The sequence below is a fragment of the Crocuta crocuta genome, unplaced genomic scaffold (assembly GCF_008692635.1).
Source record: "Crocuta crocuta isolate KB4526 unplaced genomic scaffold, BGI_CrCroc_1.0 scaffold96, whole genome shotgun sequence".
NCBI lineage: Eukaryota > Metazoa > Chordata > Mammalia > Carnivora > Hyaenidae > Crocuta > Crocuta crocuta.
In genome coordinates, this window is record NW_027531522.1 from 636,516 (window position 1) to 708,604 (window position 72,089).

At 38.1% G+C, this 72,089-nt stretch overlaps 2 long non-coding RNA genes across 2 annotated transcripts; one reads left to right on the plus strand and one right to left on the minus strand.

The window, feature by feature from the left end:
• Window positions 1-3,209: 3,209 nt before the first annotated feature.
• On the minus strand, window positions 3,210-15,712 carry LOC144238651 (uncharacterized). The gene is made up of 2 exons (XR_013337176.1): window positions 15,432-15,712; window positions 3,210-3,343 (listed from the first exon to the last, which is right to left on the minus strand). It is a non-coding gene; the product is annotated as an uncharacterized LOC144238651 (long non-coding RNA).
• Window positions 15,713-15,951: 239 nt separating this feature from the next.
• On the plus strand, window positions 15,952-60,390 carry LOC144238597 (uncharacterized). Its single transcript, XR_013337165.1, has 4 exons — window positions 15,952-16,011; window positions 22,801-23,340; window positions 36,499-36,535; window positions 60,310-60,390. It is a non-coding gene; the product is annotated as an uncharacterized LOC144238597 (long non-coding RNA).
• Window positions 60,391-72,089: the final 11,699 nt, after the last annotated feature.

Genomic DNA, 72,089 nt, shown 5'->3' on the forward strand with positions numbered 1-72,089 from the left:
AAAAAAAAGATCTTATAAGATCTGGGGCCAAGCCCACTTCTCCAAATTCATCTTAGAGTTGTCTGTCCCCATAGCAAACTAAGTTAAAGGCATATTGTCTTCCTCTTTGTTCTTGAAAATTGAAAACTGTTCTTTTCTGCCTGGAATGCATATCTGGCTCTTTGCTTGAATGACATCTCCTTGTCCTTTCGGTCTCAACTTTATGATGACATGTTGTCTTTGTTAAGTAAGTTCCACAAAGATCTGGAGAAGTAGCTGAAGTTCAAGGAAAGGGACAGGCTGGAGGTAGGGGCCAAGGGAACTTAGGGAGGCTTCATTTCTCCTGCAAAGTTTCCTAAACTGGTGCCTTTTCTAAGAGTAGTGTGCACAGACTGCGCCTGTGATCAGACTGTGAAACATAAGATGTTGTTTTTTTTTTTCAATATTCTCACCCTATCCTCAACTGTAAAATGAGGCCAATTAATAATGTTTTCCTGCTTGAATCACAGGGTTGGTGTTCAAAGACCATATGCAAGATTGCTTTGAAATCTGTAAATAGAAACAGATGTTAATAATTTCAGGTTAATGTGGTCTTCACACTATAGTGGTGCCTTCCCTTTGTGAATTCTGCCAAGAACAAAGCGGTCAGCTCAATGTGCTCAATAAAGAAGCCCTTGGTAGGCATTTCATTGCCTGCTCTGGGACCTCAACAGACTCTACTCCACTACTGCTCCTGCAGCAATCCTCAGACACCAAGTTAGTAATAATATGTTTATTTTATTCTTTCGATCAATACAGCAAAGAAATATACTTTAAATGGGAAACTTTAATCCTTCCCTTCTCCATTCTCTTTCTCCCTTACCTTTCCACTCTCCCTCCCATCTTCCCTTCCTTCTCATCTTTGTCAACTGAAGAAGGAATCTGGTCAATCTGAAAAATTTTATATGAACAAATGAATTTCAAGGTCAGTAAAATACATGGCAGAAGGCACTGGTGTAATCAAATGACAAGGCAGAGTTGCTAAGAGCTCACAAAATCTATCTCAAATACTTCTAGTTTGCTTTACTTTATCCAGTTTTATATCCTGTAATCTCAGATAAAAGTATATCATTCATTGTTAAGGATTTAAATTTCTAATTAGAACCATATCAAAATTATTTTCCCACTTTTTAATTGTAACTCATTCTTAGTAAGGGGAAAAAAAACCATATTGTCTTACAATCAGTCAGTGAGGCAATTGGTAAAACCAGTTTCTGTCCACAGTTCTCTTTAATTTCAGTTTCCATCCTTTTCTCAACTGATTCTGAGTTATTTTTATTATTTGTAAAAGGACTGTTACTCAAATTTTTTTCTACTTATAATTTTCTTATATTTTTTCTTACATTTTTCATGATGATAGGATTTTCTTTCATTTGTATCTTATGAAGCTAATCCCAGCAAACTCCTAAAGACAGGTCCCCTGTCCCACACAGTCTGGGCCCCATGGCACTCTTCCCTTTCAGTCTATGGAAACTCCCAGTTGAAAGCTCTCTGTCCTATCTTTACCACTCTGGGCACACAGGAGAAATACGTGGTTACTTTCCATATCGTTCTGGGTAAAGATTCTGCACTCAATTCCAATGTGTGTGTGTGGGGGGCTTCCCCACACCAACATGCAATTCTAGGACACTAGCTGCCTCTCCCCCACAACTTCAGATGCCAGTCTCATGTGGGATTCTGACTCACCAGCCACAGACTGGAAATTCCCACAACTGCCTCCTTGGGTTTGATTAATTTGCTGGAGTGGCTCACAGAACTCAGGAAACCAGTTTACTCCCTAGATTACTATTTATTATGAAAGGATCTGACTCCAGAACAGCCAGATGGATGAGATGTACCGGGCAAAATATGGGGAAAGGTCGCAGAGTTTCCATGCTCCCTCTGAGGGCACTATTCTTCCTAAATCGCCATGTGTTCACCAATCTGGAACCTCTTTGAACTCCGTCTTTTGGTTTTTTGTTTTTGTTTTTTTTTTTTGATGGAGGCTTCATTCCACAGGCATGATCAGCTAAATTATTGGCCATTGATGATTGATTCCAAAATCTAGCCCCTCTCACCTCCCCAGAAATCAGTCCCACCCCTCTCTTCATGGTTGGTTCCCCTGGCAGCCAGCCTCCATCTTTAGGTGCTTTCCTAGTCACCTTGTTAACATAAACCCAGTTATGGTAGAAAGGCACTTGTTTTGAATAACAAGACACCCATTTCACCTTTATGGCTCTGAAGTAATTTCAGGAACTAAGGACAAGAGACCAAATATTACAACAAAAGATACTCCCATTGCTCTTACTGCTCAGGAAATTCCAAGGCTTTTAGGAGCTCTGTGCCAGGAATCAGGACATAGACCAAAAATATATTTCTTATTACAAATCACAACATTATGCTGGGACTCAGGGACTGTGAGAGGCATTTTTTGACTCATCTTCTTTGGCTTGCCATGCAGCTGTATTTACTTTTCTATCTGTGAGGGTGTGGGGGGAACACTGGCTCCTTGCAAGGGCAACCAGGTTGGAATCAGGATATGGGTCCACCTGAATCAGAACTCTTATTTTTTGCAGACATGGCTGAAAGGCTGGGCAACCCATACCAACTGCCTTCTCTGTTCCTCCCAGATTCTGTCTTCCCACCCAAGCTTTGTCTCATTGGAGGCTGGAAATGCAAGTGGGAAAAGTGAATTCTGCTCAATCACCTATTATTTCAAATCTATTTGCCTTATATTCTGTGTTATAGATCATCACTAGGATCCAATATCCATTGGACAATATCCATTGTCTCTATAATATGGAATTTTGAAAAATGTGTCCAAACTCCCCTGAAGCTAGTTGCAGCCATGCAAGTAAATTTTGGCTCATGAGAGATAAGTAATAGTATTATTTTGGACTTTTGAGAAGCTCCCTTAAGATGTGCCTTTCTTCATGTCCTCCTTCCTGCTGCTTGACATCCGAACCTGGGACTGGATCTCTTGGGCCATGAGCCGACCTTGAGTATAGAAGCCACACACTAAGGATTGCAGAACAGCAGCTTAAGAGGTGCCTGTGTGTTTGAGGGCCCCGTGGAACAGCTGCATTAGTCCTTGACTACCTACTTCTAGATAGTTATTTTGTGTGGGAGTAAACCCTGTGTGAGTAAGCCCCCAGTTTTTAAGATCTCTGCTGCATTAGTGTACAAGGCTGCCATTACACAATACCATGGGATGGGTGCCTTAAATAACAGAAATTTATTTTCTCACAGTTCTGGAGGCAAAAAGTCCAAGATCAAAGGGCCAGAAATCTCTCTTACTGGTTTGCAGATGTCCATCTTCTTTCTGTGTCCTCCCACGGCCTCTTCTCTGTACACATGTAGAGAGAGGAAAGGGAAAAGAGGAGGGGAAGGAAAGGAAGTGATCCTTGGTGTCTCTTCCTCTTCTTATAATGACACCTGTTCAATTGAATTAAGACCCACCCATATGACCTCATATAACCTTTAATTACCTCCTTATAGACCTTATCTCCAAATATAACCACAATGAGAGGTTAGCTTTAACATATTAATTGGGGGGACTATAACACACACAGAAAAATATGATTCCTATCTAATATGCCCAGAAACCTTCATTTTGGGAGTTTAAGAGCAAAGAAATTGACTAAAAATATTCTAGTTCTTGTTGATTATATACACTCATAGATTTCTGACACCAGGAGCTTGATGCCTGAAATTTCCAAGCCACAAATAAGACTCCTTGTTCTCCAGATTTGCTGAGACAGCCCTGCCTTATAGACCCTCTAGATCATGCACGGATGTCTGGGCTGAGAAGTGGGTAGGACCAGGAAAGTCTGTAGTTACAGGCAAGCATATGTGGAGGTGGAATTCTGGTGAATATTACCTGGACACACTACCATGCACTTCACCTCTTCTTAGTGGGAACCCCACAGTGTAGTCAGAGTGGCCTCTTAAATGGTCTAATCTGATCAGGACACTCTTCCTTCAAAACTAGGTTACATGTGTCAAGAAGATGTGCTTTATCTATACCATGGAATACTACATGGCAATGAGAAAGAATGAAATCTGGCCATGTGTAGCAACATGGATGGACCTTGAGGGTGTTATGCTNGGGGCGGGGGTGAGGGGAAGGGGGGTGATGGGCATGGAGGAGGGCACTTGTGGGGATGAGCACTGGGTGTTATATGGAAACCAACTTAACAATAAACTATTAAAAAAAAACTAGGGTACATGTGACCTCATCTGTATCTATCCAGACATTTTGATTTAGGGATATTTTAATGCGGCCTAAAAAAGAAATTATTAAAGTTTCAACTTTTTTACTACTAAGTAATGTACAAAACAGATATCCTCACAGCATGCCTGAAATTTCCAAATTTAAGATTCTGTACCCTGGCGTGGGGACTGGGGATGGTGTGGAGAGGGGGAGGTGAGAATGAGGGGGGATCGTGGATCAAAACAAAAAGGCTGGGTGGGTAAAGATGGGACTGGGGTTTGGTGCCACTTGGAAACAAGGAGCCACAGATAGTTCCTTGCTCATTCACTTAAGTCAGTCTGGCAGAGCATTTGCTTTGTTCTCTGAGAATTAGGTGCTGCATGGTCATCAGACTCTCTAGTTTCTCTGTTAATGTTTCATTGAGTGTAGGCAGTTACTTTTGATAAGTATTATACTTTGCTTAATAACGGGACTGTATTGAGTTGAACAGTGTCTCCTCAATTCATGTGTGCTAGAACCTCAGAATGTGACCTTATTTGGATCTTTACAGATGCAGTCAAGTTAAAACAAGGTCTACAGGAATAGGTTGAGCCATAAATACAATGGCTGGTAACCTCATGAGAAAAGGGAGATTTGGAGAGGACATGCAAGGGAGGTGGCCATGTAATGATGGAGGCAGAGATGGTTCGTTCCCATTCCAGTTGCTGCCTATGCTATTTGAGGAAGCAAAGAATACATGGATTAAGAGAAAAAATATTTAAATACCACTGGGTTAAATAATCAAGACCATTACAAAGAAGACAAGTAACAATTTATAATGCATTGCAGCACAAATAAGCAGTCGTTTTAGTATAAAAATTGCATTTGCAAAGGAAGCTTTTTAGCAACAAATATGATTAAACTACATCAGAAACATGTCAAAGTTGTATGAACCATACGTATACAATGTCACAGTTCACATGAAACTTTGCTGCGAATAAGCCATCTGAAGGTCAAATTCTGGTCTCTGACAGATGGAGATAAAAAGAGCAGCTTTGTGATTCACAAGTCTCTGTGGAGAATTCAGCTTGATTTGGGGCAAACATGGCTTCCTGTTATTTCTCACAGAACTGAACTCACCTGGTATCAGCTGAGCAGCTGCTGGTGGTTTCCATCTTGGCCACACATTCAAATCACCTAGGCATATTTTTAATATTTTTTATTTTAATGTTAATTTATTTTTGAGAGAAGGGGAGAGGTAGAGAGAGGGAAATACAGAATCCCAAGCAGGCTTCATGCTGACAGCAAAGAGCCTGATGCAGGGCTTGAACTCACGAACCATGAGATCATGGCCTGAGCCAAAATCAAGAGTTGGCTGCTTAACGGACTGAGCCACCCCTCAGGCACCCCTTGCCTGGGGATATTTTTAAGACAGCAAATGCTTGAGCCCCCTGCCCCCAGGTGAGATGAAAAATCATCTCATCGGTGCATTTTTTAAAAATCTCCCCCAAATATTCTCAGTGCATATTGAAAAACTACAAGGGTTGAAAACCTTTGAGCTGGATCATTACAAAGGCCGGTGGAGAGGAGGGAGCAGAACATGGCCCACCTCAGGGCGGTCACACCTGAAAATGGGGAAGGAGATGGGAGGGTGAGCTAATCCTCCTCGTGAAGAAATGACTGAAGAAATGAATCTGTGGTTCAATGTCTTTTGAAGTTTCATTGGAAACTTCTCACTCTTAGCCCATCAAAAGTCACTTTGTTTCCTCTCTTTTTCCTTTTTCTGGGACTCTAATTTACACGTTAAATGTGTTTACTTTGTTGCATTATGTCTCTTACACACTTTTCTAGTTTTGAATCCTGTTTTTTCTTTCTGTGTATTAATATTCTGATTTATTTTCTAGCTTACCTCTTTCAGCTATGGAATCTACTGCTAAATGCATTTGATTTTGTTCATCATTTCAGTTCTATCATTTCCATGTAATTCTTTTTAAAAGCAGTTTCCAGGGGTGCCTGGATGGCTCAGTTGGTTAAGCATTCAACTCGACTTTGATTCATAATCCCAGCATCATGAGATGAATCCTGTGTCAGTCTCCACGCTGGACATGGGGCCTCCTTGAGATTCTCTCTCTCTCTCTGTCCCTCCCCTGCTCGCCTGTTCTCTCAAAACAACAACCACAAAAACCAACAAAAACAAAAACAAAAAATAAAACAAAACCCAGTTTTTCATTCTCTACTGAGATTTTCCATCTTGTCATCTAGCTTCTTTGAGCATATTAATCATAGCTATTTTTTCCAGCTTTATGGAAATATAATTGACATATAACCTTGTAGAAGTTTGAAGTGTGTAATATGATGACTTTATATGCATATACATTGCAAAATGTGTGTGTGCGTGTGTTTTTTTATGCATTCATCCATCAGTGGACACTTAGGTTTTTTCCTAACCTGGCTATTGTGAATAATCCTACAATAAACACGAGGGTGTAGATATCTCTTTGAGATAGTGATTTCATTTCCTTCAGATATGTACCCAGAAGTGGAATTGTTGGATCATATGGTAGTTCTATTTTTAATTTTTTAAATAATATTTATTCATTTATTTTGAGAAAAAGAGAGAGAATCCCAAGCAGGCTCTGTGCTGTCAGAGCCATGAGGTCATGACCTGAGCTGAGATCAAGAGCAGAGGCTTACTGTAATTAAGACTAAGTGAAGCAAAAAGGTTTCTAACAGATGTGTCATAGAAAATGTTATGATTCATCTACCTACAATGCAATTAGAATCTGGAAATATGTTGCCAATTTCTTTGCCATTAGAGAGGACTGAATTGTACAAAATACATTGTTATTTATGAAAAAAACAAGAGCCGGAGGCTCAACTGAATGTGCCACCCAGGTGCCCCAATTTTTAATCTTTTGAGGAACTTTTATACTGTTTTCCACAGTGGTCGCACCAATTTATACTCCCACTGACAGTGCACAGGGGCTCTCTTTTCTCCACATCTTCACCAGCATTTGTTGTCTCTTGTCTTTTTGACCATAGCCATTCTAACAGGTGTGAGGTAATATCTCACTGTGGTTTTGATTTGCATTTCCCTAATGATGAGTGATGTTGACCATTGCATGTACTTGCCAGACATTTGAATGTCTTCTTTGGGAAATTGTCGGTTTAAAAGTACTCTGCCCATTTTTAAATCAGGTTGTTTGCTATTGAGTTGTGTAAGTTCCTTACATATTTTCAATATTAACTCCTTATAAGATATAGCTTGCAAATATTTTCTCCCATTTTATAGGTTGCGTTTTCATTTTGTTTATTATTATTATTATTTTGTTGTATGGAAGCTTTTTAGTAAGATGTAGTTCCACTTGTTGATTTTTGGTTTTTTTGCTTATGCTTCTGGTAACTACATCCAAAAGTTTATTGTTAAGATTAATGTCAAGGAGCTTTTCCCCTATGTTTTCTTCTAGGAGTTTCTTCTAGGAATTAGGTCCTTAATGCATTTCAAGTGAATTTTTTAAATTTTATTTTTAAAAAAATTTTGTTTGTTTGTTTTGAGAGAGGGAGAGAGAGAGAGAGAGAAAGAGAGAAAGAGAGATTCCCAAACAGAATTTGTAATGTCACTGCCGAACTCAATGTGGGGCTTGAACTCATGAACCATGAAATCATGACCTGAGCAGAAACCCAGATATGAACACTTAACTGACTGAGCCACCTAGGAGCCTCTTAAAATTTTATTAAGTAATCTCTGCTCCCAATGTGGGGCTCAAACTCACAATCCTGTGATCAAGAGGTGCCCCTCAAGTTAATTTTTGTTAGTGGTGTAAGATAGAAGTTCAATTTCATTCTTTTGCATGTAAATATCTAGTTTCCCCAACACTGTTTATTTAAGAGATTATCCTTTACCCATTGAGCATTCTTGGCTCCTTTGTCAGATATTAGTTAACCATATATGCATGAGTTTATTTCTGGGCCCTCTATTCTGTTTCATTGATCTATGCATCTGCTTTTATGCCAATATCATACTGTTGTGAATACTATAGTTTTGTAATGTGGTTTAAAATCAGAAAGTATAATTTTGTTCTTTCAAAATTTCTTTGGCTATTTAGGATCTTTCGTGGTTCCATAAAAATTTCTGTACTGTTTTTTCTGTATCTGGAAATATGCTTTTGGAATTTTGATGTATTGGGATTGCACTGAATCTGTAGATGGCCTTGAGTAGTACAGACATTTTTACAATATTGCTTCTTCCAATCCATGAGCATGGAGTATCTTTCCATTTATTTGTGTCTTTCTCAATTTCTTTCCTCAATGCCATATTATTTTTGGTGTCTAGATCTTTAATTTCCTTGGTTAAGTTTTTTCCTAAGTATTTTATTGTTTATAATAATATTGTAAATGGGACTGTTTTCTTTCTTTTTCAAATACTGCATTGTTAGTATATAGGAATGCAATAGATGTTTTGTATGTTGGTTTTGTAAAATTTTTGCTGAATTCTTTGATTATAACAGTTTTTTGGTGGAGTTGTTAGGACGTTCAGTGTACAAGCTCATGTCATCAGCAAACAGAGACAATTTTACCTCTTTCTTTCTGAGTTGGATGCCTTATCTTCTTTTACTTGCCTAATTGCTCTAGCTGGGATTTTGAGTATTATGTTGAATAGGGGTGGTGCAAATGGGCACCTTTGTCTTGTTCTTGATATTAAAGAGAAGGCTTTTAACCTTTAACCACTGGGTATAATATTAGCTGAGTATTTGACATATATGGCCTTTCTTATATTGAAGTACTTTTCTTATATACCCAATTTGTTGAGAATTTTTATTATGAGAGGTTGTTGAATTTTGTTTAATGCTTTTTCTGCATCTGTTGAGATGATCATATGGTTTTTTATCTTTTATTCTATTAATGTAATGTATTGCAATTATAACTTGCATATGTTAAACCATCCTTGCATCCCAGGAATGAATCTCATTTGGTCATGGTGTATGATCCTTTTAATGTGCTGTTGAATTCATTTGCCAACATTTTGTTGAGGATTTTTGAACCTATGTTCATCAGGAATATTAACTTGTATATTTATTTTTCCATAGTGTTCTTATCTGGCTTTGGTGTGGGTAAGGTGAGCCTGTAAAACGACTTTGGGAGTGTTGCCACATTTGTAATTTTTTCGTAGGGTTTGAAAAGAATTGGCTTCAATTTTTCTTTAAATATTTTGTAGAATTCACCCATGCAGCCATCAGGTCCTGGGATTTTCTTTGTTGGGAGAGTTTTGATTACTGGTTCAATCTCCTTACTTGTTATTAGTCAGTTAGAATTTTCTATTTCTTCTTGATTCAGTCTTGGTATGTTGTTTCACCAGGAATTTATCCATTTCTCCTAGGTTGTCCAATTTTTTTGGCATATAATGGTTCATTGTAGTTTCTTATGATCCTTTCTGTAGTATCAGTTACATACCTTCTTTTGCTTTTGTAATTTTAATTACTTGAATTCTCTCTTTTTTGTTTTCAATAAGTGTAGCTAAAAGTTTTTTTTTAATGTTTTTATTTATTTCTGAGAGAGAGAGAGAGATAGCAGGAGCAGGGGAGAGTCAGAGAGAGAGGGAGACACAGAATCAGCAGCAAGCTCCAGGATCCGAGCTGTCAGCACAGAGCCCAACGCAGGGCTCGAACCCACGAACCGTGAGATCATGACCTGAGCCAAAGTCAGACACTTAACCAACTGAGCCACCCAGGTGCCCCAAGTGTAGCTAAAAGTTTGTCAATTTTCTTTATCTTTTCAAAAAACCAACTCTTAGTTTTGTTAGTCTTTTCGTTTTCCTATTCCTACTAAGTTTATTTCTACTGCGATCTTTGTCATCTCCTTCCTTATGCTAACTTTGGACTTAGTTTTTCTCATTTTTCTGGTTCTTTGAGGTGTAGAATTAGGTTATTTATCTGAGGTATTTTTTCTTACTTAGAGATTTATTGCTATAAACATCCCTCGTAGAACTCCTTTTGCTGCACCTCATAAGTTTTGATATGTTCTGTTTCCATTTTCCTTGTCTCAAGATGTATTTTGGTTTCCCTTTGATTTCTTCCTTTACTCATTGGTCATTCAGGAGCATGTTGTTTTATTTCCACATATTTGTGAATTTTCCAGTTTTCCTCCTATTGTTGATTTCTAGTTTCATACCACTATGATCAGCAAAGATAGTATAATTATAATCTCGTCATTAAGGGAGGACTTTCACTTGTGGGTGGGGGAGGCTGGAGCATGATGTGATCCCAGGTGTAATGGTACCAGTTGCCAAGTTCAGGGGCATGTGGTGGCACCAGGACCAGGGGCCCATGGTGGCTCGCTGGCTCAGGTTGTTGGATCCCATAGCATTGACAACTGTGTGGTACTTGGTGGGCACTGTGAAGGGAGAGGAAGGAGGTCCAGAGAGGCTGCAAGTGCTGTTAAGATAGCATCTCCAGGTCCAGGGGGTCAGGGCAAGCAGTGGCTGTGGTTGGAGCTGGTGGTACGTACATACTTGGCTGTGGGGGCCAGCTAAAGGTGCCTGAGGGGTGAAGGCCAGGGAAGGCTGTAAGGAGTTTGTAGTGACTGTGCTGGCCGTTGGTTTCTCCAGTGGTGAAAGATGCTGGGTTTGTCTCCAGAGCAGGTTACTGGGAAACTGATTATTCCTGCTATGTGGCTACTATTGGTACCCCTGCTTTTCTTTCTTGTTACTAGCCATGTGTCCATACATCTCAGCTTTGCTGATCTCTGAATCAGCAAACTGAAGTGGGACCTTTGTGCAGGGCCCCAAAAGGCTAAGGAAGCTAGTCACTCACCCCACTCTTCCTCTCCCTATGAGGGGGAACTCTTTCTAATTGGGAAGTTCCCTCTTGGTGCTCAGCAATGCTGGCTTGGGAATGGGATGATGCAGGCAAAATCAAGCTGTCTTTCTTCCCTTTTTAGTGCAGTTATTCTCAAGTTTTTTGTTCTACTATGTTACTGAAATTTCTTACGTACTCCCGAGCTCTCTTAGAGCTGTTTTCTGTTCATGGATAGTTATATAATTGTTGATATTTTTGGAGGGACAGAAGATAGGCTACTCTGCCATTTTGTTACATCACTCTACCTGATAGACATTGAAATATATGTAACACACACACACATTATATATAGGGAAATAACCACAACAAAAAACAAAGCTAGACCCCTTTTTCCTACTATATATAGACATAGTAAAGGTTTAATATTAGAAAACAATAAACAATTAGATATAATTTTGGAGAGTGAATTTTGAAATAGGGAAATTCTCCAGATTTATGTCTTTCTACATATATGTTTTTAAATGTTCATGGCAATTTTTATGCTAAATAAAAAGGCAGACTAGAAAATAGATTTTCAATAGACATTGTAGACAAAACTATTAATATCCATAACAATAATTTCTCTGGATTAATAAGACATAGAAAACACACAGGAAAGAAAGGGCAGAGGTGATTCATAGAAGATAAAATGTAATGACAAATAGATGAAAAACTTGCTAGAAGTCAAATTGGTGGAAGTTAAGGAGTTTTAATATATATATAAATATATATATATATATATATACACATCTTTTTAAAGTTTTTATTTATTTTCGGAGAGACAGAGACAGCACAAGCAGAGGAGGGGCGGAGAGAGAGGGAGAGAGCGCAAACAGGGGAGGGGAAGAGAGAGAGTGAGATGGGATCTCAAACAGATCTTGCACTGTCAGTACAGAACCTGATGTGGGGCTTGAACCCACAAACTGAATTGTAAAATCATGATCTGAGCCGAAAGCAAGAGTTGGCCACTTAACTGACTGAACCACCCAGGCATCCCAAGGACTTTATATTTTTAAATCATGTAACTGGCAGGAAAAAACAAAAGAAAAAGAAACAAAGGGGAGAGATCACATCATGAGCTGTCAGAGGTATAAGAAGGCAGGTGTTCTCTTACTTTGTTTCCGCAGTAGTGGATTACTATGTTTCTTTCTGAATGTAATCGATTATCTATTAAAATAAAAAGAATCCATTCTCTTTGCCATAGGAATTCCCGTTTTGAAATCTACCTTATGGAGATAATGGTATGTAAAACGACATATTCCTGAATATTTATCACTGCATTGCTTATAGTGGCAAGGAAACTGAAGATGATTTGGTTGCTTGTCAGTTAGTGAATGACTACTTTAGAAAGATGATCAAAAGTCAGAGATACATTCATTCATGAAAACCTACTGACATGGAACTATGTTATGTGACCATGTTTCTGCAGCAAAAACTGCTCTAGGGGAGGAAGTGCCCTGACCTTGATTTCAATATTTTACAAGAACTACTTCTTTATCTCTGAAACCTCTCAACATGAAGATGTTTAGGTGTTCTAGTTTATCATCTGTTCTGTTTTGGTTTGGCATGATAGAGTGAACTTTGCCTGGATATGCAGTTAAATAATCCTGGAGTTTTGCACGTGCCAAACTGAGTGTAGTTTATGTCTATAATATTTTATGTGTATTGATATATAGCTTGTATATATTAGTATATCAATATATATATCACATATATATGTATATATAGATATGATCTGGATATGTGTTGACAAATGTGGAGAGGTTCCATGATTATTATAATCAAATAAGAAAGACAAAGTACTAAGAAATATCTATACTATGATACCATTTTGTGAGATCAGATACACTTCTGTATATGTCTCTATATATTTTCATTTGTTCATGTAAGTTTGGAGAAATTTGTTTAAGAAATACCTACCTGTTTATTAACATTGATTTCTTCAGGCAATGGGAATAGAGCTGTGTGATTGCATAGCATATCTTTAAAATTTTTTTTAAATGTTTATTCATGAGAGAGAGATAGAGACAGAGTGTGAGTAGGGGAGGGGCAGAGAGAGAGAGGGAGACACAGAATCTGAAGCTGGCTCCAGGCTCCGAGCTGTCAGAACAGAGCCTGACGTGTGGCTCAAACTCATGAACCATGAAATCATGAGCTGAGCCCAAGTGGAACACTTAACTGACTGAGCCACCCAGATGCCCCGGCATAGTTTATCTTTCACTTTATGTCTTGGATTATTTCTCCTGTTACAATGAGCAGGTATTTCTTTAATTTTTATAAATTAATAAATATATAAAAATAAAATAAAATATGTAGAAAAGAAAAACCCTTTAAGGTCAATTTATTTGCTGAAGATAGGAGGAAGGGGTTTGAGATTTGGGGAAGAGGGTCAGGATGGCAAAAGGGTGGCAAACAATTTGAAAACCAATCAGGAAGCACCACTGAGCACCCATCTGAGGTTGGGGACCATGGATTTATGGGGTTACCAATATACCCTGGTGTGTGACTTTCTCTGGTAGTGCTTGACAGAGCTATGGAGAAAGCAGCATCTTGCAAACTCTTAATGGGACTATGAAAAGACCCTGGGACGAGGCAGTTAAAGTTTTCTGCAGCATCTTGATGAGATGAAGGATCATTAATTACAAGCTAATTGAGTGTGGAAACAAAGGAAGGAGAGGCCAGTGGTTTGGAGAAACCAGAGGAGTCAATAGATTGGTCCAGTGAAGTTGAAGAATTATTTAGTCAGAAAAGTTGAACATGGTTTAGCATGTGCTCATGGTTAGGGAAATATTAAAAATATTTAACAACTGTAAAACAAGGGTAGTGAACAACCAGATGGATATCCAGTCAATTGACACAAACCCCAGTTAAGCATAGGGAATGGATAGTAGGGGAGTTGAGAGAAGCATCACTGGGGCTAAAGAGATCAAGGAACTGAGGGATCAGCATTTTGTCTGAATTGTACTAGTGGGCACTGAGGTCACATCATATGATGGCAAAAAATGAGGTAGAAGGAAAGTGTGAGCCAGTTGTCTAAATCATCAGTAAGTGACTAGCATTGGTGGGAGGGTTGGTTGGTGATTTCGGTGACAAGGAGGGGAAGGGGTGATAAAGCCTAAAGGCATGAAAGCCTGAAGAGCAGAGGTTTCGTAAGAGTTTGAAGAGGAAATGGGGAGCGTAGAGAACACCAACAGTGAGGACTTCCTAACACTGAGGGCCACATGGGAGAGAATGCGTAGACATGGTTGGGGCATGCTGCAGTCTGGATAGGTTTTAGGTAAGGCTAAGAGGTGAATGCTTTTAAGGAGTTTACACTCTTGTAAAGGAGATGGGCGAAAAGACAATGAAAATAGGGTATCTTAAATGCTATGATAAGGCCTAAGGTGCTATGAGAGCATAAAAGAGGAATGGTTGACATAATCTTGGGACTTTCTGGATAAGTGAGATTTGAATGAATAACAATAATAAAATATTATGATAAAATATAGCAAAGTAATAAAAGTAATGACAGTTATAGTTTTCTATTTACTGATGGCTTAACTATGTACATGACCAGGTACTCTACTGGGCACTTTACATGGGTTTTCCTTAATTCCTACAACAAACCCAGCAGGTAAGACAATTATTCCTTGCCAATTAACAGACAAGTAAACAGAGAAATCAAGTAACTCTACAACAGCACAGCTAGTGTGGTGGTCTCTGTGATACACTGCCCAAATCCCCAGTAGCTGGGAGTGCTGCCAGCTAAGAGTCCTCAGCTGTCAGACCCTTTCTGGAAATTCCCTTCTTCTAGAGATGACTTGCTCAATGTCACCACCCTCTCCAGGGGACAGTCTGCACACAAGAGTGGTTAATGTGGACACATGAAGCCCTGGGCCTTTTCCTGCAGTCTGGGACAGCTCTGAAAGGCCATCCTCATTACAAAAAGTTTGCTTGAGACATTTGTTAAGACTGCACAGTAGACTGATGTCACCCCCTGTCCAATGCTGCTTCATTCCTTCCCTTCCAGGTATTTACCTACAGATAACCCCCCACTAAACTTCCTGCACTCTAATCTCCATCTCTAAGTCCACAATCCAACCTCTAACAGTTGGTGCCAGGAAAGGTCCAAGAAGGTAGAGGCTACAAAGAGACCGTAGAGTTGGACCACCTGCCAGCTGTATTGAAATGAGGATCCCATCAGTAGTGATAGAGAACAGGTGCTCCCTAACTTGAGGTAGTAAAGCAGTTATAAAAACATCCAGGCTTGATGAACTGGGGTAGCTTCCATTTGGAAGGAAATGCACTTCTAGGAGGAACATTAAGTCCATGAGACATAGGGCGAGGTTATCCATAAGGACATTGAGTGGCTGTTGCCAAGTGCAGTTGATGTTTTGAAAGGACTTATGACTGGCAGGGATCAAACATACCATTCTTGATAGTGCTTTTCATTTAGAGTGAAGACTCAATTTGGCAGGAGATGAAGATGCTGCTGCTTGCGTTTGGATTTCCAAGATGAGGTTGGGGGGGACGTGTGTGGATATGTGGGTTTGGAGGTCAACAGTGACATTAGCCCTGGAGATACAGACTTGGGAGTTGCCAACATATATATGGTAATTGAAAAACCATAGCCAGAGATGACATCTGGGGGTTTGTGTAGGGACGATGACTGGTGGGATTGTCATAGGCAGTGTATGACTCATGCGGTGCAGTGCTGGCGACCAAGAATGGGACTCTAAGGGACACTGGATACTAAGGAATGGGCAGAGGATGATGAGATAATGAAAGAGATTTTCCTCCAACCAGAGAAGTCAGAGAAAGTGATGTCGTTGAAGGCGGAATGATGAGGCACAATGCAGGGGCTTTAGCTGGAAGTGGATATGGGATTAAGGGAGAACCTTTTATTGATTGTTGCTTAATAAGAGAGAGGGCAGAGACTCTTTGTTTACAGGAAGGAGCTAATAAGAAGGGGAAGGCGATGGCACTGGAAGGCAGCGAGGTCCCTATGAGGTAGAAGGGGATGGGTTTCATAGCCAAGGGAAGGGGTTAGCCTTGCCAAGTAAGAAGAAGGCAGAGAGGAGTGTAGATACAGATAAACTTATAGTGGCAGAATGTTGTTGGAGGTGAGGTCTGGTGACTTTTAGTTTTCTTTTCTGTGAAGCAGGAGGTAAAACCATCGGCTAAGAGTAAGTGAACCTGAGAGGCGAAAGGTTCCAGAGAGCTGCTGTCGAGAGCAGGGTGGAGCCTGAGGAGGGAAACACAAAAGGAGAGCTGGGGAGCAAGGAGTGTCCAGTTGACGGTGGCATGTGAATTACGAATTGCCCCATCCAAGTGGCTATGTGTTTAGCAACCGGGTATTGAACCATAGGTTCACTGAGGGATTTAAGAATCCCAGGAAGGGAGATGCCGAAGTGATAGCAGATGGGGTCTACAGAAGAAAATGAGGAGAGGAGGGGGATGATAGAGTAAGGAAAGTTGAGGTACAAATACCATGGGGATATTAGTACATTAAACCAGTGGTAATTTTTCTGCAGCCTACTAAACTGGAAACTCCTGAAGGGTAGTTGTGAGAACTAGCAGTTTATTAAATGAATCATACTTAAATAGTTAGCATGAGGCTAGGAGAAAAATGCACACAAGAATATTTGGTATAGAGTCCTCATGTAAGAGGTGTTGGGTAAATGTTATTTGAATTCAAATCTGAAAGAATAGTTTTCAGTATAAATTAGTGTGGTGATTTCTTCGTGTAAAAAAACATCACCATAGGGGCGCCTGGGTGGGACCACTTTGATCTCCACTGTACAAGCATTCAAAAAAGAATCCAGTGGGGCGCTTGGGTGGCTTAGTCGGTTAAGCGTCCGACTTTCCCTTAGGTCATGATCTTGCGGTTCGTGGGTTCGAGCCCCGCGTTGGGCTCTGTGCTGACTGCCAGCTCAGAGCCTGGAGCCTGTTTCAGAGTCTGTGACTCCCTCTCTCTCTGACCCTCCCCTGCTCACGCTGTCTCTCTCTCTCTCCTAGAAATAAATAAAAAACATTAAAAAATTTTTTTTAAAAATCACCATAAATAGGAGAAAATGATAGGAAGTGATGCCGATGGACAGGGAATTCAAATAAAAAGACCCAGCTTTGGAGTCTGAAGTCCTGTTTGGAGTATCTCTGGCAATCATGAGCTTGGTCAAGTCACTTGACCTTGTTGAGGTTTTTCAGCATCCTCAAGGGCGTAATTCATGTTACGTTACAGGATGGCGTGAAAAACCAAAGAGCATGGTTTTAACACTGGGAAATGCTGTAACAGATGACATGGAAACACTGATGGCAGTTAAAACTGAATTCTGTTTTGAACAGTGCTCAATGTCCACCCTGCTCCCAATGCATAGAATAACACGGTTAGCCTCCATTATACTTTTTCATCCTTTCCTCAGGGGACAGAAATCCCTTTTTTATCACATGCCAGGTTCTTAGAAATCTGTCCTCAGGGGATAAAGCAAATGTGGCATAAACTGAGTATTTATTTATAATCCTTCTAAACAGCTAGAAATTAGGCAACATCAAGAGACAGAATGATGTGCTAAAAAAGGCTCAGACTTTGGATCCTGACAGAGCCCAGTTCAGATTTATACAGATCAGGGCTTAAATTCCAGAGCTTCCAAGGTGTTTGGCCCTGGGCAAATTCTTAGTTGCAAGTTCATCTTTTATAAAGTAGGGATAATAGTACCTGTCTGGCAGAATTATTGTGAGGAATCACAATCAGATGTTATAGACACACACACACACACACACACACACACACACACAACTTAGCACAGTGCCCTGCACAGGATAAGTACTGTTTTCCATAAGTGGTAGCTATCATTAGATATAAGACTGCAGTCTGACTTAAAGAAAATCTATTTAAAATACTTGGTACATAATTGGCTTAATAAATGGTGGCTAGTATAGAACTATATTCATACCAGGAGAAAATATTGACTCTTTTTGTGTTCCTAATATTTAGTAATTTATTTTCTTAATGTTTAATTTTAAGTAAGGCATAAAAGATGCTTACAACTTGGATACTACTGATTGCACAATACTGGTGGCAAGTGAAAAAAAGCATTTAATAAGATTCCTTGATTTGTGTGTGTGTGTGTGTGTGTGTGTGTGTATTTGTATGTATGAGTGTCAGAGAGAGAGAGAGACTAGTTCAGTTATGATTAAAAAAACTTTAAGCTGGCAAAAATATGTTAAAAAAACAGTTAAATTGGTATTGCCTGATATTTAGAAAAAGCATCCTTCCTGCAAATCATTCTCACTTTCATGAAATGCACAAATAAAGTGTTCTGTTTCAGGTGATTTATAGTTAGTATCATGTATTAAGGCAATTAGAAAGTATATGTTTAGTCTTCTTGAGGTATGTATTTCCTAGAGCGCAGAACATTACTATATTGGAGAGCAATAGCATAACTTGACATAACAGACTTGAAAAAAGAAGAATGGGCATTATTTATAGGTCTGCACTCCGTGGCTTCTAAATTCAAACTGGACTCTCATTTGAGGTGGGCCCCTGCTGGCTCGGTAGAGCCTGCCTGTGAGCAGGTAGAACCCTGTACTGTCATCCTTCACTACTGCCCACAACACCTGACCCCTAGAGCCCAGCCACTTGGGTCCCCAAGGCTGCTGTGCCGCTCCAGGGGCCAGGGATCTAACAGAGGCACCTGTGAGCTGGCCCACACTGCCGCCCAGCTGGGAGGCACAGGCCCTGGTATGCAGCTCCCTCATGACATTGGGCCAGTGGGCTGGGATAGGGGAAGTCCACCCGGTGGTTCCCAAACCTCATGTGCAGCATATTCAACTGTGGAACATGTTTACCATATAACTGTCTGGGTGCCTTCTGCTGGACTTGATACAGCTTGGGAATTTGCATTTTACCATGAGCGTTAGATCATTTGAGACTTCTGGGGAGTCAACTGCCTGTAGGCAGGTTTTGGTTATTTTCTTTGTGCAAAGTAGAGTTTCATGTCATGCCTCCAATAAGCCTAAGGATAAAGAAAAAGCTACAAGTGTGACATCAAGCTAGTTGAGACAAAGTGGCTTGCATCAACCAATGGACATGCCTAGGATAGACAACTTTTATAAAACTGAAAGTGGCTTAAATGATTAATTTACACATAACTAGAGAGACAAAATGATGGTTACCAGAGGGGAGATGGGTGGGGGAATAGGTGAAATAGGGGATGGGGATTAGGGAGTGCACTTATGATGAGCACTGGATACTATATGGAACTGTTAGATTGAATATTGTACACCTGTAATTAATAGAACACTGTATGTCAATTATACTGGAATTAAAATAATAATAAAAAATAAATAAAAATGATTAATTTATACAGATAGTTAACTTACTGACAGTTTCTCATTTAAGACATTTTCAGCAAGTCTGAAGAGCATTTAAAGTTACACAGTTTAGGGCGTCTGGGTGACTCAGTGGGTTAAGTGTCTGATTTCAGCTGAGGTCATGATCTCATGACTCATGAGTTTCAGCCCTGCATTGGGCTCTGCACTGATGGTGCAGAACCTGCTTGGGGTTCTCTCTCTCCCTTTCTCTCTCTGCCCCTCCCCTCTCATTCTTTCTTTCTTTCTAAATAAATAAATAAATAAAATAAAACATTAAAAATATTTGTTTATTCTTGAGGGAGAGAGAGACATAATGTGAGTGGGGGAGGGGCAGAGAGAGAGAGGGGGAGACACAGAACCTGAAGCAGGTTCTAGGCTCTGAGCTGTCAGCACAGAGTCTGATGCAGGGCTTGAACTCANAAGCAGGGTCAGAGAGAGAGAGGGAGACACAGAGTCTGAAACGGACTCCAGGCTCTGAGCTGGCAGTCAGCACAGAACCCGACGCGGGGCTCAAACCCACGAACTGTGAGATCATGACCTGAGCCGAAGTCGGACGCTTAACCAACTGAGCCACCCCGGCGCTCCTCAATTCTTTATTCTTTATTCCTTTGATATACAATTTCAATAGAGGTGTAAAGGATAAAGAGGCGAGGCCTCTTTTAAATTTTGCTGATCCTCCCTTTCTCTACCGCTGCTGTCACTGCTTTTTATCATCTCCTTGCCCTTGTTTAATGCTGTCAACATTCATTTGTATGTATCCCTCCTGCTCAGGCATTTACATGTTTATACAATCTAACTTATATGGACCCAAACCCCAAGTCCTAGAAAGTCTTTATTCACTAAGAATGTTCCTTCAAGACAAATATGAGCCAAGTATAACCTAGAACCAAGGTAGTGGTCTCATTCCACTGGGTCAAAATCAACTGTGATGATACGAGACCAGATGACAGAACTGAGACTCCAGTTAATACTCTTTTCATTATGTGACGTGAACTTGTTCAGAACAAGGTGCACCTCTTGGGGTTAAATCTAGAACATTTTCTGAGCTTTGTTCCCTCGTCCAGGTTGAGCACAACTTAGATGTCTCTAAGACAGCTGGAGTCATCTCAGTGACAAAAGTAACTGGGAGAGTTTAGGAATATTAATCAGGAATTAAATATAAATCATCAAGTTCAGAGTACCATCCAAGCTGTCAGGATATTTAGCTCTGCTCATAATCCATGGGGCTAGTTACTTCTCCCCGGGAACTAGTTTTCTCATCTGTAAAATGAGAATTGAACTTGGTGGTGGGGGGTGGTCCATAGGGACTCTGGCACTCCTCATTTCCAAGTGTCTGTAGTAGAGAGCATGGCTAAACTCCATCACATTTAATATTGAACCCCAGAGAGAAATGGATGGAATTCCTTAGTACATCAGACCACCAAAGCCACCAAAAGTAATTTGAGCTGTCTCTGGGAACTTTTATCACTGTTGTTAGCTGACTCATTAGGAAGGGGCTGAACTGTTCTAGGTGGTCATTGAAGAGATCTAAGGGGATTCTTCACTGTTAGGTTGCTGGGAGCCTTATTAAGGAAGGCAGATTGGGTATTGTAGGTAATTAATTTGATTGAAAATTTGGTGTCATGTAAAGCTAAAATAATTGGGAAAGTATTCTTGGCAAGAACATTACACACACACACACACACACACACACGGAATAATTATAATTATGTTTAAAAGACTGTTTCCACTCCAACTCAGTTGGGATGAGAGTGTTGGTAAATGACAGCCTTCACACTGAGTGGAAGTGGTTAGTAGGAGTCTGGTTTGGTCGGTCCCTGGATCAGAAGATAATTATTTAGTAGAACCTGGAATGAAAAGTGGAGGTTTGGGTGTGAAGAGATGGTGACAGTGTGAGCAGCCCTCTCCGAAGGAGACCATGTCCTTGTCATATTTCTAATCTGTTGGCTCTGATCTGATAAAAAGTAGCAACCAAGATAAGGGTGTAACTTCCTAGGATGAATGTTTTTGCCTGGGTCCCATTAGATTTTATATATGTGAATATAAAATTAAAAATATATATAGTCATTGGGATTTGGCATAAAATAACCATATAATATATAAAATAACCATTTCCTTAGTGTAAAAGAGAAGTTTTTAATGAAGTTTCCCCAGGTATTTCTGACTGTCTCACACTGTTTAAGTATATACCGTGATTTTAGTATACTATCAAAATGTAAGCTTTGAGGAGGGAGACTTGTTATTCCAAATATGATTACATAATTTTTTTGACCATCTCTGGGCTGGCTAAGGTGCTTTCATAAAGTGGTTTGTAGAAAACTTACGGCTAGAACTCCTCAAAGAGTCTTTCTTGTTAAAAAAAAAAAAATCAGTGTGTGGGATGCAACTTTTATCAGGAAAATACCTAGAAAGATCTCATATTACTTTGACTTCCTCCGCTAACAGGCCTATTTAAAACTACAAACATTGGTTCAGGTTGTTGGGCCCACAGTTACTAATTTTTCTGTAGAGTTGGTTGATAGGTATAGTTAAGGGTTACTTAACATTTCTAAGCATTAGATAAAAATCTTTCACTCTCTTTTCTGAAATTGTGTGATTTCTTTTAGCCAGAATTGTCTGAAATGTTAGCAAAATTACACCCATGTAGTTAAACAAATTTTGTGACTATGAGTAGAAAAAGGGAAGGAATGTTAGTATATTGTGGTTATCATATTAAATTAGTATTCCTAATTAAGCTTCCTGACTCCCTTCTAAGTTGTTTTTGGTATTCACTAGTGGTTTCTGTTTTCCTTTTTTTATTCCATAAACAAACTCTTAATTTATGAATATAAATGAACAGAACCTATGCCTCATCAGATTGGTTACCCTCTGGAGAAAAGAACCCTAAGTGAAAACACACACAGACACACACACAGACACACATAAATATGCATACACCCCTGCCACTTATATGTACACAAATAAATGCATTAAAAAAGCTGTGATCTCATTATCCATCTCCTCTAACGGCTGTGATAAACTGCAAAGTTAGCATTTTCTGTTTACTGATAAATTCTGTGGCTAGCTTTGTGTAACCATAGACTATGTGGCATTATACTTTGACCTATGGTTGTATATAAAGCTTAAAACCACATGGTTTTTGTATCAAGGTCTAGTACTTTTGGTTTTTAGAAGCACCTATTAAATTTTGGTGCTCTAAAACCTTAAATAATATAAAGTTTTCATACACGCAAAAAAGCGAATTGCTTACAACTTCATGTTGGTGCATAGATAGCACGTTCAGGACACTTAAGATTTCTTTAAGTTTAAAGTTTCTAAAATAAGAAGTCATATTTTTAACATTGCTGTTTTAGACTCAACACATTGCCTGAAATGGAAAATGGCAAGCAGTTGTGTATAACATCATGGTTGTTCTAACTGTTGCAGGAGAAAATGGAATCCCATCGAAGGATGCACCGGTCCTTCAACTGGAGTCTGCAAAGGGACAAGAGAAATTTGTGGAGATGCTAAAGAGCCAGCACATGATTATCCCTGATTTGTGCCAGAAACTCACAAAACAACAGCAAATATTGATTAACCAGCAACAGCTATTCTAGACCAGTGGAAGAAAATGCATGAGCAAATGGACGTGATGAAGGTTCAGTATGGCATATTCTTCCATACTGGGAAGCAGATGTCTTTCCATAGCTTGCAGGAGTATGACCAGCATTCTTTTGAAACTCATCTTCAGGGACTGCAGAATCATATCAGATATCATCTCCAGAGGTCATACACTGCAGAAAGTTGAAGCTGCTGTGAAAGTAATTAATGTTGGGGTTGGGGGAAGCTTCTTAGACTGTAGCCTTTGCAAAAGTGATGAATTTTGCAATTTTTAAGAGACCATCACAGTGTGAAAAATGAACTTTCTGCCCTGCTGGGTTCTCCCCACTTGTCTGAATGTTTCACAGACATGGATCAATCCATCAGGTGAAGTATTATAATTTTATCTATCATAATTAAGGATTTAAAAATACCTCTGTAAGGCAGTGGGCTGTCTTCTCTAAAGTTGTTGAAGTAATTACGACCTTTAAGTTTAGTTTTACTTGGTTAAATGTGAATATGTTAATATAAAATACTTCAAATTCATTTTTAAATGGTACATAGTGAACAAACTGAAAAGCTTTATTTGCCAAAAATACATTGGTAAAAGTAGTGTAACCTAAATAATCTCTAATGTACAGATTTGCAAACAATATAAATAAATTTGGCTAGCGTATTTCTAGCTCCAAATTTCTTTATCTTTCATAATTTGGTGAGAAAGGTACATATTTTCCTCAAAATAAGATGGCCAAGTCAGCATTTCAGTGTCCTTATATCATCTCTATTTTTATGATTATTGTGCTTTTCAGGATAGAGATGAATACATTGAATCTCCAAATATATGTGGTGAAAAGATAAAACGTCTGAATACCTCATGGTAATCTATTTATGAAGTACCTAGTTTTCGTAACAGTGAAGGAAATGATAATAACAGGCCCAGATTTGAGCATCTGAGGCTTTTTCAAACAAATACATCCTCTTACAAATTTAAACACACAGGCCATTGATCCTTGCTCAAGTGCATACAGATTAGTAAATTTCTGGACTTTCTGGGAAAAATTCTAGGTCTAAATTTCTTCCTTTTATTTCTCGGTATTTTTTTAAATCCCTCAACCTCTGCCTGTGAATTTTTAGGAAACACAAGGGTAGTTTACTCATTAGCAAGGGTGTATGTAATTTAAAATGTGAATTGGATGTTAACAATGCATTTGAAAGCCAAAAAGACTTGAGTTAGGTTGTTTGGATTTCCTGGATGATTCCTTGAATTCAGTTAACTGACCCAGTTCATAAAAAGGTTAGGACTAGTTCTATGATAAAGGAGGAACTCCCTCATGGCTGATGGAGGAGTTCATTATCAGGGTTAAATTATGGTTTATTTTCTCTCTGGGCAGAGTCCATTTTTCAGTGATAAAAAAGAATGAAAGACTGTGGTCCCAGAACACCTTCCTTTGTGGGTTGAGCTCACTGAGCTGACGGAATAGAGCAAGGAAGCTCCTGCTTTTTCCCCTCTTACTGAGAGCTGAGAGCAAGGGACTACTCTTTATCACTCTTCCCATCATTAGTTGCTAGGAAGAAGAGAGATGATTCAGGGTGGAAAACTGCACATGCGAGGGATTAGTGTATTTTGACTATAGATGAGGCTAGCAGAGAACTTGATTTTTACGAGAATTTTTAATGAGGTATGTATTAGAAAAATTTATGAGAACTTTTAATGAGATATGGATTAGAAAAGTTGTTGATTGAAGATAGAAGCCTGAAAATATAGTCTAGGCTGATTGATGCCTTGAGGTTTCTGTGGTACTTTTCCCATGTGTCAGCAAAGGATCTTGGTGTTACAGGATCATGCAAGTCCTTTTTTGGGAGTAGCCAGCAATTTTCATTTAAGCCTGTTCTCTGATTAGGTTAGAGTGTCCAGTGGGCCATGTATGTAGTTTTAGAAGTTCTGCCTTGGAACTTGGAAGTATATTTAGTTTGAATTATGATAATTTAGGGGAGTTCATTGAAACTCATGGCATGATTAGCTCACTAACTTTTGCAAAAAAATGATTGGTGCTTGTGGTTCAGAAATTTTGTTGTTTTTCTGTTTCATTTCCCCCCCTCCCTTTGAGCTAGTTATCTTTTGGAGAGTTCATAGGTTTAGAATCTTTTGGTTAAAAAAAATACCAAGAACAACAACAACAATAATGAAAAAGAGTGAAGCTAGCTTAAGAGACTTTAAGGACACCAATCCAAGAAGAATGAAAAAGAAAGAAAGGGACAAAAAGTATATTCAAAGAAATACGGGCTAAACAATTCTCTTACCTGGGGAAAGAAACAGGTATCAGATGCAGGAACCCACAGAGTAACAAATAAGATAAGACTATAGGGACCCATACTCAGATACACTATGGAAAACAGTATGGCATTTCCTTAAATGATTAAAAATAGAACTACCATATGATCCAGCAATTCCACTTCTGGGTATATATCTGAGGGAAACAATCAGTATTTCAAAGAGATATCTGTACTCCCAGGTTCACTGCATCATTATTCACAATAACCAAGATATGGAAACAACTTAAGTGCCCACTGACAGATGAATGAATAAAGAAAATGTGGAATACATAGAATATTGTTTAACCTTAAAATTTTTAAATGTTTATTCATTTTGGGGGGAGGGAGGGACAGAGAGAAGGAGGGAAACACAAAAACCCAAAGCAGATTCCAGGTTCCAAGCTCTCTGCAGAGGCTGATGTGGAGCTGTAGCCCACAAACTGCAAGATCATGACCTGAACTGAAGTCAGCCGCTTAACTGACTGAGACACCCAAGAGCCCCATATTTAACCTTAAAAAAGGAGGGAAACCTTGCATTTTGTGACAATATGGGTGACCTTAGAGTGCATAATGCTAAATAAAGTAAACCACACACAGAAAGACAAATACTACATGTTATCAATTATATTTGGATTTAAAAAAAAAAACCAATCTCATATAAACAAAGAATAGAATGGTAGTTGTAAGAAGCTAGATGAGAAGGTGGGAGAAATAGAGAGAGGCTGATATAAAGGTACACAATTTCAAATAAAAGATGAATAAGATCAAGAGACTCTCATCTGACCTAAAGACACATAGAGATTGAAAATGAAAGGATGGAAAAAGATATCCCATGCAAATGGAAGTGGAAAAAAAAAAACAAGGTAGCAATACTTATATAAGACAAAATAGACTTTAAAGCAAAGACTGTAACACAAATTAAGAAGAGGATTACATAATGATAAAGGGATCAATCTAATAAGAAGTATAACAATTATGAATACCTATGCTCCCAAATTAGGAGCACCTAAATACATAAGGAAAATATTAATAAACATGAAAGGAGAGATTGACAAATACAATAACAGTAGGGGACCTTAACACTCCACTTACATCAGTGGATAGATCATTTAGGTGGATAATCAATAAGGAAACAGTGTCTTTGAATGACACCTTAGACACGATGGACATGATATATACAGAATATTCCATAAATAAAAACAGCAGAACACACATTCCTTTCAAGTACACATGGAACATTTTCCAGGATATATTGCATATTAGGCCACAAAACAAGTCTCAATAAATTTAAGATTAAAATTACATCATGCATCTTCTGACCAAGTATAAAACTAGAAATCAACCACAAGAAAAAAACTTGAAAAAACAAACACAGGGAAGTTAAACAACATGCTACTAGACAACCAATGGGTCAAAGCATCTGACTTTTGATTTTGGCTCAGGTCATGATCTCACAGTTTATGAGATCAAGCCACATGTTGAGCTCTGCTTTGACAGCATAGAGCCTGATTGGGATTCTCTCTCTTCCTCTCTTTCTGCCCCTCCCCCCTCAAAGAATAAATAAAAAAATATATGGAGACAAATGAAAATGAAAACACAATCGTCCTAAATCTTTGGGACACAGCAAAAGCAGTTCTAAAAGGAAAACATATTGTAATACAGGCCTACCTCAAGAAACCAGAAAAACTTAACTAAACAATCTAAACTTACACCTAAAGGAACTGGGAAAAGAACAAAGCTCACGGTGAATAGAAAGAAGGAAACAATAAAGATCAGAGCAGAAACAAATGACATATCAGTGAAATCAAGATCAAGAAACTAAGAGATGGTTCTTTGAAAAGATAAAATTGATAAGCCTTTAGATAAAGTCATCAAGACACAAAAAGAAAGGGCCCAAATAAAATCAGAAATCAAAGAAATAACAACTGACATCACAAAACACAAAGGATTATAATACTACAAAAAATTATATGCTCCCAAATTGGACAACCTAGAAGTGGATAAATTCCTAGAAATATATAATCTTCCAAAAATGAATCAGGAAGAGAGAGACTATCTTAACAGACTGATATTAGTAATGAAAGTGATTTGGAAATCAAAAAGCTACCAAAAAAAAAAAAAAAAGTCCAGGACTTAGAATTCTACCAAACATTTAAAGAAGAGTTAATACCTATTCTCCTCAAACTATTCTGAAAAATAGAAGACGGAAAGCTTCCAAATACATTCTATAAGGCCTACATTACCCTGATACCAAAACTAGACAAAAACTGCAAAAAGAAAGGAAGGAAGGAAGGAAGGAAAGAAGGAAGGAAGGAAACAAGGAAGGAAGGAAGGAAGCAAGCAAGCAAGCAAGCAAGGAGGGAAGAAAACTACAGGCCAGTATCCCTGATGAACATAGCTGCAAAAGTCCTCAAAAAAATACTGGCAAACTACACTCAATAATACATTAAAGGTTCATTCACCACAATCAAGTGGGATTAATTTCAGAGATACAAGGATGGTTGAGTATCTGCAAATCAATCCACATGATATACCACAGTAACAAAATGAAAAATAAAAACTATATGATCATCTCAATAGATGCAGAAAAAAGCATTTGACAAAATTCAACATTCATTTATGATAAATATCTCAACAAAGTGGGTTTAGAGGGAACAGACCTCAAAATAATAAAGGCCATATATGAAAAACATACAGCTAATATCATACTTAATGGTGAAAAACTGAGGGCTTTTTCTCTAAGTTCAGGAACAAGACAAGAATGTCCACAATCACTGCTTTTATTCCTATAGTATTGAAAGTCCTGGCTATAGAAATCAGACAAGAAAAAGAAATAAAAGCCATCCATCTTGTTAAAAAAAATAAGTTAAACTGTCACTATTTGCAGATGACATGACACTACACATAGAACACCTTAAAGACTCCACTGAAAAACTATTAGAGCCAATAAATGAATTCAGCAAATTTTCAGAATACAAAATTAATGCACATAAATTGGTTGCATTTCTATACACTAATAATAAAGTAAAATAAAGAGAGATTAAGAAAACAATTCCGTTTACAATTGCACTAAAAAGAAAAAAAAAGCTAGGAATAGACTTAACCAAGGAGATGAAAGATCTATATTCTGAAAACTCTAAATCATTTGATGATCGAAATCGAAGATGACACAAACAAATGGGAAAATATTTCATGGCTCATGGATTGGAAGAATTAATATTTTTAAAATGTCCATACTACCCAAAGCGATCTACAGATTCAGTGCAATCTCTATCAAAATACCAATATTTATATAGACCCACAAAAGACTCTGAATAGCCAAAGCTATCTTGAGAAAGAAAAACAAAGCTGAAGGTATCATAATCCCAGATTTCAAGATATACTGCAAAGCTATAATAATCAAAACAGTATGTTACTGGCACAAAAACATAGACAAATAATTGATGAAAGAGAATAGAGAGCCCAGAAATAAACCTACACTTATATGGTCAATTAATCAATGACAAACAAGCCAAAGATATACAATTGGTAAAAGACAGTCTCTTAAACAAACAATACTAGGAAGACAAAACAGCTACATGCAAAAGAGTGAACTGGACCACTTTCTCATACCATATACAAAAATAAACTCAAAATGGATTAAAGACCTAAATGTGAGGCTTGAAACCATAAAACTCCTAGGAGAAAATATAGGCAGTGACATCTTTGATATCAGCTGTAGCAACATTTTTCTAGATAGGTCCCCTCGGGCTAGGGAAATGAATGCAAAAATTAACTATTGGGACCACACCAAAATAAAAAGCTTTTACACAGTGAAGGAAATCATCAATGAAACAAAAAGGTAACTAACCTACTGAAAAGGAAAAAGATATGTGCAAGTGATTTCTCTGATTAAGGGTTAATATCTAAAATATATAAAGAATTTAGTACCCAAACCCCAAATAATTCAATTAAAAATGGGCAGAAGACCTGAAGATACATTTTCCCAAAGAAAACATATAGATCGACAACAGACTCATGAAAAGATGATCAAATCACTAATCACCAGGAAATTCTAAATTGAAACCACAATGAGATATCACCTTATGTCTATGGAATGGCTAGAATCAAAAAGATAGGAAATAACATGTGTTGGTGAGGATGTAAAGTAAAAGGAACTTTCATGCACTACTGGTGGAAATGTAAATTGGTATAGCCACTGTAGAAAACAGCATGAAGTTTCCTCAAAAAATTAAAAATAGAATCACTTTATCATCCCGTAATTCAACTACTAGGTATTTACTCAAAGAAAACAGAAATAGTAATTTGAAAAGATACATGCACCACTATGTTTATTGCAGCATTATGTACAATATTTGAGATGTGGAAGCAACCCAAGTCTCCATTGATAGATGAATGGTTAAAGAAGATACCGTGTGTGTGTGTGTGTGTGTGTTGTGTGTGTGATATTACTTAACCATAAAAAAATAGGAGATCTTGCCATTTGTGACAACATGTATCTAGAGGGTATTATGTTAAGTGAAGTAAGTCAGGCTGAGAAAGAAAAATATCATATGATTTGTTTATATGTGGAATCTGAAAACCAAAACAAAGGAATAAATAAGCAAAAAACAGAATCAGACAAATTAATACAGAGAACAAACTGATGGTTGCCAGAAGGGAATAGGATGGGGGGATGGGCAAAATGAGAGAAGGGTAGTGGAAGATACAAGCTTCCAGTTATGGAATTAAGAAGTCATGGTATTGAAAGGCACAACATAGGGAATAGAGTCAATGGTACTGTAATAGGGTTTTATGGTGACAAATGGTAGCTACACTTGTGGTGAGCACAGCATAATGTATGAACTTGTTGAATTACTGTGTTGTACACTTGAAACTAATATAGCATTGTGTGTGAACTATACTCAAATTAAATTAAAAAAAAGATAAATCAGATCTGAGAATCCAGTATATAATACGGTCACTAAAGCTTATAATATTATGGTATTTAATTGAAGTTTGCTAGGAGAGTAGACCCTAAGTGCTCTCACTAAAAAAAATAATAAATAAATATGTGAGGTGACAGAGGTGTCGATCATCTCAATGGTACGAATTTTTTAATGATATGTACATATATCAAGTCATTGTGATATACACTTTAAATATATTAGTATTTGATTTATCAACTATACTTCAATAGAGTTGAAAAAAAGATTGGTTCAGCTACTTTTCTATTCCTTCTGTTATATACACACATATAATAAATATGGGTATATATATGTTTATATATGAAAATGCTTATACACGGCTTTTAGTGTTTAGCAGAATAGTATCTTAAATTTAGAAAGAAGCTGTGTGGAAACTTTCTACACCTCTCTTTATTATTATTTTTTAAATATTTATTTATTTGTTTTGAGCAAAAGAGAGAGAGCATTCAAGCAGAGGCAGGGCAGAGGGAGTGTGAGAGAGAGAATCCCAAGCAGGCTCCACGCTCAGTGTGGAGCTGATGCGGTAATCAATCTAATGACCATGAGATCATGACCTGAGCAGATATCAAGAGTCCCTCACCTAACTGACTGAACTAACCATGTGCCCTTCTACACCTCTCTTTAAAGGGATATAACAGTGAGGAGGGGGATATGAGCTCACTAGGTGTCAACTGAGCAGCCTGAAGAGAAGTACTTCAGAGTACTGATGTCAGCAGCAGGACCCGGGTGGAGCTGACCATGTTCTTGAATTATGCGTCAGGCATACTTATCAGTTTTGCAACCTAAGCAAAGACTACCATGTGTTGATCTTCACATGCCACTCTGCTTGTTTGGTTTCATGACAGAGGGTGATGGGCACAAAGGCTTAGACATCAACATTGACGCACTACCTAATTACCTATTGTCCAATTAAAACAATTGTTTTTTTAAGTAGGCTCCAAGCTCAATGTGGGCTTGGTCTCACAACACTGAGAACCAGAGTCACATGCTCTATGGCCCGAGCCAGCCAGGCACCTCATCTATTGCCCTATTTTTAAAATGAACTCTGACCCACCTATAATCAGCTTATCACATGATGGGAAGGTTGGCTGGTTCACCAAATCTGGAACCATTGTTTGTTTTCCACCAGGCCTTGTATTCCATGGGTCCTACTGATGTCTATGAAGGGTTGTCCTTGATCTCTTATATCAGCAAGAAGGGTATCCATGTGGGACTGATGAATATATGCAAATCTGCTGTAAGTTACCCATATACATCATTCAATCTCTGGATCACCAAGGTACAGGCTGGAGCTCTGATGATCCTTGAGATTCTCTCACCTTATCAGTGCCATGTATGATATTTTTGGAGATGGCTCTGATGACAGTATCTTTAGCTTCATCTGGATCCCATCAGCAATTCCTATTGCTCTTTCAGCCACTATTTCCAAGACAGGATTGCTTACTGGGGCTGTAAGGCACAAACCTACTTAAATCCAATGAGAAGTAGATACAGCTGGTTTCTCCCAGAGAGTTTGTTCAGAAGTGTTTTAGATTTCCTGCCAAAGGGCATTGCTAATGTTGCCATTAATCTAAAGCTGTTCCATTCATGTAGTATAATTAAAGTTACTTCAAGTCAGTTGCCTCATGATGACATGCAACCAGCCTCAAATGGTCAGCGACATGGTGGTCAGATGACTGAAGGAAGTCTGTGGGCTACTGTAAGTCTGTGGTCTTCTTTTGAGGTTCATAATGACACTATGATCTCTGTTTCTCCAGAAGTGCAAATAGAAGGATCAATTGGATGGCTCAGTAACATGGCACCAGCATATTTCTTTTATGGATTGCCTCCTAACTTCCTTGGGGAATAAAGAAACCGAATTGACAGCTTTTGGATTGTCCTTGGGGAACACTATCTAATGTTTACATATTGTGATATCAACATTTAAAAGAACTGTATTTTTGAAATATATTTGAGTCATCGTGAGCTGACTGCATTCCATAAAAAGATGACCCAATCTGTCTTTTTAAATATACACAGAATTCAGTCTTATTTATAAATTTTATTTCTGTGGGTTGGGATTAGAGTTGGGTTAAATATAAACTCAAATTTTAAGTATTTATTATAGTAAATTCAGGACTTAATACTTATTTGGACAACAAAGCATGTTACTAAATTAATGCTATGGAAATTTTGTAGATCTAACTTTAGGTTAAGTGAATACATACCCATATTGGTTTACACAAAGCTTAAGAAGACTTAAAACAATGTGTTTGGTGCTTCTTACACATCATATTAACTATGGTAACAATAAGGCTTTTATGATTTAAAGTTGGATTAAATGATGATATTCAATGTATAAATGCTGAAACTCTGAAACTATCAATCCTATTAGTTATGCTGACTTTTATTTATTTATTAATCACATTTATTTATACTCTTGCTCTTTTTTTGCCTTTTAGGGGCTTTCATCAAGCATACTTTAATTACTTCCTTATTTTTAGAACCCTCAAGAATTCTTGCCTTTTGTTACTTTGCTTTGTTTGCTTTGTTTCCTTTGCATTAGTACCCCCCGAAAATCAGTTGTAAGCATACAATGTGTAAAGATGGTTATAATCGCTGTGCTTTTTTTCATTGTCTCTGCTCTATAAAATTGCACGACTTCTTTTTAAAAATTATAAAAGGCCAATGGAGAAAATGCAGTATCCAACTTAGCCATGTATAGGATCGGATTGAACGATGGTGACTTTACTACTGGTGTCTTTTGCAGCCATTTGGGAGCATTTCTGTTGGCACCTACAGATTTGTTGACTATTCCATTAATACTTGGGAGATCAGCAAAGTGCCTTTGTTCTAGCCTCTAACCCAGCTAATGAGCAAAGAAAGGCAGACTTCATGTCTAGAGGATAATCAAAGGAGCTTTATCTGACAGACTGAAATGTTCAGTACCAAAGCTAAGATAAAAGTTCTTCTTTGTTTCAGCTATGAATAACCAATACCTCAACACTATTCAGTGCCATTGGGCTTAATAACTTGGACATATAAGAGGGAGCCTGTGTCCGTGGTGTGGTTGTGAAATCAAGCTTTGAGATGAAGCTGAAGGGCTGGTGAGAAGTAAAAGTCTCTGATCTATGAGACTGTGGTTCTCAAGCCTGCTGCAGATGATGCTCTTGGCTCTGTGTGTGGCTGGTTTTCAGCCATATTAAGTGGCAGTGTGCGTGCCACTTAAATATTTTTTACTGTTCTTAATGCAATGTTTCCTAATCATATAATTAATCTTGTAAGAGCTAGTTTTCTATTAAAAGCTAGCTTTTTATCAAAGCTAGATTTCTGATTGAATATATTTCAGAATTCCTAGCTTTTAGTACTGGGATATATATCCATATATCATAAATCCCATATTAGGGGTATAAATTATAGCTTATTATATGTAAATTTTGTTCAAACATCGGGATGCTGATTTATGCATATTATAACTTTAATAAATGAGCTCAACTGCTACACATAAGAATTAAAGGTACTTACGGGGCGCCTGGGTGGCTTAGTCGGTTAAGCGTCCGACTTTCGCTTAGGTCATGATCTCACGGTTCGTGGGTTCGAGCCCCGAGTCGGGCTCTGTGCTGACTGCCAGCTCAGAGCCTGGAGCCTGTTTCAGTCTGTGACTCCCTCTCTCTCTGACCCTCCCCTGCTCACGCTGTCTCTCTCTCTCTCTCTCTCTCTCCCAGAAATAAGGTGGTTAAAAAAAAAGAATTAAAGGTACTTAAGGAAGAAATAATTTTTTTTCTGGAATTTATGATTCTTTCAATTACACTTTGATGTCTTAGCTAGGGTTGCCATAATAAAATATCATAGATTGGATGGCTTAAACAACAGAAATTTGTTTCCTCACAGTTCTTGAGGCTGGAAGTCTAATCAAGGTCTCAGATGATTTGGTTTCTGGTCAGAGCTAACTCCCTGGGCTTCTTGCTATGTACTCACATGGCCTTTTTTTTTTCTTTCTTTTTTTTTTTGGTGGACACAGAGGGAATGGTATGGGTGTAGGGGTCATTGGTTGGAGAGAGGGCTCTCAGGTCTCTATAAGGATATTAATCCTATTGGATCAGATCCCACGCTTATGACCTCATTTAATCTTAATATATATAAATATAACCTCCCTAGGGATTAGGACTTCAACATATGAATTTTGAGAGGGACACAGACATTTAGTTCATAACAACTGGTAATCCAAAGTTTCACACAGAAAAGGTAAATTACCCTTTACTTTATGACAAGTGGATGGAGCTTCCACATATACTTGGGAGAATTAATTTTTTTTTTTACAAAGAACACTTTATTTTTTTTTTAATGTTTTTTTAATTTATTTCTAGGAGAGAGAGAGAGACACAGCGTGAGCAGGGGAGGGTCAGAGAGAGAGGGAGATACAGACTCTGAAATAGGCTCCAGGCTCTGAGCTGGCAGTCAGCACAGAGCCCGACGCGGGGCTCGAACCCACCAACCGTGAGATCATGACCTAAGCGAAAGTCGGACGCTTAACCGACTAAGCCACCCAGGCGCCCCTTGGGAGAATTAATTTATAAGATACTGTTGTAATTGATATTTGAATAAGAGGCATAGACATACCACAGATTAATGTGAAGTTGCTTTCATTCTTTTTTTAGCCATTTACACCTAATGGAGTAATATCAATACCATTCTTTCATTGTGTGTAAGCTAATTAAAAACACACATATATCATTTATTCCCATCACACTCCTAATAACCATTGTTGAACAATTATCATGTGCTAGAACATGGTATATATATTATATACATTAATTATATACATATATTACATAATTAATTACATACATATATACATTAACTATATACATATATTAATCTTTATGGTAACTGTGTTAGATAAGTGGTATTTTACTCTCTTTATGGTGGTGTGGAGAAGTAAATGACTTACCAAGTTCATGAGCCTTGTCCAGGCAGAGGCATTATTTGAACCCTGTTTGGCTATCTCAAACTTTGTGCCTTTTTCTTGCACCACTGTTTCTTAAAAGAGAGTATTACATGTCCAGGGATGTAATGGAACCAAAGATGGTACTACATTGGGATTCCCCAACTTCGAGATTCTGGTTGTTTAGCCTTGTTTCTATTAACTGGACAGGATAGCCGTAAGACTGCTCTATTTAAATAAGCCCAACACTGAAGCCCCTACCTATTGAATTTCAAGAGAAACTTTTCAAAGAAATATTTTCAAGTAGCCATCTTGAGAGCTGTAGCTATGTACAACTTAAATGATAGTACAAAGTAACTTAGGTCAAGCTGTATTTCTACAGGAAAATCTGAAGCCTGAATAAATCACATCAGGATTTACCAATAGTTATCTGGTAGGTAGGAAGTATTAAATGAACTTCATAAAAGCATGAAGTCAGCAGATGCCAGAGTAAATGCTGGCTACTGGGCATGAATGTAGACTTCTGACATAATACAGGATAGCTTTAAGGAAGTGCCAAGATAAAAATAAATTAGAGAAGAAATAATTAAGTTCCATTCCAGTTTTTGACCATGCCTGCCAAAGCAGGCTCTCTGTAAACTTGGTTTTCATTAAAATCACCTTGGTCAGAGAAAGGTTTAACTTATGGTTAAATATGATAGGAAGTTGTTATTGAAGGGATATATAAATATTGCAAATTCATGAAGCATCCCATTCCATCTTTATCTTAGGCTGAGTTGGATAAGTTTGTTCATATATTTCAAATGATAGTTAATTAAAATTTGAAGCATTTAAAGTGTCATATAAAGTTACAAATTCTTTCATTGCGATGATAGCAATTCAGCAGTTTTAGAATTTCTTTTTATAGTTTTTGTAATTGTTTACTAGAGATTTTGAGATTCTAGTACTGTGTTAAATTTGCAAAGGTGGATTTAGATAGCACTGCAATGAGAGTTTAACACACATAAGATTGTAAAAGTAATTGTTTCTATTTTAGAGTGGTGTTCATATGACTAATTCAAAAAGAAAATGAAAATGTTCGAAAACGGATCATGGTGATGATCACACAACTCTGTGAATATTCTCAAAATCATTGAATTGTATATTGTAAGTGGGTGAATTGTATGGTGTATGAATTATATCTCAGTAAAATGTTACAATTATTTTTAAGTAAGAAAAAGGGAGGATTTGGAACTGAGAGACAATAAATTGATTGCTGGTAGAAATCTCAACACTTTGGACAACAATGTAGCCATTTTGCTATGTTAAATTTTTAAAAAGCCCCATTTTTTTTTTTAACAGGGAGCTACTAAAGATGTCTAAAGCCCAAATAGGATAGGTAAGTTGCTCAGAACATGTTTTTCCTGACTCCCAGTTTATTGTTTGTTGTACAAGACAATAGTACTTCAAGAGAGTCTTTAAGAAAGGATTCCAACAGGGGCGCCTGGGTGGATCAGTCAGTTGAGCATCCGACTTCGGCTTAGGTCGTGATCCCTAAGATCATGATCCATGAGTTCTAGCCTCACGTTAGGCTCTGTGCTAACAGCTCAGAGCCTGGAGCCTGTTTCAGATTCTGTGTCTTCCTCTCTCTCTGCCCCTTCCCATTTCTCTCTCTCTCTCTCAAAAATAAATAAACATTAGAAAAAAAGGAAAAAATTGCAACAACCTCTCTCTTTCCCAGAGAGAGATGCTCTCTGAGAGCAGAGACCTAGCAGAACTCTGTAGCAGAACTTACCTATATCTGACTTAGGTGTGTTAAAAGGGCAAGGTATCAATTTGTTAAGGTGAAAACTACAGGTCTAAGTATGAACATGGCCTGAAGTCCAGGTACAAAAAACAGCTGGTTGGGAAAAATATATTACCAGTCTGAAGATAAAAGGACTGTAGATGGAATGAAGGTAATATTTTGAATTAAATTACTAAGAATTTTTGATTTTTGATAAATATAGACTTCTTTCTTAACACAAGAGAACACTATTTCTTACATGCATTACCATTGTAGTGCTTTACGTTTTAAACTCTCAAGACAGAAATCAATATGGACACAATTCTGGATCATGCTTTAAATAACTTCTTTCTGGGAGGTGGGGGGGTCCTAGGTGGCTTAGTTGGTTGAGTCTGACTTTGGCTCAGGTCATGATCTCGAGGTTCGTGGGTTCAAGTCCCACATCGGGTTCTGTGTTGACAGCTCAGAGCCTGCCTGGAGTCTGCTTCAGATCCTGTGCCTCCCTCTCTCTCTGCCCCTCCCACTCTCACTCTATCTATCTCTGTCTCTTAAAAATGAATAAACATTAAAAAATTTATTTTTATTTTTTTAACATTTATTTATTTTTGAGACAGAGAGAAACAGAGCACAAGCTGGGGAGGGGCAGAGAGAGAGGGAGACACAGAATCTGAAACAAGCTCCAGACCCTGAGCTGTCAGCACAGAGCCTGATGTGGGGCTCGAACCCATGGACTGTGAGAACCCATGACCTGAGCCGAAGTCGGATGCTTAACAGACTGAGCCACCCAGGTGCCCCAACGTTAAAAATTTTTAAAATAACTTCTGTGTGATAATTCATACCCAAGATTGCCTAGGTAGAGGGCTTATGTTTATCTGTAGATGATTTGTAATAGTTTCCTCATTTTCACTGTATCTTTAGCACTGTGTCTTTCTTTTATCACTTCTACTTTGACAAACAAGGAATAGGAAGCCATATGGCATGTACTGTGTTAATATTACTCTAAATATTTATTCCAGTTGTATTTGAAGACACCATTCCCTTCCTTGAGCAACAGAAGTACCGTAACTAACAACATTTTTGTTATACTTTGAAGGTTAAACCTTCCAAAAGGACCAGGAATGTAGAAATTTTATTTTTACTTTTAAAGGATGAAACCATATACATTTCATATTAACTGAAAGAGATATGCTATTTTTAAGCAATTTTTATATTTTCCTGAATGGCTTAAAATACATGAAGTTTATCTTTTTAAATTGATTATAATTTTTAGAGTTTGAATATTTTCTTGCAATGGAACAATTCTCATTGCCATATTAATAAGAGATTCATAAATACTAAACACAAGTTGTGGACAACATCATAGCTAATAAAGCAATAAAATATTAAGTTGCCTTGTAGTTTTGTTATGTAACTTGTTTTTTGATTGGGAGAGTTATGTTATAAAAGACAGCAGTCTCCATTATAAAATGGCCAGATTCTTCATTCACATCATTTGAGAACAACCCTAATCCTTTAACTAGAGTATAAACACCTTGAGTGCAGGACTGGGTCAAATGCTATAACTGTGGATTTAATGAAAGACCCAGAAGTAATTTTCCTGAATTGAATAATTAAGTTCAGTTAATAAATGTTGCCAGATCTTTGGAAAATCTGGCATAAAGCTCTCTACATGGGTATTTAAAATTTAGGGGTGCCTGGGTGACTCACCCAGATGCTTGGTTAAGCATCTGACTTGGACTCAGGTAACCGTCTCGCAGTTCATGAGTTTGAGCCCCGCATTGGGCTTTTTGCTGTTAGCACAGAGCCCACTTCAGACCCTCTGTCTCCCTCTCTCTGCCCTTCCCCTGCTCACACATGCTCTCTTTCTCCAAAATAAATAAACATTAAAAATTTAAAAAAATTTTAAATAACCTCTTTCTAGACAAAAAGAGAAAAAATATTAAATAGCCTTAATTGAGATGATATAAATGTGCTTGGCAGTTCAAGTTACTTATAAATGTAGGAGCTTTCAGTTTTAATGAAACATGTTTCACATTTATATTTTGGGAAAATTTTTGCAGCTAGTTCTACAAAGATAATCTGAAAGGTGAAGTTCATTAAAAGGAAGAAAATCAAAAGTTGAAACAGATTTTCTCTCATGTTCATGGTGCTGCTGGCATTTCTTTGCTTCCCTAGTTGAAGCAGAGTGGATTTGTTTTGTGCTACTGGCACCACCTGGGAAGTGAAATTGTTCTTAGGACTGTTTGTTTATAGGTTGCAGATGGGAAAGAGAGAATCTGAAAGAATAACTTTATCTGCATTATTACACCATAAGTGGGAGACCAGCAGATGTCAGCATAAAGACACAATTTCTGCTGTTTTCTGTTACACCTCACTGAAAAGACTGGGCCCTGCTGCTCAAATAAATGACAACAGCTGGAGCTTCCTACCCTTTCCAGAAGATAACTCCCCCTCAAGGGATATAGCGGCACTTAGAGGTATCTGTAGAAGAATTACTTCATGCTCTTGGAAATTACCTGTTCTCAATACACATGACAAATACCAGCTTTCAGGATTCTTATTCTACATTTCTGGAGTAGCATCTTGGATTTTTGTATTTTTGATAATCTCTACAGATTATTTTGATGCACAGCGACAATTGAGAACTGATGTCTGAAGGAGTAATGACAAATATATGACTTTTGCTTCCTTGCATACTTATTTTATCTAAGTATGTCCTTGAATTTTACTCTTTTCTGAAAGCCATTTGTTGATTTATTTTTATTAATTCATCTACAATTTACTAAGTCTACTATGCCCCAGGAATTGTGCTGAGGCTAAGAAGAGTACGCTTAAGTGTGGTGGAGAAGAAATATTAACAAGTAATTTTAATATAAGGTGACAACTAAGATAGAGATAAATTTGGCAATGGGGAGGAACTCTTAAGGAACACAGTCATGACATGACTAAAATATTAATGGGGAGGAGAGAGCAGGTGAATAAGCCTGGATGGTCATGAGTGCCCCTGTCCTTGGTGCTGAACCATCTCTTCACCTGCTAGGGTAAGGAAGTATTTCCTAATATCTAGCTTCTGATAATTTCTTTACTACCTCTCCACTAATTCTGAAGCATAGGAGGGAAGAGATAGCAAAAATAGAGGACGTAAATATAATCAGATTAAAGACACAGTTTACAAAGACAGTTACTGAGTTATTGACTCCGTGATGTGGGCATTTGAGAAAGTAGAGTTTTCAAATAATTAATTCCAAGAAAAAGGTTTCTTCTTTGGAAGCATAAGCTCTTCAGTACTTTCTACAATACTATTTTTGTGAAACAAGAGGCTCTCCAGAAATGCTAACAATGTGAAATGAGTCTAGAAATATACCTCTAGATGAAGGGGGCATGAAAGACATTCAGGGACAGAAAACATTATTAAGAAAAGAAAAAAGAAAATAAAAGGAAAAAAGGACTCATTTAAGGATCTACACATAATTTAATACATAAATTAATACATAATTTAATATGATAATTATATCATATCATCATACTATATAATGGTGAATATCTAGCTGTTACCAAACCAGGGCAACCTTCGGGCTTTCTAAGCAATAAAAATCGACAAGAGGCCAAACAGGAGTTTCAGGCAGGACTTTATATTGAGGCTTGTGCTTCAGTACAAGTGAAGCAGCACAAAGGAAAGAATCCTCAGGCTGACTCACTGATCAGGGAGAGTTTTTAAGAGAGTGTTGGGTGGGAAAAGGGTGACATATAAGCATGTAGAGGCAGGGATTTATTAACACCGGTGCACTTAAAGGTCATGCTTTTTCATGCATCACATGTTTAATTAACATGGTACCACACCTGGGGGTGATTTTTAATATCACAATTAGGAAAAAAGCTGGTGAAAGTTCAGGTCTGGGGTCCATCTTGGAGAAGACTGTAATGGTCTTATCTTCACCCGTCTTTGTAGGAAGCATCCCCCTTTCAGTAAGCATCCTCCCTATGCATTCCCACAGAATACGCTACTCAAGAGGTATAGTGTTTTAGCCTTTTCTCTTCCTTATGGAGGCAGCGAAAGAATGCTGGATTTTGTAGTCATGATTAAGGGGACCGGAATCTAGTCCCTGCTCTATCTCATAGCTAGGAGTTATCATGGAAGATCTTGTGTGTCTATTAGTGTGTTTGATAGAGTACTGGGAGTCTCTTAAACTGTCTTCATTCTTTTTCATTCTTTTCCTTTTTGATCCTCTGATTGGATGAATTCCATTGCCCTGTTTTTGAGTTCTCCAATCCTTTCTTCTGCTTCATCTACTCTTCCGTTAAACCCCTGAACTGAATTTTTTCAGTTCAGTTAATATATTCTTCAGCTCTGTGATTTCTGTTTGGAGCCTTTTAAATATTTTATATTTCTGGGTTGAATTATCACTGCTCATGCATTGCTTTCCTAACCTTGTTGTATATTTTTATGATTATTATTTTGAACTCTTTATAGGGCAAAAGATGTATCTCCATTTCATTAAGATTGGTTTGTAAATATTTATCTTATTGTTTGTTTGGAACATATTCCCCTGTGTTTTCACTTTCTTTTATTTTTATTTTTTGTGTTGGTTTCTGCACATAAAATAAACAGCTTCCCTTCCCAGTCTTAGACAATGAGCCTCATTGGGCTGATGGGGGTGGGGCAGAGGGGAAGGGGGGTGATGGGCATGGAGGAGGACTTGTTGGGATGAGCATTGCATGTTATATGGAAACCAACTTGACAATAAACTATTTAAGAAAAAAAATTAAATGATATAAACTTACAATTAAGTTACTTTCAAAACAAAGGTAATAAATACTCAAAACTCAAAAAAGAAAAATGAGCCTCATTAATCAGCCTGGCTTGAGTTCCTGATTGCCTCTCAAAATTTTTGTGATTGTCCAAACCTCCTTCTTTCTAGATGGTTTCCTGTAGTTGAGGGTATAACAAGACCTATCAGTGTTCTCAAGAGGTGGATTACAGGTATAATCTAGATGCAGGCTTTCTTTCAGGGAAAGACTTAGAGTTGGCAATTTTTCTTATGTTCTCTGCACTTAGGCTGGAGGAGAGGGTCGTTGCAGTGAGTGCTCATGCATTGTTAAGAGCTGATTCTTTGTTTGCTATAGTCTTGTAAGTCTCATGGACACAAGCCTTTGGCTTTCAGAGCAGGGCTTTTTAAAAGCCCAGACTTCTGGGGGGAGTCTTTAAAGTTAGGGTGCTAGATATGGGGTCCAAACTCTTCACTCAGGGTGAAGCTCAGAGTTGGGAGTTTCCTCCCAATTGTATGGCACTGTACTGGGTGTGGGGTTTATGGTAAGAGAATATCTCAGCTTTTCCTATTTGTTTCAATGTATTTTCTCATTTGTCTAATGTGTAGGAGTCACTCAGCTAACGTCAGAATCTCTTTTAGATGGATTTGCTCTGTATGGAGTTCTACATTTGGTGTGTCCATAAGGAGGAGGGAGGAAGAGAGCTCAGGAGCCTCCTATATTGCCATCTTGGTCAACTCTTCAGTCCCCAATTATCTCTCTGATATTTTGCTAAATTCATGCATCGGTTTAGGTTGGTTATTTTACTATCATCTCTCTCTCTCTCTCTCTCTCTCTCTCTCTGTCCCCCACCCCCCCACATGTTTTCTTTCTTTCTTTCTTTCTTTCTTTCTTTCTTTCTTTCTTTCTTTCTTTCTCTCTCTCTTCTCCTTTTCTTAGATTAATACTATGTATATTCTTCTTGTTTTTTTCCAGCTAAGATTATATTTTGATGATCATTTTATATTAGTGTATAGAAGTAATCCCCATTCTTCATATAGCTGTGAGTTGTAACAGGAAGCTTATCTTAAAATCTGTTTCATACTTTGTAAATAGATCCTTTAGATTATACAGAAGAGATTCTGTTCTCTGAAACTGTACCCAAACCAATAAAATACCATAGAAAAATCTCTCAAATGTACACAGAAACTTCAAAAGAATATTCATAGTAGCATTGTTCGTAGTGGAAAAACCTGGAAACAACCTGGAAGTATGAATACATGCTGGTATGACCAACCAATAAAATGCTACAATAATGAAAATAAATTACCTATAGTTGTATGCATTCAGTATTGATAAGTCTTAGAAATAAAACATCAAGCCAAAAAATAAATTGTAGGATATGTATGATTTTGTTTTTAAAGAAATAAAAATGTGCAAAATGAAACCATATGTTGTACAAGGATACAACCATAGTGCTAAAACCATAACCAAACATATAAAGTAATGATAAACACAAACTTTAAAATGGTGGAATACTGTTGGAAGCTGAGTTTGTAGGGAGGAAGGACTGAGATTAAGGAGAATCTTAAGCAGGATCCACACTCAGCATAGAGCCATATGCAGGGCTCAGTCCCACAACCCTGGGATCATGGCTTGAGCCAAAATCAAGAGTCAGATATTCAACAAACTGAGCCACCCAGGCACCCAGTGCTCATTTCTTATGCTGAGGGTAGGATGCATGAGATTTTTCTTTGGACTAATTAGTCATTATAACTCACATGTTATAAATATTTTGTATTTATTCAATATTTAATATATTTTTCTAAAGAATCATACATCAGGTGGTAATGATTAGAGATTAAGACTATGCAAGTATAAGATGAGTGAAAAAGCCAACTGACAGTATTCTGTGAATGGTTATTGATGGCTTGGAATAAACATTTCAGAGCCAGAATCATATTTATAAAATATGACAATATTGTGCTATAGAGAACTGTACTCAATAACTCACAAAGTAATTTGAATAATGGTGAATATGATAATGCCAAAGGCACAGGTGAATAACTTGAATACAATCTTTTAATATAATGTGAGTGTGGAAAAAATCAACGTTGCTGAATTAGGTGTTTAATAATATGTGACTGAAGTGTATATATGTAATCACATTAAAAACAAAATATTATCAACAAGTAGGTATCTGACTATTTCATATACATCACTAAACATTTGTGTATCCAAATTGACCAAAACTCTTTATACAATACCACCTCCCCACCCACTGTAGGTGTAATGCAAGGTTGTAGAAATGAGACAAATTATTCTTTCTCTCTTCCTTCTCTCCATCCTCTTCCCATAGGGCAAAACTTACTTTCTTCATAGCCATAGTTATTTTTAAATGATGTTGCCTGTTTTGTCATTTTCATCATCTGATGCCAACTGAAGGCTATAGGATTCTGGAACTAGCTAAATGCAAAGGCTGGGGTATGGGGTGTGGGTGATAGAGGAGAGACCTCAGAATCCACGTGCTTTTTGGGCCTACTGAGGCTCTTGGAAGTCCCACTTGCATGGCTTTTCAAAAGGCTGCTTTTATCCTGAGCAATAGGAGACACTGAGAGGTTTGCTGAGCACTGCTCTAAATCACCAGGTCACTATAGTTCTTGGTTTCCTGTTCCTGAATTATTGACTGTCTTCCCATCCTAGCACTGTGCAGTTTCACCAGATATATTTTTAGGCTACTTTATTTTCTTAGTTTGTCTTTTACTTCCCCTTTATTTCAGATTTCCATGTTTACTTCCTTTTCTTTGTCTCCTATCTACTGGTATCTTCTACTTTATGGATCCATCAACTTCCTCTTCCTTTTTATCACTTTCTGTGAGTCCTCAATTAATTTTTTTTTCACATTGTCAGATATTGTTGTGAAGCCTCTGTATAATTTAGACAGGTCCTCAGAGTGGTCATAGATTTTCAATAAATTCTTGATAAGTTTTTGGTGATAACAAGATATAACTAACACCACCAGCTAAACTACCTATTATACCTATCCTATTCAGGCACTGCATTAGGTACTTCCCATTAAGTAGGAAACTCTTTTTTATTTTAAAATGTTTTGTGTATTTCTGAGAGAGAGAGAGAGAGAAAGAGCGAGAGACTGAGTAGGGGAGGGTCAGAGAGAGAGGGAGACACAGAATCTGAAACAGTCTCCAGGCTCTGAGCTTGCTGTCAGCATACAGCCCGATGCGGGGCTTGAACCCACGAACCACAAAATCATGACCTGAGCTGAACCTGGACGCTTAACCAACTGAGCCACACAGGCGCCCCTAAGTAGGAAACTCTTGACTGGTAAGTTAATTTACAATTTTCAGTTGTATAATTTTGCAATTTTGATTTTTTAGTTTACTTTAAGAAGTGATGCTTGCCCAATTTCTACTTACCCAAACCACTTTTTTCTTTTATACAAGAAAAAGGCACATCAAAAACACATGCAATACAAAAGACTGACATAACTAATCTCTTGGATTCATTGTTCATGGGTTTCCAAAACTAGAGCTGATATTAGGAGGTAGGTATTGGTATTGGTATTGGTGTATAGTATCTGTTCTGATTGGTTGGGCTTCTATTCTGAGTGATCAGTGTCTCCTCACTGGATGTGAAATATTTGGTTATGACTTCTACTTACAGTGCTGTAAACTCATTCTATGCTAGATCTGATATGGAAAATGTAGCCAAATATGGAACAGCTTAAGGAAATTTTCAGAATGAAGCATTACTCCTTCTAAAGAACTGGTGCTCTTATTACATCAGCAGAAGTGAGAGTCATGGCCACTTACAGCTTCTTGAGCTCCTTCAGCAGGTCATTTCTCATGACTAGTCAAATCTCAAACACTCAGAACATGATGCAAAAAGTACAGAATCATTACAAAGGATGCCCATTTATACATTTTATCCTTTGGAATAGCTCTGCTGCAATACAAATATAACTTTACAAAAGAAAAAAATTACAATGGTTTCTTTTCCATCAAGGATTTTCAGGACTGAATTATATACCTTAACATGTTCTCATTTTAAAATGCTATTCTTGGGGCGCCTGGGTGGCTTAGTCGGTTAAGCGTCCGACTTTCACTTAGGTCATGATCTCGCGGTTCATGGGTTCGAGCCCCGCGTCGGGCTCTGTGCTGACTGCCAGCTCAGAGCCTGGAGTCTGTTTCAGAGTCTGTATCTCCCTCTCTCTCTGACCCTCCCCTGTTCACGCTGTCTCTCTCTATCCTAGAAATAAATAAAAATATTAAAAAATAAATAAATAAAATGCTATTCTTTTTTTATGATTAAACTTGGATTTTTTCATTTAAAAGTTCTGCAATGTTTGGAAAAATAAACCTTTCAAGGGTAGAGCATAGTACGTGTATAAAAGGAAAATAGTCTGCAAAACTAAGAAGTTGCAATTCCTCTGACTGGTAGGTGTTATTCGTGACAATTTAGAACTATGAGGCCATGATTTGTATGCCAGCATCAAGGATTAGTGAGATTCTCATGGAGAATCAGAGCAGAGGTGTGTAGAGCCCCAAAGAGCAACCTAGGACAATGGAGTGAGGTCATTTCAAAATACACTGAAGCAGATTTTACTTAATTTGAAACCATTGTATCTGGTATTTTCTCATCTGATTTCCCAGATAAAAGGCTCCAATATGGGGGCTGTCTGATTCAAAACCACACATTTGACAATACTTGTTGCTTGGCAAGTATCAGAGTAAATACTTTGGTTGTGGCAGAAAAAGAAGTGAAGAGAAAAGAAAAAAAAACTGGAAGAGAACAATGAAAGAGCATAAAATAAAAAGAAGAGACATAGAAACAGACATATTAGGAAGAAGAAAGACCAGAAGACTGATATGGTGGAGAAAGGGTGAAAGGAGGGAAGAGTAGCCAACGAAATTATTTTTTGGGAAAAATATGAAAGAATAGTGGGTTGGAAAGAAGATAAGAGACTGAAATGTGATTGCTGCAGGGTGAGTTCAGTAAGGCAACTGAACACATGTGAAGTGAAGGGAATGAAGAAGGTGGATGTGGTTTCCTAATGCTGATGTTCCCACTGCTTACTGCTTTAGTGGAAAGGCCAATTCTGAGGGCTGGCAGAAGAAGGACAGGAAGTTGGGTCCAAGGAGAGCCAAGTCAAAGTTGCAGAAGGAAATAGGTTCATCTCAGAAAACTACACAAAGGAGGAACCTAGGACAAGACAGACAATTGGATGGTGAGAAAACATGGACACAGAGTTTTGTCTCAGCCAAGGAGCCTCTAATCTACTCCTATTGGGTCAGAAACAGAATCCAAGACATAGCTCCCCAGCCTCTCATTGAAAGCTGCTAACCAGATGGGAGATATGGTGCCTGATGTCAAAACATACTTAGACAGTCTTCCATCATGCACTGTTTTTCCTATTTGGGTATTGATCCTAGCTGAAATAAGTCCACTGGAAGCTTTGCAGTACCAAAATGAGACTTTAAAATAGCTGTCTTTGACATGTTAAGTGCAGTAGTAGTTAATTAGTCAGTGACCTGATTAGGTAATTTAAAGACCCGTGTTTTAAGAACTTTAAGCAGTAAATTTAAGGTGAACATCTAAAATTGGGTTAAATTCTGTGTAGAATTCACATTGCATCGAACTCTTGTCTTAAGGAGAAATGGGTTATATTTAGAATTCAGTCCGCATAGGACTGAATGTACAAGTTTAAACCAGCAAGTTTTAAATCAGACCAATTGCCATATGTCAGGAGAGGCTGTGCTAGTGTAATTTTGGAATTTTAAAGAGAGCAGAAACTGATGACTATCTTCAAAGACCTTGAATACAAATTGAATCAGGGGATTAATGCTCCTAAGAATCTCATATAAATGTTTACAAGTGTTTCAAAAGGCAAAATAAAGAGAAACTGGGGAGGATTTTTTAAATGACTTTTCCATATCGTAAATACTCTGAGATATATTTCTAATAGATAAGTCTGTCTCACAGAGAGTTCATAAAAATACACAATGGTAAAATACACAATGGTAAGGAAGGTTTATCATTTCTCCAATTTTTAACATTGATTATGGTAATGTTGACCATTTTGACCCATTTTTTAGAGCATTTCCTGCTTTATCACACAAAATACTTTTTCTTGTATATATTAGACTTGGTATTAGCCAAGGTCTCCCCAAGAGAAGGAATTGATGTTTATAGCTTTTCAGGACACATACTCCCCAATTAAAGACATGTAGAGAGTCTGGGAGAGGGATTGTGTGAACCAGAAAAGTAGAGGTAAGAAAACCAGGAGCATTTCCTTATCACAGGACCCTTTCTGTAAAACCATTTTGCTGAAGAGTATGTGGCACTTCTCTCAAAGTTCTTAACTCAAACTTATTTGTCAGCTTCTTGGAAATCTCTCATTTCCCCATTTTCCATTATCCTAAACATAGACCCCAGATGTTCTCTCTCCCATCTCCCTTTCTTTTGAAAGAGACAATTGCACACAGCAGAACTCTTGATTTAGGACATGTCCTTTCCTCAAACCAAAACAAAAACTAAAACCATGGGTCTCCTTTTAGTTTTCGTTTTGTTTTCATTTGAGAGGAAGAACCCCTTTCCTTTCCAGTTAGACACCTGCTCAGTCTCAGGGACATCTTAGGCTCATCTCTAGGATTTCTAACACTCATTTGTCACCCCATGAATATTTGCTTAGGGACATTGCTTCTTTCTTTATTTCTTATTTTATTTTATTTTAGAGAGAGAGAAAATGTGAGCTGGGGAGAGAAGTGGGGTTGGGGGGAGGGAGGGAGGAGGAGGAGCAGGGGAGAGAGAGAGAGGGAGAGAGAGAGAGAGAGAGAGAGAGAGAGAGAGAGAATGAAGCCTAAGCTTCATGTTGAGCATGGAGCCTGACTTGGGGCTCAATCCCACAACCCTGGGATTAAGACCTGAGCAGAAATTGGGAGTGGGATTATGCCCTGGGACACCATTTCTTTCCAAATATAAGCTCTTGTTAAGTCTGAGAAAAATAATAGTATCACTCCATATAAAATGATCCAAATAGATTTTTCTCTGAAAAGCATAATTTTTCATCATCTAAATATCCTTTTATCAAATGAAAAATGGAGAAGCTATATCCATATAAGATATACATGTGCAGGTAGATATACATATCTACCTCTGCTTTCAATCTATTGTGATATATTGTTTTGATTAAAGCATATGAAGAAAACCTGGAGTTACATAGTTATGCAGGTGGCAAAAGAGTATTTTAGTAGCCTTTTCAGATAAAAGTTAGCTGCATTGGTGAATCTGAAGCCATATCAATGAAGCTTTAGTACTCTGTCACCTTAAATTCCAGTGGTTTATCTTACACTTTGAATGGGTCTTTTAGCTGGGTATGCATTTGTAGCATCATATATTGGTCATATAGATGATACTGATTTATGAATTATAGAGATATTCTGAATATTGACACATTTAATTACATAATACAAAAAAAATCATATTTGTGAAATCACCATTGGTATTGTCCTAAAACTTTAAAAAATTTTTATAGTGGCAGATACAAATTTTCTAAAATTTCAAGTTCTGTGGGGCACCTGAGTGGCTCAGTAGGTTAAGCATTTGACTTCAGCTCAGGTCATGATCTCACAGTTACTGAGGTCAAGCCCTACATCAGGCTCTGTGCTGACAGCTCAGAGCCTGGAGCCTGCTTCAGATTCTGTGTCTCCCTCTCTCGCTGCCCCTCCCCCACTCATGCCCTGTCTCTCTGTCTCTCTCTAAAATAAATAAATAGTTTAAAAAAATTTTTTAAGGGGCAACTGGGTGGCTCAGTTGGTTAAGTGTTAGACTTCAGCTCAGGTCATGATCTCACAGTGTGTGGGTTTGAGCCCCACATCAGGCTCTGTGCTGAATGCTTGCTCAGAGCCTGGAGCCTGCTTTGGATATTGTGTCTCCTTCTCTCTCTGCCCTTCCCCTGCTCATGCTCTGTCTCACTCTGTCTCTCAAAAATAAATAAATGTAAAAAAAAAAATTAAAAAACATTTTTTAATTCCAAGTTTTGCTTGAAAGCTTGAATTTTATCTTTGGCAACAATATTACCAAACATTTTCCTTGATGTGACAGACTCATTCATTAGGAAAAGGAATCTGCTACATGCTAAAATCTGAATAACTCCAGTTTCCTGTCACTCATTCTCTGAAGTAAAATGATTTCCATGAAAAAAGAAATAGCTACCAGTTCAGCTTGTAACTAAATCGCACAAGTATTTTTCCTTGAGGCAACTATCTTAATAGGGAATCAAAAAGAAATACTTTATGAGTAAGTAGTCAAGGGTGGAGATTTAATCATATTTAGTGCAGCATCAAGGACAATCTTCAGTGAAAGTGGATTTTTTAAACTATAAGTGCATAGTGATAAAGATATATATATATATACTGGTAATGACCAGTATAGTATAGTTTGGTGCCACTGCCTTGATTCATGTTAAATCACATACAGCCTTAATCACTACTATTTTTGCACCAAAATGTCAACACAGTAAAAAAAAAGACAAATAAAATTTTACAACTATTAAGAAAATAATTTTGACCCCACGGACTCCCTGAAAAGGGTTTGGGATCCTCAAGGTTGAAAAAACCACATTTTAGAACCACTACTCTACTTACTATGTGTTATTATTTTTTTATTGTAAACATATGCTTTTCCACCCATATTTCTACTAAGTGTCCTCTTAGCCATTAGTCATGGCTCTCTCTTTGATTTTATTCAAGTTTTTACTCAAAATTTATTAGAACTTAAGAAAGTTTTATTTTGAAACTATGTCAAGAGTCTGAGGCACTTCAAACATTTAAATATATATAGGACCAAAGTAAATGTGACATGATATAAAGGAACCCATATAAATAGAGAGAACTAAACCATATTTTTATAGAGACAAATATATTGCCAATTCCTCTAACACAATTCAACTTTTGTAATTGGATACAGAGGTGTGCAATTATTGATGAAAATATGGTGATGTTATGTGGTTCTTCATGTCTTAAATTACTATGGAATATCAAAGTTGAAAACAATGTATCAATTTTATATACTTCTTACATAAATAGTATATAATGTATTATATATCCACCTAGATAAAGCCAATTGAAAATAATTATCTTTTTGTAAGTTTTACACTTTTTGAGAGTTTCATCTTTTATTTTTAAACCAGAAACCTACCAGCCCAGGCCCAAGCTGCTGCTGATCAAATTCATCTCAAAATTCAATCAGCATTATTCTTCCATTCAGTCATGTTAGAATCAAATTTTTGACATAGGAACCACGTTGATTTTTATAAATGATACTTTGGCATGTATCTAATCTGATGCATTGTGTGTTGATTTTATGTTTTATGTCTTCAGAAGACAATCCTATTTATCATATTTTCATTTTCTTGGGATGCCAGTGATGGACCTTAACTCTGAACAGAGTGGCCAATGGCTCAGTTTTCTGGGTGACATTCATCCCATTCTTCTGAAATACACAGTAGCCCTTACTTAGAACAAGGCATCCCCCTTTGGGAACCTTATCTAAAATTCTCCTCTGTGACATCTTAGCCTGCCGTTACAGATAAGGGTATATCTGCAAAACATCCTAAGAGCTGTATTAGTTTCAACTCCGTTTGTAAGCTACAGAATTCAGTTCAGGCTGACTGAGAACAAAAATGAAAAGGCAGTTGTGAGAAATTCATTATGTGGGCATAAGGGTGTCTCATGGACCCCAGCTGGACTCAGTATGGAATTTGGGCTGATAATTGCCCAGCTTCCAGGACCCTCTGTGCATAACCACTGTATCCTGCTCTTAGTAGTCTGACTTTTTCTCACCTCTGGGTTCAAAGAGCGGAATATGGCCATGCCACACTGTCCAGAGAATTGTCCCAGTCCCAGTCATACAGGATCTCTCTTTCTCCCTCCTTAGCCTCCCTCCCTCCCTCCCTCATTACTGACTTTTTGGGAGAAAAAAATCAAATGGGCCATCTTTGTTCTGATGCCCAGTTCTAACCCCAAAAGCACATCCAGGGATGGTGCTAAACATCTATATACATGTTCATATCAACTCTGTGTTGATTTGGAAAATAAGATTGTGATTGACTAGCAAATGAACTCACACGGGCTACTTCGGTTCCCCGTGTGGAGCGAAGGTGGTGGTAATCACTGTATTTAATATGGTAGAAAAGCCTTTGGGTACACACATAACCCAAATTACATGGGCTGTCTGATCAGGGTAGTTTCATGATTTAAATGAGTCTAACAAAGAAGAAACCAAACCTGAAACATTTTTTGTGTGTTATTAGAAGTATTTCACTAAGGAAAGCATCAACTGAATGCCCAAAATTGAAGCAGCATGGATGGAAAGCAACACCTGTGTCCTTGCACATCCATTTTCTGCTCCTTCTCACCCTTGCTATCCTACTCTCTCTGCATAGCTTTTGATAAACCTTTGCAGGTGACGACGTCACTGATATTTCATATTACCTCTCTCAGGAGAATCTGCATTTTGAAAGATGCTACCCAGCAAAGGCAATGCCTGATCCAAAGGGATGGCCCTCTCACAGTAAATTTGCCTGCTCTGGGGAAGGACAAGGCAGCATGTAAAATAGTTTGGAGTGGGATGGGCAGCAAAGTTCATCCTGGCATCCTTTGAAGCTGATTATCTAGGTTGTGTCCAGGGGTTGTGTTTTAAGTCCAAGATATAAAAGAATTGTAACATCTAATTGGAGATTAGATGTCCTTTCAAAGATGGAGCTTGGATTTGGCAAGTCCCAAGCTCAGGATCCCTTTCATCCTCTTTGCACAATACATTGTTAACATTGATTTGATCAACTATTTACATGCCCTCCACCTCACACTTCTTTAACATGATATACTTTTTTAAATTTTTAGCTGTATTTTCCACCCAACAGGCATGGATGGAAGGAGGTAAACTTATCTTCCAACTATTATGAAAATCTCATCTAAAGGCTAAAGAAGCCCACGAACCATGGGTGAGTTCTGAATCTTCTCGAGTTAGGAGAAATGCAGACCTTCATCACGGCAATTTGCAATGACAATTTGAATATTACTGGAAGAAGAATGCTGATTATATTGAAATGGACAGAAATAGCACCTCATTCACTTGCAAATAGACAACTTAATTTCAGAGTTTTTCTAGGTTGTGATATTTTTTGCTACCTTCTAAAAATGTTTCTCCTTAAAAGAGGGCCACATCCTTCAAAAAAAGATGCATTTTATTAAGAGTCACATAATTTGCAAAGCTCATATGGTGAGTGTAGAAATGGAATATTAAAAATCTGTCCATGTCTACTTTCATATTTACCCTTGAGAAAATTGAAACAATATGCAACTTCTGAACAACAATTAGTATTACCATCTGTTACTACAGAGATGTAGTCAATAACCTTGTGCTTTTAGCGTCTTAATTTTTAACATTTTTCTTCTTAAATGGTTTTTTTTTGAGAGAAAGAGAAAGAGCATACAAATGGGGGAGAGGGGCAAAAGGAGAGAGAGAGAGAGAATCTTAAGTAGGTACCACATTCAATGCAGAGCCTCATGCAGGTCTCGATCCCACAACCCTGGGATCACGACCAGAGGTGAAATCAAGAGTTGGACACTCACCTGACTGAGCCACCTAGGTGCCCCAACAACATTTTTCTTCCAAACCGGCTTTTTTGGGAAGAGGTCTGAGCCTTCTGTGACGCTACACTAGGAAACCAAATTTCTCTTTAAATTGTTTTCGTGAGTGATCTGGCTAAAGGAAAACAAGAACATGCATGTTAGATTCACATATACTACTGAATTGGTTGGGATGGAAACACTGTGTGAGTGGTACTGATATCTTGTAATATTAGAACAAAATTTAAGTAGAAATGGAGGAGTTAGAAAAAAGTAGTCACATATGAAGAGGACAGTATTGGGATAGAGATCACTTCCTTGGTTGCCTACACCACTCTGTGAGCCTGACCATCCCAATTGTCTTGGGAAAGCTCTTACTTTCTGTGTGACATTGGCCCTTGTTCAAGGCTGATTGGAATGAAAGTGGTCACCTGACCCTTATAATGAGTCACCCAGATTCTCTCTCATGGGAATCTGGAATTGCAACAGGGAAATTAAGGAAATTTTGCATTGTGTTATTAGAAAATATTTCTGAGACCTATGATGTCAGAACTCCAGGTGAGTCTGTAGAAGCCAGAGACACATGCAAGAAAATTTACAGGAGAGGAGGGCCTGGGTGGCTTAGTACGTTAAGCCTCCAACTCTTGATTTTGGCCCAGACGGTGATCTCACAAGTTTGTGAGTTTGAGCCCTATATTGGGCTCTGCACTGATTGGGATTCTCTGTCTCCCTCTCTGCCCCTCCCCTGCTTGCACTCTGTCTCTCTCTCTCTCTCTCTCATTCTGTCTCTCAAATAAAGAAATAAACTTTAAAAAAAAAGTTATAGGAGAGGAGCAGGATTTGGATCCTCCTAGAGGAGGTAAATCTTGAGTGCACGGATGGGCAGAAAGAAAAAGATGAGAGATCATCTCTCTATGACTTCATTTGTCCTTTAATCCTCCTATGACCCATCAGTGGCAAGGAACAGAGTTGTGGGTGATGAGGTGGAGGGGTATGCTAGAGCTTGACTATGAATGTGGTCCAAGGTCAAATTAAGGATTGTGAGCTTCTCTCCCAAGGCCATGAATGTTAGTCAGGAGTGACCTGATTTGGGTTGTTTTAGGAGAATCTCTCTGGCTGCAGGGTGGAGACTGGATGCCTGTGGCCTGGAAAGACTGATAATGTTGAGAGGTGGATAATGAGAAGAATAACTTCCTTTTGATTTTAACTTCACTTATGGCTCAAGTCCTGGTGTCCTTAAAATAACCTCCCCCATCCTTGAAACTCATCTTTTTTTGTTTGTTTGTTTCATTTTTGCTTGTTTGTTTGTTTGTTTGTTTAGCAGCTGAGCAACCCAGATTGCCCAGCAGAACTGCTAGGTAGATATTCCCACAGTCACCTTAAAAGTAAGCTGTTTGCATCAGAACTTTCATACTGTGCTCCTTGTTCGAGTGAGTCTCATAAAAGTAGGATTTATCCTTGGCCCTTTTGTTTTCTTCAGTCCCCTTATCTAGTTTGTCACTAAGTCCTGCCAGTTATTCCCAATACATCTTAAGTCTGTCTTCCCTTTCCTTTCTTTATGCCTCCTGCCTTTGCTCTCTTGGAAGTGTTCATCAGCTCTCTCCTCTGCTCCCCCCACTCTCTGATCTTCCATCTCCAATGCACATTTCCCCTGGGTGCCAGGAGGAGCTTTTCGAAATGTGAATTTATCCATGTTACTCCTGAAATAAAATCAGCCCAGTTTCCAACTTCTAGCCCTAATTTATCACCCGGCTTTTACATCCCACCAATCTCTAAGCCAGACTTTGTAAATGCATTAACTTATCATTGAACTAGCTTCCTGTTTTTCTGTCTCTTTTCCTTTATTTATTTTACCTCCTTTATCAGGAAGTATATTTCTGACCTCACTTCTGCTATCTTAGTCTATGCTTGCTTCAAAGTCAGAAAGAAGAAAGCTTTATTAACACCAGAACATAGAGCAGGAATGGGTATAGATGTAATCTGAAAACATTTTTATTACGGCTAAAGTGCATCATTGTTGAGGATTTTATATGAGAATTGAGAAAGCAGACAGAAACTTAAAGAAAATTAAAAAATCATTTTTGGGTTATCAGGCACTCTATAGAGCTGCTGGAGTTGAATGAGATCTGGAGCCTAGCCTCAAAAAGATTATGATCTGACAAGTACATAGTTTTCCAATATCATAAGCTATCTTGGAACTACTATATTTATCTTTAAGAGATGGGTGGATATACACACACTCGAGATTACTCTAAAGATTGCTGGTATGATACCCAGAGTCTCCTGGAAAACTAGCCTTTATTCTGTTTCCCAGTATGGAGTTCAGAAATGAACATGAACACAGCTGGTAGAGCCTTGGAAGTGGAGAATGAATGGGTGTTTGTCCTTGAGATCTTACTGCTACCTGTATAATTCCATGATGGCTGAGGTGTCCTCAGCACAGGTGGGGTGATCTACAACACACTTTCAGATTAGGACTGCCTGGAAGGAGAGAAGTTGGGCTTCTAGTACCATTAAGCATTGTGCGTTTCCTAGGGAGGATTTTTGGAGTCCAGAAACTTGCACCTCTGGTTATCCTGGGTGATGCTGGTGATCTCTTTGCTGTGTGTCTTGGCTATACTCTGTGTAGTTTCTATGGACAACCTTTTTGATTTACTTAAATCTAGTCTGTTCCCAAACTATGGAAATCTGAGCCAACTATTATGTTTGTCAAAAATGGTACCAGCTTTAACTATAGATTTGTTTTTGTCCTATTCAGGCTTTCTAAAAGCTATACCCTTAAGAAGTATTGAGATCCAATATTTTCCTGAGCGAATTCTTTCAAATGTTCAAGAAATAGATAATTCTGATGTCTTTATAACTGTACCAGAACATAGAAAAAGATGAGTTTTTTAAATAAAAGTGGCATGTAGATTTTGACAAAAATAGCACACAAAAAGGAAAATTATAGGCTAGTCTCACATGTGAATGTTTATGGAAAGATTCTAAATAACAAGGCAAATAAAAGCCTAGAATAAACTAAAAAGTAGACAAAACTAAGTGGAGTTTATTCTAGGACTTTAAAAAAGGCTTAATGTTAGATATTTATTAACAATTTACTTTATTAATTGGTCAAAGGTGGAAAGGTAATCATGTTGATAGGTATAGAAGAGGTATTTGATAAGAAGTTAATATCTGTTTCTGACTTTTAAAATCATAGCAAAATAGGAAGGTGTGAACATTCCTTTAATATTTAAGAATATATCTGTCAAATCAAAATGTAGGTTATATGTATGGCAAAACACTGGAAGCACTCATGTTAAAATCACAAGTAAGACTTAGATGCCATCCTTACTACTACTTGGCTTTATTATACAAAAGTTAATAGGTTTCCTATATAACCAATAATCAGGAAATAAAATGGACAGACCAAGTCCTGTTACCATTAAAATGTTTGCAAATATCTCTATAGAGGGATGTAAAAGAAGACAAATAAATAGAGAAGCATACCTTATTCATGAAAAGGAAGACTCCTTAGACTTATCAATTCTTCTTAAATCAATGTGTATATTCATTAGGATCCCCATGTAAAACTAGGCCAACATTTTGGGGAAAATCTGTCAAAAATAATTCTGAAGTTCATCTAGAAAAATAAACATAAAAGAATATTCAGAGAGAGAAGAGTCACAGAAGTAGAATAGCTTTATGACATCCAATTGTGGAATGAGGCAGCTGAAAATAGAGAGATTGTCTTTAGGGCTGGATAATCCAGGTTCAAATCTTGACTCCTTCACTTAATATCTGTGTGGACTTGGGTAAATTAATGAACTTCTCTATGTCCTATGTTCCACTTGTAAAAAACATAACAGTATCAGCACATAATAAGCATTCAATAAATCAGCAAAATAAAATTGCTGTTGTCATTATAAAGTGACCTTAATTATTACTTTAGGGAACTTATACTAAATGGGTGGTATAATCAATGGAAAGGAATCAAGAATTAAGAGATAAATGTAAGAACTAATAAATTTCAGTATATCAAGAAGAGTGGCATTTGAAATCAGTGAGAAAGGGGGGAGCCTGAGTGGCTCAGTCAGTTAAGCATCTGACTCTTGATTTTGGCTCAGGTCAAAATCTCACGGTTCATGAGTTGAAGCCCCGCATCAGGCTCCGGGCTGACAGTGGGGAGGCTGCTTGGGATTCTCTCTCTCTATCCCTCTCTCCCTCTCTCTCTACTCCTCCCCTATACATGTTCTCTCTCTCTTTATAAATAAACTTTAAAAAAATGAAGTAAAATGGGTGAAAAGAGGGAATTAATAAATAATATTAAAACAAGTGTTTAGTCATTAATAAACTCCTACATTACTTTTTAAAAACAAAATAATCCAGAAAAAAATTCAGATAGAGCAAAGATTTAAATATAATAAATAAAGCCACAGAAGTGCCAAAAGAAAACATGAGAAATTTTTAAATATAATTTTGGGGGTGTGGAAGGTCTTTATGAGTAAGCATAAAGCCAGAACCCATAAAAAAAATGTCAATAAGCTTGCTTCTGTGAAAATTAACTTTCTTTATGTCCAAAGGACAACCAACAATCAAAACAAAAATAAAAGCAAAATCAAAAATTCCCCTCCACTCATAAAAAAATACATTGACCAAAGTTCAGAAAAAAGATTGGCCAAGTTTCTTTGCCTGAAAAAATGAACAGTATTTACTTTTGCTCTAGGGAAAAAGATGTAGAAAAGAGATATGGGCAGAGAAAATGGGGCTCACTCCTGGGACTGCTTCACTGTTTTTGCTCCTCACTTAGAGCTCAGCTGGACAGCCTTCTCCCCCACCCTTTCTGCCACTCTGTCCCTTTTCCTGTCCTCCCGGAAGCAGAAGCACATTTTGTTCATATACTCCAGTGGAATGGTTTAGATATCTTAAAATAGCATCTGACGTATAGTAGGTATTTTATAAGTACTAGCCATAGCAAAGATAATGATGACTTTTAAAATTAGTTCATCTCTTATGTTACTCTGTCTCTTGCAAATACCTATGTCATCAATGTCTCACCTCCCATCCCAAATGACCTTGCAAAACATTTTTCTTAAATAAATACAGTTGCCACTCTGAGAGGAATTACAGTGCCAGTAATAACAGATACATGTGTAAATACATGTATATGTATATATGTAATATATGCACATTTGTATACATATATCTATGCATACACATATGCACATACGCATTCACATGAACACAAATATACCCAGAAATACAGCCTCACACAGCTATGTATTTCTCAAATTTTGCCCTGTATCTATTTACTTCTATGTTCAGAAATACATATAAACCCAGAAACACATATACCTATAAATCTCTTTATATATATGTATATATACAAATTTTAGTCTACGTCTATATAAACATCTATACTTATACATCTATACGTTTGCAAATGTATAGAAAAGTTCCAGTGTGATACAGTCAGATCTCTTCAGGGTTTGTGAAAGTGCTTTCAGGTTCTGTTTTTTTACTTCTGTATTGGTTGGATTCTCCAGATGTTTTATTATTTTGGCAAAAAAAAAGAAAGATTTAAAAGTGAAATTGTTTGGAAAAACCATTAAAGATAAAGTGAAGATAGAAACTATTCCCAGGTTTAAAATTTTCAAGAAAATGCTTGAAGTCATTTTATCAAATTCTAAATGAATTTTTAAAATGCTTTTATTTGCAAGGGAATCAAGAGCAAAAATAAACGATTGGGACCTCATCAAGATTAAAAGCTTCTGCACAGCAAAGGAAACAACCCACAAAACTAATAGGAAACCAACGGAATNAAAAAATAAAATGCTTTTATTTAGTTTTGAGGGAAACAACATGAGGAGGGGAGCAAGGAGGGGCAGCGTGGGAGAAGGGGACAGAGGATCCCAAGAGGGGTCCATGCTGACAGCCCAGAGCCCGACATGGGGCTCAAACTCACGAACTGCGAGCCATGATCTGATGCTCAACACACTGAGCCACTCAGTCTTAAATCTTGGGCTCTCTACTTTAAAAACACCAGTAGCAACACCACCACCACTAAGCAAGCACTGAGAAGGGCTGGTGACCCTCTGTCATCAGCCCCTTCATCCTGCACTGGGGTTGTATGCCACATGGAGAAACAAGTGGCCACTCTTCCATCCCACAGGAGTTCATTCTGGAATATCCAGTCTCCTGACCTGTGCCCCTGTTCTTTTGGACCATTTTTACTATTTCATAGCATCATTCTGGGGGAAAGAGAAATGGAAAGAGAAAGAAGATAGATCTCAGTTCTGTTTCTCTTTTCCTTCCTTCCCTCCCTCTGGGCATGTGCGTGAGTGTGTGTGTGTGTGTGTGTGTGTGTGTGTGTTCCTAATTGCTACGGGTAGGTTTTTTTTCTTTTTAAGTTTATTTATTTATTTTTGAGAAAGAGAGAGAGAGAGAGAGAGAGTAGGGAAGGGGCAGAGAGAGAGAGAGAGGGAGAGAGAGGATCTCAAACAGGCTCTGCACAGTCAGCACGGAGCCCTCTGCAGGGCTCCAACTCACAAACTATGAGATCATGACCTGAGCTGAGATCAAGAGTTGGACGGTTAACCGACCAAGTCACCCAGATGCCCTACTGTTAGGTGTTTCTATAATAGAACCTCATGGAGGCAATTGTTGCCCATTCCTGCCTTGGTGGTGGGGAGTAATATAACACTTCATATATAGCATTTAAAGGTTATAGACCATTTTATTTTTTAAAAGTACCAATAATTATGATTTGCCAGCCTCAGCAACAGCACTCATCAGCATGCTGGCAATATGACTCAGAATACAGTTTCTCTTTATTTAAATGTGCTCAATTCTATGCTCTGCTTGTGAAAGGAAACTGAGGGGTCTAATTATATATGAAGAATAGATAGATGACAAAAGATAAGATTTGTCCTCCAAGAACCATAATAGAGAATTAGGAGTGGAGGACAAGGAAATGGCAAGAATACTAAAAACTTATTTTCTTTGTGTCCTTAGGAATTGAGGTGAAATCTAGCACAAGACGGAAGTTTACCAATGATGAGAGAATTCACAGAAACCCCTAGCTATTCAAGGAAGACTTTCTTGCTTTCAAAATAAAACTATCTTTGTGTTCCATGTGTCCTTCAGTGTGAAAGGAGCAGAAGAAATTAAATACGAGGACTCAGAAAACATTTTCCTTAGAGTGAGTAATCTCCAAAACAGCTGATGAGTCCATTCTTTGTAAGTGAACACTGGAGAGAAAGAATGCAAATGTAGATGCTGTGTGAAAGCACATTAAAAAAAAAAAAACCAAAAAACTGGAGGAGGGTCACCTGGGTGGCTCAGTCAGTTGAATGTTCTACTTTGGCTCAGGTCATGATCTTAGGGTTCGTGAGTTCGAGCCCTGAATCGGGCTTTGTGCTGATAGTTTAGAGCCTGCTTCGGATCCAATCTCGCCCTCTCTCTGCCTCTCCTCACCCTCTCAAAAATGAATAAACATTTAAAAAATGCTGGAGAAAAAACCAGCATGAATTCCTTGAGGAAGACACTGTTGCTGCCTGGCACCTTCCCTCTGAACAGGTTGAAATTAGAGAGCTGAGTGTAGGAGCCTTGATTCCAGAACAGATGCCTTAGATCATACTATTGGTACCAGTTTCTGGGCATCCTCTCGGTGCCAGGCATGAGCCAGGAAGATGCTGGTGCCGAAGTCAAGTTCAGATGACTCCATCTCACTGTGTGTGAAGGGTGAACACACGGACACCTGTTGTCACTGCTGCGTGCAGATGTGGAATTTGTTTAAGCTGATTATGGGTTGGAGGGAAGGGCCAAGGGTGGAAAAAATTAGGAAAGAACACTCGATATTTAGGCTTCCAGTTTCATGTTGGGTTCTTGCCTCTCCCTCAAGCTTCTATTGGTTTTATGCACAGTCTAAGTATGTCCTAGTTTTTCACCTTGTGTTACTAAGGTAAGTAAGGTCACTAAGGAAGGTAAAATAAGTTACTGGATACACTGAGTAATTAAAGTCCAACTCTTTCAATGTAGTTTTACCCATTCTCTGACGAGGACTTTCTGTGAGAATGTAGCTCTGTCTTTTAAGTGCAGTATTATCTTATGGAGTATTGGTAGCCATGTATGAGGCTCAAAGGAATAATTATATTATAGTTGAAAATTTATAAGCCCTGTGAGAAGCCTTCTATGAGAACGCAATGGTGCTTTCCTTCAATACCATATTCCAGAAAAAGCTGACGAGGCTATTTGAAATTTTCTTATGGGATCTCTTTGAAGATGTCGTAGAGTTTTCTGTGTGGGAGAAAAGACTTAAATACAATCTTGGAGGAGACAAGTCTCAAGTTATGAATGATAATTGGAATGCTTCAAGGACATCTCTAGTACTTGAGGTTTGTTTCATGTAGAGTAATCCTGTTTTCCCAAAGTAAGTCCCTAGTCTCACTTTCAGACCTACAATCTCTGGAAAAATCAGATGTTAGTTCTTGTGTCAGTTGACATGTATTATAGACAGAAACGGCAGGTGTCTGACAAGCTAGATTTGGCAAAGATGGGGCCACAATAGAGCAGGATTGGACCAGGAGTAAAGAGATGGCAGGGAAAGGGTCAGCAGGGAAATGAGTCGCCATTACTTTAACTGTGAATTGCTTTGTACTCGGCAGAGCTAATGGGCCTGTTCATTGTTGTAAACGGAGACACTTATGGAGATATAGATTCCTGGCTGAGATTTCCTGTGGAAGCCCGGAAAGAATTCTAAGTGGTATCAGAAAATCTATGAAGAGAGGCCCTGGAGTGGCTCAGCCAGTTGAGCATCCGATTCTTGATTTCGGCTCAGGTCATGATGACATGTTCCTGTGATGGAGCCCTGAGTTGGGTTCTGTACTGATGGTGGGGGGCCGGCTTGGGATTCGCTCTCTCTCTCTCTATCTGCCCCTCCCCTGCTCTTACACACACACACACACACACACACACACACACACACCACCCTCTCTCTCTCTCAAAATAAATAAACAAACCTTTAAAAAAAATCTGTGAATAATTCCTGCTGAGCAAGCAGAAGCTTGGAACAGGAATCCTGGGTTCTTTTTTACTTTTCTTGTAAGTTATTTCTCATCATTATGTCAGGTGATCCAACATTGGAGCTACACCTCTTCTGTTCCTTTTTCCTTTGTGCCTGTTTGGAATTCCGTGCAACATGCAGCAGCAGTAAAGGCACCTGGGAACTGTTGGCCACAGTGGAGAATATGCATTAACCACGCGAATACTACTTCAGAGCCCATTAAAATTCAGAATGTCTCAAACTTGCTTAAGAAAACAAGAGAAGCTATTTAGGGCAAAATAGCATGTTTTAAGATTAAAAACTATCTTTTCAGAGAAGGTGGTTGCAAACTTGAGAGAAAGCTGGCTGAACTGTGTCAAATTCGTTTTGTGCAAGGGAAGCAGTGTTGACGGGCCCGAGGCAGGAACCCTGTGAGTAAAGGAAATTTAGGGAGACTGCTAAAGTATTAAGCATTCCCAGCATTTCCCAGGCGAGGGACAATCGCAGACACAGGGCTGTGCCCTCCATCCAGACATTTCTATTGCAGGAATACTTTGGCCCAGCTTTCTTCACCAGGTGTTGGATCCTAAAATAGGACTGTTGTCATTAGTGTCATCACTGATTTTGACAGGCTCTAAAATATATTTTGTCATGTAAGAGTTGCCTCTGAGATGAAATATATTTGAATACAGATTTTGAGTGTAATCAAGCCTCCTTTGATATAGAATCATAGACCAGTGGGATAGTTCTGTTTATTATTTTTCCATAATGACAGAATAAGCCTGACATATATTATTAAAGGCAGTAACATGCATTTGCCACTAATGCTTTCATTTGTTTAGTATGTGGCTTAAAAACGCGGCTTTGCCCTTTTTAGGCTATTTTTTTTAGACTATTCATGTACGTTTCAGGAACCCATTGTTCTAAGGGTCATTTTTACTCACTATAATAGACAGCATCAAATAAAATGTCCCTAATGAGTTTCCGAATGATTCTTTTCTGTGTAAATAATGGTTCTTGAATATTGGTCTATTCTTCTTTTTTTAATGTTTTATTTATTTCTGAGAGAGAGAGAGAGAGAGAGAGAGGCAGCATGAACAGGGGAGGGTCAGAGAAAGAGGGAGACACAGAATCTGAAACGGGCTCTAAGCTCTGAGCTATCAGCACAGAGCCCGACGCGAGGCTCGAACCCACGAACTGTGAGATCATGACCTGAGCTGAAGTCAGACGCTCAACCGACTGAGCCACCCAGGCGCCCCTATTGATCTGTTATTCTTATTTCTTTCAATTATTCACAAAATGTTTACTGAGTACATCATTGAGAGCTCACAGCCTGGGAAGGGAAACAGCTAAATAAACAAATAAATAAACACACAAAATACATTTGTGTCCTTTTCTCCTGTTAATCTGTGTTTATTGGTTTTATTTTCAGTCCCAGCCAGAGACCCTGAGAGTGTTGAGGAAAACCTTTTCCTCCACTGCACTGTTTTTATTTTCTTTATGGGGGAGGGCATACTAAAAATCTCTTCTGAAAATGCACGCACCTGAAAATGGAAGGATTTCCGCTTTTCAAGCTAATCTTCGGAAGGATAGGGTAAAGAATAACGATGCTTAAAGAAGAAATTCTCATTCTTGAAAATATTAGGGAGGTAGTTACATTTCGAATTTAAGTTTAATCTCTAAAAATCACAATTTTTGTTAAAAGGAAAATATTAGTCTCCCATAGAGTTTCTGACAGCATCAGTGGTTAAATGGTGATTGGTTCACAAGAGAGGACATGAGACAAAAAGAGAATATTCTGAGTATGTCAAAAACACTTCAAAGTCTGGATATTCCAGATTAGAAGAGGAAGAGAATGAAGGATCCTTATTTCTTTATCACTAACTTCCTACACAGAGGGCTGCTTGATCCTTTTCTTCTGAAATTCCATTTCATTGTCTGTTTTGATTTTTCTTTTTATTTAGGAGTCTGCTCATGGTGATGCTTTGAGGACAGGATTCAGAGGAAGTTTTCCTTCATTCGGTTCCAGTTTTAGAAATCCCCTTGCACCTGGAGGTGGTGGTCTGTGAAAAGCCACTGCCCTAAGCCCATTCTCAAGGGTTTCTTCTGGAGTCCCCACACCTGGGCAGGCTCCCCTTTTTAGAATGGGGTCATACATGCTTCAGGTTTTTTGTTAAATAACAATATTCTTTTGTTTTAAACATTTATTTATTTTTGAGAGACAGAGAGTGAGCAGAAGACGGCAGAAAGAGAGGGAGTCACAGAACCCAAAGCAGGCTCCAGGCTCTGAGCTGTCAGCCCAGAGCCCGACGCAGGGCTCAAAACTTATGAACCGTGAGATCATGACCTGAGCTAAAGTTGGCCGCCTAACCAACTGAACCACCCAGGTGCCCCTACATGCTTCAGTTTTGAGCCCTTGGATATACTCACTATAAATCTATTGTAAAATAGTGTTTACTATCCCGGGGAAATCAGGAGTACATTTTTTTTTTTCAGACAGACATAATTATAAGTATTGTTTCCATAGGATGTTATGCTAAAAGATCCCTAAAGAGGAATAAGAAACCCAAGGAGATTTAATAGTTTCTTTTGAGAGACCAGACTTATATACTCAAAAAAGGCAATTCCTTCTGTGCCTTTTTGTGTCAGTTGGCGGCTGTATCCTAATTTGGGAAAAAAATTCAAAAGAAAAAAAATAACAATTCTTAATGGTTTTCAAGCCTGAGTTGTGGCTTCACTGAGAAGACATTGAAGGTCAATGCTGCCAGAGTAAAGTGATTCCACAGAACTAGAAACTCTCTCTGACCTGGATCCATTAATAATGGAATAATTTTACAGCTTATATGAGTGGCTTTCTCAGAATTCACATTAAAGTAGTTACAAAAAGCCAACCAGTAAGAGGCGTTAACTATGCTATTTGAATTACAAAGCCTATTCTAAATTCATTCATTATCATTCTCTTCGAGTCTTGTGTGGGAATTAGTGGAACACTCCTGTCCTTCCAGAAGGTCCAGTTTAAGTAAGCTCTATGTCCAACATGGCGCTCAAACTCAGGACTCCAAGATCAAGAGTCACATGCTGTTCTGACTAAGCCAGCCAGGTTATTGGAAGGCATGGCTTAAACTGAGAGTCTTACAGAGTGTAAAATAAAATCAGCCGAACTCGGTCAGGATGAGGAAGAGTCATGTCATTTTATATCAGAATCAGTGTATGATTTAGAATTTTTGCATTCAGTTACCTGACACAGTTTGAATTTTTTAAAAAATGTTTTTACCTTTTTTTTTTTGAGATAGAGAGACAGAGTGTGAGCTGGAGAGGGCTAGAGAGAGGGAGACAGAATCTGAATCAGGCTCTAGGCTCTGAGCGGTCCGCACAGAGCCCACTGGAGGGCTCGAGCTCAGGAACCTTGAGATCATGACCTCAGCTGAAGTCAGCTGCTTAATCAACTGAGCCAGCCAGACACCCCACCTGATATAGTTTAATAAAGCTTAATAAACATTTATTGAGCAAGGTATTTTGGTAGGCACTAACAGAAGTTCCAGAAATGAGTAAGGTGAAAGTCACAGCTCTCAAATGAGCAGGGAGAGGGGAAGACAAAGGAAACTTCTGAACTTGTCAGTTCAGATGATTCACATTGCTCTGAACTAGCTAGGCGGGATATTAGTATTTTACTACAGTCCACATGGACATCTGGTGATATTGATTATTGTTCTCAATTCTTTACTTTCCTCCTCACTTTAATAGATTTATATAAGTTTTGTATTTTGCAGTGTCTCCCATTGGATTAAAAAGTGTGTGTCTTCCTGCCCCATTGATGTTGGATTTAGCCAGGTGATTGTTTTGACTAACAGACTGTTAATAGACATGACACAAATAGAGGCTTCACATGTACTTGAATACTGTAACTTGGCCTTTGTGTTTCCACAACTCATCATGGAAAGAACATCCATGGTTTACTGTCAGCTGTAGGGTCAGAAATAGTGAAACATAGCTGAACCCAGGCAGCAGCCTGGAGACAAGTCCAGCCAAGTCATAGTTGACTTGGAGACCTGTGAGCAAGGAATAAATGACCATGGCACATCTAATTTCAGGGTCCGCCCCCCAGTCAATGGCATCTTGGCCATTCTCAATGGTGTTGAAGCTTTAGAACTTCATTAATCTTTATTGATGTTCTGGAATTGATCCAAATTGTAAAATGAAAGAAATTCCATTTCTGCCTGCAGGTATTCCCTTAACCCTGCCTTTATGTAGAAGTAAGATGGCCAGCAAGGTGGGATGCGGGAATATTCTAAATGACTGCAAAAGTCTAGCCATACTTCCCAAGTCAGGTTCTGAACCAAGATTCACATCAGAAACACATGGAGCTTTTTAAGGATGCACTTGTCTGGCCTTCTACCACCAGAGATTGTGATTCAGTAGAGCCCAAGCCAGTCTTAACATACTTTTTTTTTTTTAAGTAGGCTTCACGTCCATCATGGAGCCCAACATGGGGCTTGAAAGCATGTCCCTGAGATTAAGACTTGAGCTGAGATCAAGAGTCAGGGGCCTAACTGACTAAGCCACCCAGGTACCCCTGCACAGGTTTTTAAAAAATAAATGTGTATGCTTGGGAGTATTGCCAAAAATCCAAAGCTAAATAATCCCTGGATAGAAATTTGCTGTCAGAGTGAATCTACCAACACATTAAAGGTCGCCATGATCCCATGAGAGGGAGAAATGTGTGTGTGTGTGGGGGGGGGTGTAGGTGATAGGGCAGAGGGCAAAAGAATACATGCCTTGAGTATAATAATAACATGGAATTATCAGACCTCAAAGTACAAGGCTCTGAGCCACCTGATAGATCTTTTAAGCACCTTTGAAGTCAGGCTTAGTCGAGTCCTAGCAAATAGCTGTATAGGAGAGCATGGCAGAGCTCTAGGAGGTGATATTCATGTAGACTATGATATGGATGTTGCCCCCTGGGATTACGCAAAACAGCAGCTTCAGCATGAGGTCTTATTCCTCTTTAAATTCTCTGTCCCTGCAAACCAGCATTATACAATAAATCTCTGTTGAGTCAATCAAGAGTTTGTTTAGCTTTTTAAACAAGCAATATTGTCAGTTCCTTTCTTTAAATTTTATTTATTTATTCATTTATTTATTTTTAATGTCTATTTCTGAAGGAGAAAGAGGCAGAGTGTGAGAAGGGGAGGGAGACACAGAATCAGAAATGGGCTTCAGGCACTGAGCTGTCAGCACAGAGCCTGATGCAGAGCTCAAACTTATGAGCCATGAGATTATGATGTGAGCTGAAGTCGGATTCTTAACCAACTGAACCACCAGGCACCCTGAGTTCCTTTCTATCACAAACATTTGGCTCATTCAACTAGTTTTTGACAGAGTTCAATCCTAATGAGACGTTTTAATATATCTCTCTCAAAAACTGACATACAGGATGTGGCGAAAAGGGAACCCTGGGCTCTGTTGGTGGGAATGTAAATTGGTGCAGTCACTCTGAAAAACAGTGTGGAGGTTCCTCAGAAAATTAAAAATAGAAGTACCATATGATTCAGTAATTCCACTTCTGGGTATTTACCTAACGAAAACAAAAACACTAATTCAGAAGGATATATGCATCCCTATGTTTATTACAGCATTATTTACAATAGCCAAGATATGGAAGCAACCTGGGTGTCCATTGATAAATGAATGGATAAAGATGTGGTATGTATATGCAATAGAATATTACTCAGCCATAAAAATAATGAAATCTTGCCATTTGTGACAACATGGATAGACCTAGAAGGGTTTAATGCTAAGTGAATTAGGCCAGAGAAAGACAAATCCCATACAATTTCACTTATATGTGGAATCTAAAAACAAAACAAATAAACAAACAACAGAGAGAAATAGACTCATAAATACAAAAACTGGTGGTTGCCAAGGGGAGGTGGGTAGGGGCATGCATGGGTAAGAGTTATGAACTTACAAAATAAACAGTCTTGAGGATGAAATGTACAGCATTGGGATTAGTCAATACTAATTATAATACACTATATTGTATAATCCAATAATATTGTAATACATTAATAATGGTGAGCATTTTGTAAAGTTGTTATTATTGAATCATTATGTTATATAACTGAAACTATTTTAATATATGTCAACCAATTTTCACTTAAAAATAAAAATATTTTAAAAAGAAATCACAATTAGAACACTGATATACAAAGCAGAAAATAAATGGATATTTAGCATTCATTCACTAAATATTTATTAGATGCCTACCATGTTCCAGGAACTGTTCTTTATGCTGAGTGTTAAAGCAAGGAAAAAATAATAAAAAATCCTTGTCATTGGGGTTATATTACAGTGAACATAGAGGATTTAAATAGCAAATTTTAGGGGCACCTGGGTAGCTCAGTTGGTTAAACATCTGACTTTAGCTCAGGTCATGATCTCATGGTTCATGGTTTCAAGCCTGGCGTCAGGCCCTGTGCTGACTGCTCAGAGCCTGGAGCCTGCTTCGGATTCTGTATCTCCCTCTCTCTCTGCCCCTCCCCTGCTTATGCTCTGTTTCTTTCTCTCAAAGATAAATAAACATAAAAAATAATAAAAAATAAATAGCAAAGTTTACAATTAGATTATATATACATGTGGATAAGTATCATATATAACATGCATATGTAAAACTTGGGAATTTTGTTCATATATAAATTTATGTACATATGAAATGGGAGTTTTTACATATGTGTATAAAATGGGAATTTACATATGCCTACACATAAAGAATTATATCTAAATCCATGCAAGTGACTATGAAATATCTATGGAAATCAGTAAATGTCACTATCATTCTATTATACAGCCTATGTTTCCAACCATGGCTCATTAGAATTAGAAAATAACGAGAGAATAGTCAAAAATAACTCATCACTTGAAATTTAAGAATACAGTTCTATATACTTCATTTATTAAAGAGAAAATAAAAACTAAAATTACAGGCAATTAAGACAAATAACAATGAAAATATTTTAAGTTAATATCTGTGAAAAGGGGAGAAAGCAGTGCTTAGAAAAAAATCCATACACTTGCATTTACTAGATGAGAAAGAAGACGAAATGGAAGTAGGGGGAGCAGTTAACGGGATTATTGCAGTGGTGTGGAGAGAGCCCTGAGGGCAGCAGGTGAAGGTGTTAAGATATGGATATGGGTTAGATTTTGCAGAAGTGCTGAGTGAGTTGGTGAGGGAAAGAAAGCTTTAGTCATTGCGTAATGACATTTCAGTGAAATGAACTCCAGCCAATTTGATAATTAAAGCAAACGTTTGCAATTCAAGCTCCCTTCTCTCCCCTCCTCCCATTGGAAGAGAAAGGCTTAATTTCTTTTTTTTTTTTTTTTGGAAATTCTAAAATTTATTTTTATTTTTTTTCTTACAAATAGTTTAGTGTCAATTTGGTTTCCATATAACACCCAGTGCTCATCCCCACAAGTGCCCTCCTCCATGCCCATCTCCCACNAAAGGCTTAATTTCAAATTGAAGGCGTTTCAGGCATCATTAAGAACATAAGTGAAACTTTGAGGGATGAGGAAGAGTGGAAGTCTCTTGAGATAACTCACCCAATTACAAGTTCTATCTGAAAGTTAACTGGACTTCTTTCTTTCAGGATGAGATGTGGTCATGGTAGCCTGGGAGGTAGGAAACAGGGATAGAGCTGCTGTGTGGGTCCTTACAGAAGAGAAAGGAAGGAGAACGATGCGCAGGTGCACAATTAGCCCTTCCCTATCCTCTGTATGGCTGGAGCAGGGGTGCACCCAGACGTGGCTCTCAGATTTACTGGCTGTGAACAGTTTTCTGAATGGGGTCTTTCATGGGTTCTCCCTGGAGGAGGAGATGAAAGCTTTATTCTCTCTGAGGCTGCTTTCTCTGCTTCTTTCCCCATCTCTTGTCTGAATACATATAAACCATCTGCTCTTCAGGCTTCTCTCCTTCTCCCACAAGCTTCCCAAATGCGTATTCTTGTTTTCTTGCAAATCTGTATTATTTTAATTAGTATTCAGTAATTTCCCACACTAAAACCCCACTTACAACCATGCACGAATTGCTCTCTGACTCTTGGGTAGGAGATTCTGGTTCAGATGTTGCTACCCATTGGCTTGGTGGCCTTGTTTGTCTCCTGTGCCTCAGTTTCCCTATCTGTCATGAATGGGGTTGAGTCAGGTGATGTCCTCTCAAATGCCATCACTTGGTTTCCCACAATTTGGAATAAAATCTCTCAGAATGAAAAATTTGTTAGAAAGCATCCCATTTCTTCATATCATGTTGCTGTAACCTTTTTAATTTGGCTCATTTTGATTTTCTTTGGTTTCCACATGATTTTTCCAATTTAAAAAGTCTACATGTAAAAATGGGAGGGGGAATTTTCCAAAAGCTGATTTGGGGAAAAAAATGCTTGGGAAGAAAAAAAATTTTTTTTTAATTTCTGAGAGAGAGATAGAGACAGTGTGAGCAGGGGAGGGTCAGAGAGAGAAGGAGACACAGAATCCGAAACAGGCTCCAGGCTCTGAGCTAGCTGTCAGCACAGAGCCTGATGTGGAGCTTGAACCCACAAACTGTGAGATCATGACCTGAGCTGAAGTTGGATGCTTAACCGACTGAGCCACCCAGGCGCCCCGAAAATTTTTTAAAAAGAGCAAAAAATACTAGATTTTCCTTGTTTAAAGGAGAACAATTCTGAAAATAACTATTCTTTTGTCATTTATCTGTTTAGCTTACACATAAAATAACCCAGGGACCAATTACACTTACAGACAACCAAAAACTTGTGTCTAGGAAGTCTCTTTTTTCTTTTAAGAGTACACTCAGAACATTTACATTCATGCAAGTATATAGATGCTACCAAACTAAAAACCTTTTGTAAAGTGGTTTTTATTTCAACCATAGCTTAATATTTTTTCTTTGGCTTTATCTTTACGATGATGCTTATCTGAATCTCAGACTTGATCCTATGTCTTTAGGATCACTGTGTTCAGAGTGCGTTAAAAATGCCTTTGGTTTCGTGGTGACACATTAAAGAAAAAAACCTGTGTGGAGTCTGCTTTGTTTCCATACTTCAGAGTAAAACAATATACTCTTGGAACCTAGTAACTGAATGAAATGCATTTTGGAATTTCTTGCCATCATCTGGAACTCTTTTATTAGGCCACTCTCAGTAAAACACGGAAACGAATGTCTGTTTTTTGTAGTTTCCACTTTCTCTAAAGAAATTGTAGCGGAGGGGTGGGGGGCACCTGGGTGGCTCAGTTGGTTAAGCATCCGACTTTGGCTCAGGTCATGATCTCCCGGTTTGTGGGTTCAAGCCCCGCGTTGGGCTCTGTGCTGACAGGTGGTTCGGAGCCTGGAGCCTGTTTCAGATTCTCTCTCTCTCTCTCTCTCTGGCCCTCCCCTGCTCACGCTATCTCTCTCTCTCTCAGAAATAAATAAAACATTTAAAAAAATAAAAAGAAATAAAAAGAAATTGTAGTAGAAAATATGTTCCTGTTGAGTGGGTATTCTGAACATAGCGCCCAGTGATGCTGCAGTGACGGTGCATTAACGCTCAAGTGCTTTCCACTGAACTTTCGTATCTACCTTCCACTTTTCTTTTTTCTTTTATAATGTTTTAAGTGTTTATTTATTTTTGAGAGAGAGAGAAAGAGGGAGACACAGCACAAGTGGGGAGAGGCAGAAAGAGAGGGAGACAGAGAATCTGAAGCAGGCTCCAGGTTCTGA